General features: G+C 38.6%; 2 protein-coding genes across 4 annotated transcripts; both read right to left on the bottom strand.

The window, feature by feature from the left end:
* Window positions 1-14,364: 14,364 nt before the first annotated feature.
* On the bottom strand, window positions 14,365-58,583 carry LOC149022305 (histone H3-lysine(4) N-trimethyltransferase ATX1-like). Of its 3 annotated transcripts, none has more exons than XM_089150437.1 (26): window positions 57,704-58,583; window positions 57,511-57,562; window positions 57,293-57,367; window positions 56,518-56,737; window positions 49,775-49,898; window positions 49,476-49,580; window positions 47,630-47,823; window positions 47,322-47,414; window positions 47,061-47,158; window positions 45,948-46,118; window positions 38,135-38,281; window positions 37,889-37,936; window positions 37,045-37,162; window positions 36,901-36,966; window positions 36,760-36,821; window positions 35,926-35,982; window positions 33,733-33,801; window positions 33,394-33,595; window positions 32,816-33,100; window positions 30,422-30,483; window positions 30,250-30,327; window positions 29,542-29,637; window positions 27,158-27,261; window positions 26,917-27,061; window positions 15,231-15,289; window positions 14,365-15,120 (listed from the first exon to the last, which is right to left on the bottom strand). In XM_089150437.1, exons 1-24 carry the CDS (start codon window positions 58,405-58,407, stop codon window positions 26,920-26,922), a joined length of 3,372 nt encoding a protein of 1,123 aa, XP_089006563.1. In that variant the 5' UTR covers window positions 58,408-58,583; the 3' UTR covers window positions 14,365-15,120; window positions 15,231-15,289; window positions 26,917-26,919. The 3 variants fall into 3 exon arrangements, with proteins under 3 accessions (XP_089006563.1, XP_089006562.1, XP_089006564.1); XM_089150436.1 differs by having other exon boundaries at window positions 14,366-15,155; XM_089150438.1 differs by having other exon boundaries at window positions 14,367-15,155; window positions 38,135-38,278; window positions 57,704-58,582.
* Window positions 58,584-63,117: 4,534 nt separating this feature from the next.
* Window positions 63,118-63,678, bottom strand: LOC149022306 (uncharacterized). Its single transcript, XM_089147582.1, has one exon. The coding sequence runs from the start codon at window positions 63,676-63,678 to the stop codon at window positions 63,118-63,120; it is 561 nt and encodes a 186-aa protein (XP_089003708.1).
* Between the last annotated feature and the right edge of the window lie 8,411 nt (window positions 63,679-72,089).

Raw genomic sequence — 72,089 nt, forward strand, 5'->3', positions numbered from 1 at the left:
GCATAAATGCAAATGATATGAAACAGTATGCAAGAATGCTTCTAACTCTATACATGTTTGGTATCTATTGACAGACACTCATTAAGATAAATCACCATACTCCTCTAGGCAGTCTCAATCACTCTCCCTCAAGAATCTCTATCACTTGGGTTCTCCGCGGTAATTGGGTCAGGACATCCTTCTCAGACTTTCCATGGCTGGGGTTTAAGTCACCGCTCTCTCACTCCACCATTGGTATGAGTATTGGAGCATGTCAAGGTTATACCGAGCCCAATGCACGTCATCTACTGAGTCACATCTACTTTAGGGTCGGATACATCCATTCCTCACTTCTCGCGATCATTTACGATACCTTTCCCCCTAGAGTCACCGTCTCCTTCTCGGCTACGTAGACTCTTAACCCTAATGGTCATCCACATATAATAAATAGGAAGCTCTCGTGTCCCCTCATGCTTCTCACACTCTTGGGCGCCCACGAGCCCAAGTTTATTATATGCGACCCTACCAATTAATGGCCCCCACAATGTGATTTGTGTCCTCTCATAGGTTGGCTACCAGTCTTGAGCAACCACAAATCCCCATTGCCACCACAGGTCACTCGGCCTCAATACCCCTTCTAATAGGGTTAGGTATGACAGGGTTTCCTAGCCAAACACTTCTAGACAAAACCTAGGTATGTCAACCAGTAGTTATGGAAAGCGCCAAGGGGCACCATAGGAATGCATCCCATACCACCTCCACTGGTGTCCAATAAAAAAAACAACAAAAGGGCATTCCCCATTCCACAACCACAACCTAGGTTGTCACATCGCCCCAGCCAATACCCTACCTGGAATACCCGGAGGTGTGATCCACAGCCCCGAAGATCAAGTTTAGGGCGATCATATCCCACATAGCACAATAATATAATCAATAGCAAGAACAAATCATTGTATTCAAGTAAATTAAGAAACAATCAAGTAAGGATCTAAGAAGGATCACAAAAGAATATCAGAGTACAGAATAAAAGATATCAATCAAGGAGATAATTTTAGAGTATAGCGGAAAATAATTCTACAAATCAATGCTGAAGGTAGATCGAATCTAAGATAATACAATTGAATAAACTACGAAAAGTAAAGAAACAAAGAAGTCTAAAGGTCAAATCAAGTCTTCCATCGGTTTTTCTTCTTCCTCTTCTTCGATCTTCGATCTTCATCTTCATCACCTTGGGCTTATGCACTTGCATCTTTGGATCTTCATCTAACTCTCGATCCCAACGGCGAGCAAGACGATGTCTACTACTATCAACAGGAGCCATCAAAGTGGTCCATACTAGTCTACGGGTCGTACCACTGGTCACTAGCTTCTCCCACTGTGTCTGTAGCTGTATCATATAAGGAAGGGTCCTCTGACTTGGTGCACGGGATCTCTTCCGAAGCTGCAAAGTCATCTAACAACATATCCCCCGAAGGGTGAGCTCAAAAGAACTCAGCAAGAAGTTCAACCACAATTAACATTTACAACAATCACAATCTCAAGAACAAAAACAAGGCACAAATGCAAATGCAAATGATATAAGACAGTATACAAATATGCTGGTCTTTATTGGCAAACATGCTTTAAGATAGAACACCATACTCCTTTGGGTAGGTCTCAAATCACTCTCTCTCAACCATCTCGGTATGTTGGGTTCTCCATTGGTAATTGGGTCATGCATCCCTCTCAGACATTCCATGGCTGGGGTTTAGGGCAACACTATTGCTCACGACCATTAGTATGAGTATTGGCGGATGTCAAGGTTAATCTTAGGCCAATGCAAGTCTCTACTTAGTTATATCAACTTAGGGTTGAATACTTCCATTCCTCACCTCTTGCAATCCTTTCCGATATCCTTCCCCCTAGAGTCATCATATCCTATAGCTTCAACCAACTCGGACCACGGACTCTTAACTCTATTGGTCATCAACAAATAATAAACAAGAAGCTCTCATGTCCTCTCACGAGCTGGTTACCGGTCTTGAGCGCCCATGAGCCCAAGTCTATTAAATGCGACCCTACCTATGAATGGCCCCTCACAATGTGATTCATATCCTCTCATGGGTTGGTTACGGGTGTAAAATCTAGCTTTTACCTAACCTTGACCCGACCCGGAAATTGTTGTGTTTGTAGGTCCGAAGACCTGAAGTGGTGGTAGAAGGGACTTGTGGACCCTACTAGTTGATGATGTGGTGTCGGAACTCCATTCTATGGACATTGATGATGTTGCTCCTCCCTTGAGCACATTATCAGTGCTAAGTTAGAATCTGCGCACTGATGAAGAGTGAGACAATTGAGATATCAAACGGACTCCTATGCAAAATCCGAAGGTATTCCCCAAAACTAGACTTCTTGAATGAACTATAGGAGAAAACCCCATGCAATTTGACCTTGTATAGCCATCCAAGTCCACACCTAAAGTTGCTGAACTATTCTGGAAAAATTCTGCAGAAACATGTCTTGGTCGATACCATCGACCCAATGTATCGACCAACAGTGTTACTGAATCCGAATTAAAGATTATGTGGAATATTCCCTACTCTATTTATTCCATCCTTGTGTTTTGAACCCTATTCTAATCATTGAGGCACCTGAGAACGTGGATGAGACTCCTAAGAACTCCTTCTTGGTAATGGTGAAGCATCTTCCCCACTAATCATTGCCAACCACTCACTTCCACTCTCTTACTCTACTCTCAAGGTATGACTCTCTCTCCTAGTCTCTTTCTCACTCATCTTTATTCTCATTTTTACTATTTGGACCATGGCCAAGGTGCTCCAACCTTGCAAACACCTTGCCATGAGTCTTCTTTTCCTCATACATTGATGTTTTCCCCAATCTTACTATGATTTACTTACCTCTTGATCATTTACTATGCATTTCCATGATTTGTTGCTTACCAACTTACTTTATTTACCAAAACTGAGATGAAGCCTATGATTAACCTAATATATACCTTGCATATGATTTCAATATTGCTCCTAAGTTATTCCCTACCTAATCCACTATGTTTTCCCCCAATTTGTATTAAATAATAACCAATGCCATGATTTTCAACTCTTGAACTTGATATGCCAAATTGGGGATTTCTAATTTGACCATTGGATGATGTTAATTCCTTGATAATTGAGGTCTCTATAGTGTGTTTAGACTATTCCCCAAGTTTCATATCGATTCGAGACCCGAAAGACCAAATTTGGGCCAAAACCCAAAAACCCACCTTGCTATCTGAAACTCTTTGGGTCGATGCTTGTTGGTCGATACCATCGACCCAATGTATCGACCAACAGAGTTGTTGTCAACAACTTTTGCCTAGTTTTGATTCGTTCGATCTCCGATTATTCTAATTTCTTCTCTAATCCTTCATATATGTTTGTTTAGGGTTTTAAGACTAATTGGGCCACTTGCTTGTGATCTTAGACCATCTTCTTCCCCAACTCAAGGTAAGGATAGTTATCACTACAATTACTTAGGATGTGTGATTTTGACTTGATATTCCTAACATAGTGAATATAGTCTCTATCTCATGTTCTTACCATTTTAGACTTGCTACATATGTCTTATAACAATAGCATTGTGTTCACATTTGTTTTATTACAATGCCTTATTATGTTTATCAATTTCAATATATGATGAATTATGTCAATGTTATGAATAGAATGTTTACTATGATGTTGTATCTTGTGAATTGATATGATGGACTTGGGCATGTGATTGCTTAAGTATAACTTGGGATTGAGGAGTACCCTACTGGTGCTTTTGTCCTTGGACATCAGAGGGAATAGTATGGGATGTTCTCTGAAGATGTCCATCGACGCTTTCCCGGGTTATTGGATGACATACATAGGACTTGTCTAGTGGTGTTTGGCTAGGATGTCCCTATCATATCAAACCCGATTCTGAAGGGCATTGAGACCGAAACGACCCGTGGTAGTAGTGTGGATTTGTGGGCGCTCAAGACCGGTAACCACTCCGTGAGAGGACATAAATTGCATTGCGGATACCCGAAAGGGGCCATTTATTGGTAGGGTTGCAAATGGCTAGACTTGGGCTCATGGGCACTCAAGACCGGTGAAGTGATCCGTGAGGGGACGTGAGAGCTTCCCGTCTACTATTTGTGGATGACCAATTGGGTTGATGAGTCCGGTGAGTAATATCCGTGACTCTAGTGTGAAGGATACCGAAAAGGATCCCGAGAGGGGAGGAATGGACGTATCTGGAACTGACATGATATGACTAAGTAGATGACTTGCATTGGGCTAGGCTTTACCTTGACATGCGCCAATACTTAGGCCAAATGGTGATGTGAGAGAGTGGTGACCGAAACCCCCAACCATGGATTTGTCCGAGAGGGATGCAGGACCCAATTCCCCCTAGTGATGAGTGACTGAGACTACCTAAAGAAGTATGGTGCTACGGCTTAAAGCATGTCTACCATAGATGACCAGCATACTTAGGGTAGAATCATATTGCATTATATGTCTCATATCATCTGCATTATCTTATTATTGTTATTGTAAAACCCAGCCCTAACCTTGACCCGGAAACCTTGTTATTTGTAGGTCAGATGACCCGGAGTAAAGTAAGAAGTCAGCTTTGGGCCATCCCAGTGGAGGACTTGGTGTCTGGCTTTGAATCCATGAAAGTTGATGATGAAGTTCTATTTATGGAAACTGAATCTTGATGAAGATCGGATTAGTTGATGGACTTGGAGTGCTCTCTATCTTGGTTTGAAGGCATTTCTACCTATTAGGTAAGTCACTTGACTTGTGTGCAAAACCCCTTTAGGATTGGATTTGATCTGGGCCTTCAATTCCCTGTTTTGGACTTACTGTCAACATTGGTCGACTGATTGGTCGACTGGGCCAGTCGACCAATCCACTCGACCAATGAGTGCTGTCTTTGGCAATTAGGTTTTTCTTGCTCTATTTAAGTCCAATCTCGAGTCCACTTCGTATTTGCTGCCTCCAAACTCTTTGGAACGAACCAAAGACCTCTGCAAGTCATCTCCCTTGCATCCTTGGTGTTTTCTTGACGGATCTTCGTCGAAACTCTTCCTTTTGCATCAAAAGGTATGTCTACTCTCTCTTCTTCTCCTCCATCTTTGTTTTTCTTTCCTTTTTGAGTTGAGACAGTAGAAGAGATGTTGCATTCTCTGTTGCAAACATCTCTAAACATGTTCTTATGATCATCCTAAGGATTTGAGGCTAGAACAATGATCTTAACCATGATCATTGCAAGCTTTTGAAGGAATCATGATCAAACCATGATCTAATCTTGTTAAACTTCTGATTTGAATTCTGATCTCTTTGGATCTTCTATATTGATCATGTTAGTAGTTAATTACTGTGTTTTCTTTCCATGATCCATGATCTATCAATCTCTAGTTGTTCTCTTCTACCATACTATGTGTTCTTCATGAAGCATGGTAGTTACATATATGGTAGGTTTTATTTCCTTATTTAGATTTATGCTTCTAAGCCTTTTTCCTTGAAGATCTAAGTATGTTTTCATGATACCTTTACCTGAAGCAATGATCCATCCTCCTATTGTTCTTGTCTTTGATTTCTATTTCGAATTCATCAAGATCCATGGTTGATTTAATTATGGTAACTTTTTGTTTCCTAATTTGGATCTTGATGTCTTGATTTGATTGGTGTTTTGAGGTCCCCTATATGTTAGAATACTACTGATGTAGTTTACCCCTTGATTAGTACCCTTTTGAACTACCAAATTCGGATTTCATATCTTAAAACTCTGTTTTTTTAGGGCTATCATCTGCATTGGTCGATGGATTGGTCGATCGGGCCAATCGACCAATCCACTCGACCAATGAGTACAAAGCAACTCCAGAATTGGTCCGTGTTGGATGTTTTGGTATCTTTTCTGTTAGGGATCTTTCCTAATATGTTGTATATACTTGTTTAGGACCTTCTTCTCAAGTTTGCCAAGATCTTACTTGATTTCTTAGGATCCCTTTGCAAGTTATAAAAGGTAAGGATGGTTATTTCCTTAATTACATAGATAGCATGAATCTAGTTTCTATATTTGAATAACATTGACATGTTTCCTAAATTAGATTCTTACAATGATATACTACTGTTGTATAACTTTGATTACAGTAGCATTACTTGTTTATGATTAATTGATTCATGAATGATTTATTTACCAATTATATACAAGTTGATTGTACTTATTGATTTCTTTCCATATATGAAGTTACCATATATGTGATGATATGAATTGATGCATGTGTATGCTTAAGTATGGTTTGGAAAGGAGAGGTGTCCTTTTGACACTTCTGTCCTTGGACTACTACGGGAATATTATGGGATGTTTCCGGAGATGCCCTCTGGACACCTTCCTAAACTGTTGGATGACATATCTAGGATTGTCTAGTAGTGTTTGGCTAGGATGTCATGTAATGTCAGACCCTAATCGGAGGGGTATTGAGACCGAACGACCCGTGGTAGCAATGGGGATTCATGGGCGCTCAAGACCGGTAACCAACCCGTGAGAGGACAGGAATCACATTGTGGGGGCCATTTATTGGTAAGATTGCATATGGTTAGACTTGGGCTCACGGGCACTCAAGACCGGTAACCAACCCGTGAGAGGACGTGAGAGCTTCCCGTGTACCATATGTGGATAACCAATAGGGTTGATGAGTCCGTAGTCAGGGACTATGAGGACTCTAGTGTGAAGGATACCGGAAAGGATCGCCAGGGGCGAGGAATGGACGTATCTGGATCTGACTTGATGTAACTAAGTAGAAGACTTGCATATGGCTAGGTTTTACCCTGACATGCGCCAAGACTTATACCAAATGGTTGTGAGAGAGTGTGTTGACTTAACCCCCGCGCCATGGTTTGTCCCGAGGGATGAAGGACCCATTACCAATCGGCTGCTCAAGACCGGTGAAATGATCCGTGAGAGAATCCAAGATATCTTAAATGGTTGAGGATGTGAGTGGACTTTCCTAAAGAAGTACGGTGCTATGACTTAAAGCATGTCTGCCAATAGAGACCAGCATACATAGGGTTAGATTCATTCATTCATTGCTTGTCTCATATCATATTGCATTTATGTTTGTTCGGAATCCTGCCATTTATGTTATTATGGATTTTAATCGCCTTACCGAGTTTCTTTGAAACTCATTCCTTTATTGTACAATGTTTGTTAGACTATCCTGCAGTCTTGAATACTATGACGGTCCCTATGAAGAAGCGCAAGGCGAAGAGGCATATCTCCAGGAAGGTGATTGCGGTTACCACAATTACACTGAAGATCCCGCGAGTGGTTATGCTCCGTACGATGCTTAGTCCGACCATTGAGTGGAAGCGTCCTTGTGCCATTTATGAGATTTACACTTATAAGGATGTAGTCTATAAAGTGGAGAACAATTTAGTTACCCAATGTACTTGCTACTGGGATTAGATTTTGTCTAGTTTATTCTTTTTAGAGCTACTTTTCCGCTGGTTGTAGAGTGGGATTTTTGCCTCACTTTACTTATCTGTTTGATACTCTGATTATAACTATCTTTCTGATTTATTTATGATTCATTCTTTCCTTATTGGATCTATGGTTTATCTTCCGCACTTTTATTATGATTGTTCATGATTATGTTATTGTTTATGTGGGAGGTTGATCACTCGATACCTGATCTTCGGGCTGTGGATCACACTCTCGGGTATGCCAGATAGGGTACCGGATGGGAGGACGTGACAGTTATCATGTGGCTTATGTGTTGTGAAATAACTACCTTGCTGAGTTCTTTTGAACTCATTATTTTTCTATTGCAATGTTGTGTTAGACTACTCTGCAGGTGATTATTCTAATGGTATGTTCCCCGAGGCGGACCTGGATACCCATACTACTATCCGGAGGCTAGCTACCATGAAGACTTCGGTGACGGTACCAAAGAAGATCCTTCGGCGTATCAAAGTTAGCCCTGGGATAGTGTGGGAGCAACCATTTTGGATCTCTATGGTCTTCATTTTTTAAGAGAACTTATTTATTGTGGAGGAGACTTATGCGTAGAGGCCCATTTCCTTTCTTTTATGTTTGTTAAACTTGGAAGAATTGTAATAACTTTCGATTTATCCATATAACTTGAGACTTGTAATTATCTGGTTTTGACCTCACTTTCCGCTTGGTTGAAGGAGTGGATTCCGCCCACTGCCTTCTTAATTTTATCTGATAAGATATTTATTTCCGCACTCTGATTATCTTTGGTATCTCATTTCTGAATTCTATTATTATCAATTGTTTAGTTTAATATTGATTGTTCATGATTGTGTTATCGTCAATGTGGATGGTGTGGTCCCTGGACTATGGATCTTTGGGGCTGTGGATCACATCCCGGGTATGCCAGATAGGGTACCGGCTGGGTGGATGTGACAACCGGTCTTGAGCACCCACAAATCCCCATTGCTGCCACGGGTCATTCGGTCTCAATTCCCCTCCAATAGGATCTAATATAATAAGGTTCTCCTAGCCTAACACTACTAGACATGCCCTAGGTATGTCAACTAGTAATCAGGGAAAGCGCCAAGGGGCACCATAGGAATGTGTCCCATACCACCTCCACTGGTGTCCATTGACAGAAACTCCAAAAGGGCATTTCTCATTCCACAATCACAACCTAGGCAATCACATCATGATTGCATACTTATATCAAAGCAAGATCCATTCACAATCCAATCATTCCCATTCATAAATATGTAAATCACATCATGAATAGCATACTGTAATTACAGAATTAAAACAATATAGAAAAGAATCTAAAACAGTAGCTATCATATGCAAACCAAATCAAACAACATATAGAATGCAATATGTCAATTGTGAGTGAATGTACTCACCTTGAATTCGATTCGTAATCCTCAAGAAAGAAATCATAGGGCAATTCCAAAATCACCAAAATAACCCTAAACAAACATGTATAGAACAGAAGGAACAACCCTAACGATCGGAGACGAAACGGAAGCAAAACAAAGAAATTTGTTGTTCACTGACTCTGTTGGTCACTTAGGCTTGGTCTCTTGGAGCGACCAACGCGCTATTGTACGAACAAAAACCCCTAAATTGGTCAAAAACTCTTCGTTTGAAGTCCGATTACTCCGAAATTCAAAGGGGAGTTCCACAATAACATACTAAGACTATCTATGATGATCTAAGCATCAAACATGGTCAATGGAATAGAAATCTAATCAGATCATAAAATAGGCTTAAACCGAAATCGATCAGCCCGTTGAATTCACAGAGAGACTAGAGTGAATGGGAATTCACTCTAGGAAAGAGGGAACAATAGATCATGCTTAGAAAACAACCTAGGAATAGATCTAAAAGAGATTAGAAATCAAACAACTCAGTTTAGAATAAGATCATGGTCATCATCTAGGTTAAACACTGAAATCACACCGTACTCTCTACGAAGAGAATAGAGTGAATGGGAATTCACTCTAAGACTATGAGGATCTAAGATTAGGTCATTATAGCAGCATAAGACTTTCCTCACAATCACGAAATTGGGTAGAAACAAAAGAGAGGGATAGATCTAAAGAGAAACAGATCGATTACTAACCTTGTAGAAGAAGATTTGACAGAGAAACTCCTACAGATGCTTGGGGATCTTCTTTAGCTTTGAAGAGGAGGTTCTAAGGTTCTTCCCACGTTCTCCAGAGGCTTTAGAACATTATGGGACAAATTATAACAAAAAACACTTAAATAGGGCTTCAAGAACCTAATTTTCAAGGAATTGACCAAACTGCCCTTGTCACCTTTGGTTGGTCAGGTTGGTTGCTTGGAGCAACCAAGGTGGTCAGCAAGGCCAAAAACAGGTCTTTGATTCTCCAAAAGCCACAAACTCCACTAGGACTTATTCCAACATAAAAAAGGGTCTTACCTAGCATTGTAGGACCTTCCAAAGAGTGTCAATATTGTATCTTGCTCCGCCTTTCAAGTCAAACTTCATTCTAATCACATCATCATCCAAACTCACTCGGGGTTTCCACACTAAGATCTTCATCAACAACCTCTAAGGGTTATAGGTCAGACCTAATGGGTTCAAATTGGATGGCCCAAAATTGTCTTCTTCCTTCACTTCGGGTCTTCGGATTTACACTATGGATTTTCGAATTAGAGTTAAGTGGGATTTCACATAGGCAATCACATCACAATATGATTCCACAATTATCATATCAAGGTCCATTCACAATCCCATCATTCACATTCAATACAAGCATGTAAATCACATCATGAATAGTATACTATAACTGCAAAAGTATAACAGTAATGATTAAGTCCTAAACAATAGTTAAGACATTCGTATGAGTTCCATCAAAACAATGAATATAATTATGTCAATTGTGAGTGACCGTACTCACCTTATATTCAATTCGTAATCTCCGAATAAAGAGGTCAGAGAATAAGTTCAAAATCACCAAAATAACCCAAAACAAACAAGTATAGAATGTAAGGAACAAACCCTAATGATCGGAAATGAAACGGAGGCTAAACAGGGAAAAGTTGCTATCACATACCTCTTTGGTCACTTGGGGCGACCAAGGCAAGCAACCAAGCCTACTTTGTACGAACAGAAAACTCCAATTTTGGTCGAAAACTCATCGTTTGAGTTCGGAACACTCCGAAATTAATAGAAAATTTCTAAAATAGTATAAGAAGACTATCTAGCATGATCTAACCATCTAACATGGTCATTGGATAGAAATCTATCAAATCACATAATAGGCTTAATCCAAAATTGATCCATAGATTTAATAGATAGACTAGAATGAATGGGGATTCATTCTAAAGATAAGAAAATAGTAGATCATGGTCAAGATTTTACTTAAGAATAGATCTAGCATAGGTCAGAGGTCAATCAACACAAATAGAATTAAGATCATGAAGATTATACTAGGTTTAATACCAAAATCACACCGTGTTGTCCATGAAAAGAATAGAGTGAACAGGAATTCACTCTAAGACTATGAGGATCAGATATTAGGTCATTACAGTAGTATAAGACCTTCCTCATAATCACAACAATGGATTGAAACAATAGTGAGAATAGATCTAGAGAGAATAGAAGCGAATACTAACCTTGTAGAAGAAGATTCGACAAAAAAACTCTTACGAATGCTTGGGGATCTTCCTTGGCTTTGAAGAGAGAGTTCTAGGGTTCTTCTCATGTTCTCCAATAATTTAGAGGCAAAGTGGTATAAATTTGATCGAAGTTTGAATATATCAGGCTTCGAAAACCTAATATTTTGAGAAGTGACAATTCTGCCCTAGAGGAAGCCTTGGGGCGACCAAGGCAATTGACCAAGCAATGCCAAAGGGTAAAAATCAAATTTTTGGTTTCCAGAAGCCACAAGATTCACCTGGGTCCTTCACCAACTTAAGAAAGGGCTCTTACCTGGTTCTATAGGTGTCACATCCACCCAGCCAGTACCCTAACCGCGGTACCCGAGTGTGTGATCCACAGCCCCAAAGATCAGTTCATGGAAATCATCCTCCCACATTCACAACAATACAATCGAGAACAAGACTAAATCAATGTGTAAATATTATAAATGAATAATCAATGAAAGGTTCATAGAAAGATTACAATTCAATCAGAGTGCAAAAAATGATACCAAAAGAATAAATCAAATATAGAGTGTAGCGAAAAAGCACTCTATGATAGCAATGAAAAAGTAGATAAAAAATGTAACTAAAATTACAATTGTCTCAAGAGTATAAGAAAAAGGATAACTAAGTCTAAACATAAGTCTCTTCAAATCTATAAATGGTATGTCAAAAGGTAAAGGCTTCAATATCCCATCGCTGATACACAACCACCAGAGTCTGACTAATCTTGATAAGTTCCAACTTTACATTGGTAGTCTTCACTGTTGTAGTCATAACAATCAGTACTTGGGTACCGTATGAGTCATCCGTTGGGGTTTCGTAATACTAGTTCTCATAGTCATCAGTATCTGTAGAAATATCTAACAAAGTTGTTCCAAAAAGGATGAGTTCAAAAGAACTCAGCAAGGCAGTTCATTCACAAACAACTCATATAACATGATAGCAGAACATATAGGATGCAATGTGATATGAAATAGATATGCAAGTATGCTTCTAACTTTATATATGCTGGTCTCTAGTGGCAGACATGCTTTAAGTCATAGCACCATACTCCTCTGGGTAGGTCTCAAATCACTCACCCTCAACCATCTCGGTATCTTGAGTTCTCCGGTGGTAATTGGGTCCTGCATCCCTCTCGGACATTCCATGGCTGGGGATTACGTCACCGCTCTCTCACATTACCATTGGTCTGAGTATTGGCGCATGTCAAAGTTAAACTTAACCCAATGCAAGTGTTCTACTTAGTTATATCATGTCAAGGTTAGATACTTCTATTCCTCGCCTCTCACGATCCTTTCCAGTATCCTTCCCACTAGAATCAGCATATCCTATGGCACTGACCAACTCGGACTACAGACTCTTAACCCTATTGGTCATCTACAAATAATAGGCAAGAAGCTCTCATGTCCTCTCACTGGTTGGTTACCAGTCTTGAGCGCACATGAGCCCAAGTCTACTGAATGCAACCCTACCAATGAATGGCCTCTTACAATGTGATTCATGTCCTCTCATGGGAAGGTTACCGATCTTGAGCGCCCATGAGCCCAAGTCTACTAAATGCAACCCTACCAATGAATGACCCCTCACAATGTGATTCATGTCCTCTCACAAGTTGGTTACCGGTCTTGCGCGCCCACAAATCTCCATTGCTACCACTGGTCACTCGATCTCAATTCCCTTTCAATAGGGTCTGATATAACAGGGTAATCCTAGCCAAACACTACTAGACATGCCTAGGTATGTCAACCAGTAATCAGGGAAAGCATCAAAGGGAACCATAGGAAAGCGTCTCATACCACCTCCATTAGTGTCCAAAGACAGAAATGTCAAAAAGACATTCCCCATTGCCCAGTTACAACTTAGGCAATTGCATCTCAATTCAGTCATTAATAATCATAATTGATAAACCATTCACATGAGTAATAACTAATCATTCATATTCAATATAAATAAGTGAATCACATGAGCAATGTCCTACTATAGTTAAAGTAGTTACAGTAGCAATATAATTATAAACAAGTCTTAAAACAGTAGTATGATCATGCAATTCAGTTTCAATACAAGCAGTCATGTACTTTAGGTTATTTGATAATAAACGTCCTTACCTTAGTTAACTTCATAAAACTCTGGAAAAAAGTATAAGGATAGGTTCAAAGTTACCAAAGAAACCCTAAACAAGCATAGATTAGACATTAGGAACAAACCCTCCAAGATTGAAGATGAAACGAACCAAAACAGAGAAACCTTTTTGTCACTCACCACTTCGGTCAATCAGGCTTGGTCGCTCAGATCGACCAACGGTGATTGACCAAGGCAGTCCTATACGGACATAACCTCTAGTTTTTTATCCAAAACTCATCTTCTGGGATTCAAAACACAATGAAATTTTAAGGAAAATTCCATAATAGTAAAGTAAGATTATCTAGCATAGTCTAAGCATCAACAATGGTCCTTGGAAGAGAATTCTAATTTAATCATAAACTAGACTTCTATCGAAATCAATCTGCGAATTCTACAGAAAGACTAGAGAGAATGAAAATTCACTCTAGGAATGAATTTAGCATGCATTAAGAATCAAAGTCTTAGAATAAATATTCATTCGTGAAGATCACACTTGATTTCCCTTCGAAATAATCTTGTGTAGATTCACAAAGTGATAGAGTGAATGGAGATTCTCTCTAAAACTACGGGGATTGAAGGAGAGGTCATGGTAATGACTTAGAACCTCCCTCCTAATCACAGTGGTTAGAAGAAGTCAATGAGAGAGTATGAGTGATTATCAACCTTGAGGAAGAAGATCACTAAAGAACTTTGGTGAATCGTTGAGGATCTTCCAAAGCTCCAATGAAAATGCTAAGAGGTGCTTCCCACGTTTTCTAGAGGCTTTAGAACATTATGAGGCAGTTTAACACAAAGTTATAATATATTGTGCTTCAAATACCTAAAAACACAGAGATTGACAAAACAGTCCCTCACACCTTTGGTCGGTCATGCTTGGTCGATCAGATCAACCAAGACTGATCGACCAACACTCACAGTGAGGCCAAAATCAGGTTATGAAACTCCGAAAACCATAATTCCATAGGGGACTTTTCCCAACTCAACCAAGAGTCTTAACCTAGCATTGAGGGACCTTCCAAAGAGTGGCAAACTAGGGTTCAAGTCCATCATACAAACTCTTCTTCGACAAGTTGCAACTACTTCTCCAAGTATGGTAAGGTTTCCATATAGAGAACTCCATCATCAACCTCCATGGGTTATAAGTCAATTACGATGGGTTCCACTAAGATGGTCCACAATTGTCTTCTACCTTCACTTCGGGTCTTCGATCCTACAAACAATTAGATTTCCGGATTAAGGTTTGGACTGGATTTCACAAACGGTTTTAAACTCTTGGTTCAACCAACTGTTGGAATATGTCAACTTCATTGATCAGGATTCCAGAGTTCAAGGACCTATATGGTTCATCTGATGAGAGTTGGAACGAGTGACGACGAAAGCAACAGAAAAAAGACTGAAGACAAAGAAAATGTGACGATATTCATCCGGATATATTCAATTAGGAGTGTTTGTGTTGGGGCCGGATGCAACAAATGATGCCAAATATTAAGAAAATGAAACGATACAATAAAAGAAGAATAAAGGCTAAATAATGAGGTTCATCTGTATATTGAATTGGGAAAAATCATCTTACAGGGTGCCAATTTGGCTTGAGGCTGTTCAAATAAATACAAGTATTATAATTCCTAAACTGTACAGTATACATCAGCTTCACGACTTCTATTTTCAATCCTCATATTTGAATTCTTGCTTTCCTCATTGTTGATTCACAGAACAAGCAGCCAACTTCATTCTGTAAATAAAGGGGAAAGAAGTAAAGGAAGCATCCGTACAATATCTTTTCTGAAGAAGCCCTCAAATGCACCAGGATGATGAAAATAAACTCTAGCCCCGCAAGTAGAGGACCTGGTGTAGTCCAAATGGAAATCCATCAAACAAACCTGAAAGTTCTTTAGATGAGAAAAAGTATATAAACATAAATATTATAAAGAGAGAATCCCACTAAAACAACGTACCAGTTGCAAGTATGTGGTACATTTGCAGCAGCAGATTTGGACACTGAACTTCTAGCACTCTGGAAGAAAAATTATGAAGAGTACAGTGAGCAATGGGGAGTATTGGAGATAATCAAAACATAGGAATATTGGGTAGAATGTTGTTCATAAAGGCATTGCCGCTTTTTTAGTAGGCATTAAAAAACATTTCATACAGCCATCATCATCAATATTACCACCATCACTACTACTACTACTACAGAAGGCTTATCTGGCAGGCAAACCATGAAAATAAATGCAAGCACAAATGGCACATTGGATCGGCACTGTTAGATTAGAAGGGTAAAAAGGGCATTCCAGCCATTGAGAGTCGGCATCTGTCGCTAATTCTAGACATGCCTGGAGGCTGCTGTCTAGTTTGAATACAAGTTCAAGTTATTGTTTTAATCTGATTCCTTGTATTTCTCCATTACAAATAAAGCTGTTGAGAATGGAGTCTTCACAAGTTCTGAGTGAAGCTCCAAGACAAATCAAGCCCTATCTTCTCTTGTTTTCTCTTTTCTATTCTGTTTCATAATTATAATTGACATGGTATCAGAGCAGTCACTGGAACCACAACCAGAGGTCACTAAGCTTTCCTTTTCATCTCGTTTGTGTGTGTTCTTATTGGCAGAAGCTCCTACAACTTATTTTTGAAAAACTTCATGCTTCTGGTTGGGGGTGCAGCACCCTCTTGTACTGTTTCTGATCTTTTGAAGACTAGTTCATGAACAAAAGCAAGAACTAGGTCTTTTTCGTTAGAAGACAGCTTCTGTTCCTAAGGTATCAATTGGAAATTTGTTTCAATTTGAGTTAGGAATTGAAAGACTTCCTTTTCTGGAAATTTTGACAGTGGATACCTCCTCTTGGAAATTTCTCTGCTTCCTTTTTGGGGACAGAAGCTGTGTTTCGCTATTATTGGGTATAAGGTTAATTCTGCAACTCTATTTATTGAGTTCAATTATTCCCTGTTTAGAGGAAAATTCTGCCAGTTTAAGGATGTATTTCGATCTACTTTTTGGGCTGCTTTAATGGATCTGTTTGAAGACTGTTATGGACTACTTTTGCTGCTCTTCTACTGATTCTGCGGGAGAAACTTCATCTAATAAGACTGCTATGACTCAGATTATTTCTTCATCATCCCATCGTTCAACTGCAAAGCAGCTAGAGGATGCCTCTAACTATCATAGATGGAAGTAGGGGTGCAAGTTTGGCCCTGGTGGGCCTTACCCACCTGGAGCCATGGAACAAAATTCGACAGAAACTAACGAAATTTTGGTCGAAATGCCTGCATATTTTCAAATCGAAACGAAATACATGGACAAGCACAAAAAGTGTCTTGTATCGTATCGACCGGAATTTTGGTCAATACAATACGATATTTTGGCCCAATACTGTATCGAGCCGAAACGACACCAATGCAGGTTATAAAGTGTCCATTTTCGAGCTCTTTTTCGACCTTCCGTCATTTTCGGCCATTTCGAGCCCTATCGCCAGTGACATTTCAACCCTATTTTGATTTTTTTTTATTTATCTTGCTTTTATCCCTCTTTTTACTTAATTTCTACAACTCCATTTCATTCAAACACTAGATTTTTTCTTCCATTTGTGCATTTTCTCAAATCTTGCAAAGTGAGTAACCAACTTCTTCATTTTTTTTATTTTTGTTTTGTTTGTGCCTTAAATCTTCTTGGATTGCTTCCAAATTTAAATATGTTTACTTTAGAGTGTTGATCTATGAATTTGTAGTGTCAAAATTAATTTTTTATTCTTCCTACTATTTTTTTATTTTTCTGTTATTAAAAATTATTTAGTAAATTATTTATTTTGCAAAAAATGTATATGTATAATAGATGTATGAGTTTCAAATTAATGTATGTGAGAATTGAGACACCATATTGTTGTGATGGTGTTGAATCAATTTTTTTTTTCTGTTAATTATGTAATTTTATTGTATTTAATATACATTTATATAATTAAAAAAAATTAAATATTAAAAAACTAATTAATTTATGTTTTAAGTTTAAAAATAGGAGAGTATTAGTGGAAGCATGATTGCAATTTTTGGAGCATGTTGTGGAGCTTTTTAAGATAGTGTGTAGTTTATATATTTTTAAATTATTTATATATTAAAAAATACTTATATATTTTTTTATATTTAAAAATAGGAGGTTATTATTAGAAGCATGTATGTAATTTTTTAAGCATATTGTGGAGCTTTTCAAGATACTTAGTGTGTATTTCTTGTATCAGGCACTCTCCTTCAAAGATTTCAAACATAGCTTGGCAACACGGGAGGCCACTGACAACTGATAGGAAGAAGAGCAAGTATAATTACTGCAAGAAACAAATAGGAGGAGGTGGAGCCACTAGACTGAAAGTGCATCTAGCTAGTGGAAACAGGGATGTAGTAAGGTGCCAAAAAGTGCCCGTAGAGGTCAAGAAGGCAATGGCCTCATATATTAGTGGGGGCAAGCAAAAGAGAAAAGAGAAGAGAACACAGGAGTTTGAGGATGCATGCTTAAATGACCTTTTAGATCCCGAGGATTATGGTCTAGATGAGCCAGGAGAGTATGGATGTGACCCTGAACCAGAGGCCGAAAAGACCAGGAGAGCGACGATGATGAGTAGGGAGCAACAAAGGGTTGATGACATGAGGAGGCAACATAGGTCTCCAGGTTGTGGGTCCTCTAGAGAGCCAGTAGGTATGGGAGGCACAGGCAACTGCCAAGTCCCTATGAGGAGGAGTCAGAGTGTGAGGCAGGAGGTTCCTATCCAACGGTCCCCTACAAGGGGTCGAGTTTCATCAGCACATCCTACAGATCCAAATCTGGAGATACTTCGCAATGATCCGACCCTATTTGTGAGGCCTGAGCATAAGCAGAGAAAGTTGAAGCACTTATGGCAGAGTGTGAAGGAAAAAGTGGGGATGGCTTTCTCCAAATGGGCTTATTACCATAGTATTCCAACACACACAGCCAAAGGGCCCTACTATAAGGATATGATTGAGGAGATAGGCAAAGCTGGGAGTGGTGTATAGGGGGGACTCACTCCATATGAGATATATAATGTCTATTTGCCCAAGCATAAAGAGGACATAAATGAGTATATTAAGGGATTAAAGCCCATGTGGACTCATTATGGAGTGACTGTGATGGCTGATGGTTGAACTGGTCCCACTAGATAGTCCATCATCAATTTCATGTGGAATTATGATGGGAGGATAATGTTCCTCAAGTCAGTAGATGCATCCGGTGATAAGAAGGATGCAAAATATATTTTTAAATTATTAAAACAAGTGGTGAAGGACGTTGGAGTGGAAAATGTGATACAAATTGTGACTGATAATGGCTCCAAGTACAAGAAAGCTGGGTTAAAGATGCAAGAGAACTCCAGGTATCAGAAGATTCAAAACATATAGTATTAATTTTCATTTTTAAATACATATATTTACATTACATGTACACTTTATGACATTGTATTGATGCCTTGATGGATGGACAAATATAACCTCTTTGGACTCCATGTGTTGCTCGGCATTGACTTAATGTTGAAGGACATCGGAAAGGTCAAGCTTATGAAGAAGACCGTGGAGCAAGCTCAACAAGTTAGCACCTTCATCTATAACCACATATATGCATTAAAGATGATGAGGGACAAGTGTTAGGGTGACTTAATGAGGCCAGGCATAACCAGATTTGCTACTAATTGGATGGCATTGCAAAGCTTTGAGAGTAGGAAGATTGGCCTTAGGAGCATGTTTGCGTCAAAGCAGTGGTTTAGCTGGGAGGGTTCTTCATTCGTGGGAGGAATGAGAGCACAGTTGACCATACTCGATGAGACTTTATAGCATAATGTGAAGATAGTGGTGAAGATGCTTGAGCCTGTGGTGCATATGTTAAGGATGGTAGATCAGCAGAGAAAACCTACTTTACCACACATATTTGTTGCAGTAGAGAGGATGAAGCAACAAGTTGCTCAGGTCCACCCACACGACAACAACAAAGTCCTCAAAATCATCTAAGTTAGATGGCAATCTATGTTGTAGCATCCACTGCAAATGCTGGTGAGTTGTTAAGTCTAGTATTCAATTTAATTTTCATTATGTTATCACACTATTAAGCCTTAACTATTCCATTTTATGACATTTATCTTACACAACATACTATTTAAATCCCAAGTACCATTACAAGGATAATCTTAGGATGAGGCAAGATTTGATGGATGCCGTCCAAACTGTAGTGGAGAAGTTGGAACCAGATCCATCTAAACAAGCAATCATCCTTATGGAGGTGAGATAGTGATTTAAATCATTTAATATTCACAATTCATAGTTTTATACTAAGTCATTAACCTAATAACTAGTTATTGTTTTTTCTCTTTATATATTAGATAAAGACATTTAGGGATGCCACTGGGAGCTTCGGTCGTTCTGTGGTCGTATCGGGATGGGAATCCGCCCCTAGGGGTAAGTTCATTCATTATATATTTAATTATTATATTCTATCTTTAATTTAGTTATTTAAGTATTGAAATGACTTGGAGTCAATGTTTGTTGCAGCTAAGTGGTGGTTGCAATTTGGACGTGACTCACCCCACTTGAGTGTGATTGCAAGCAAAGTGCTCTCCCAAACATGTTCGCCACTTGGTTGTGAGCGAATTGGAGCACCTTCAACCTCATTCACTTGAAGAGGCGCAACCGATTGGGTGTGAAGCGTCTAGAAGACCTGTACATACACTAAAATATAAGACTGAGGGAGGATCATATTAGACAGGGGATGGAAAGAGAGAGTAACAATATTGAGTTGGCCGACATATTTGAGATGGATGATGACGATAACCCAGCAATTGACTGGATCAGGGACAGTGGAGAGCCATTGCTGGATGAGGAGGGAGGTCGTCCTAATAGACAGATTGCAGATGAGATGGGGGTTGATGTGGAGGACTTTATAGTCTAGGAGGGGAGTGCACATACAGCGCCTGCCCATCCCTTCATGCCACACCCTAGTGCATCCACCTAGAATGAGAATTTGATTGTCTGGTCCGACACTGAGGATTATGCGACTCAAGCCTCCGGTGATGGTGATGGTGATGATGATAACGATGACAATGATGGAGGGAATGAGGAGAGTGTTGGACCTTGTGATCAGGATTCAGCTGATCCTAGGGATAGACCACCACCACCAATTCAAGGGGGGGAAGGACGACCACCGAGATTCACAGGTGAGAGTCAGTTCACCCACACGACAAAAGATTCAGGACCATACTGGAGCTGCATCTCAAGGCCAAAATGTTTCCTCTACATATTCGAGGAAGGGGAAGGGGAGACAACATGGCTATAGCACAGAGGACACGCCATCATATGGGTCCTACCGTCCGGCTGATGCCGAGAGTTTGGTGGGATCTATGAGATCGATGAGATTGATGATTCTAAAGACTCCACCTCCAAGAATCCGGATGGCATAGACCTATAGAGTGCTCATATGATACTGTTGTGGAAAGTATTGGTTCTACTAAGGTCGACTTATGGAGCTTATGGTTATGGATCATATGGTGTCCCTCCTGGCTATCAAATTCACGATCAACCACTAGTGGAGCTTTATGGTTATGGAGCAGTCTATGGAGCTTATGGTGACCCTCCCATTGTCACCTATCGGAGTCAGCCACTGGAACCTTATTGTCAGTATGGACCTTATCTTTATGCTAACAAGGCAGGTGCTCCTTCATTTGTTGAGCAGATCTACCACTCTATTCCACAGCCACCAGGCCCACCACCATCTTTTCCATATACAGTTGAGCCAGTTCCTTATTTGGAGAATCACAACTTTCCACTGTCAAAAAATCTTAGGCATGTGGATGAGGCCACTTACAGAGCTGCAGTTGTTGACATACAGAGCTGCAGTTGTTGACTACATCGACAACTATATGGGGCAAACATCATGGGACTTGAATTGTCATTTGTATGGGGTGCAGACAGAAGAGGGAGACATTGAATAGAGTAGACTTCTAATTAGTAACATTCTCACTTCTTCTCATATGTAGTATATACTTGGAAAGTTGGATGTTACATTTTTAATGGTTTTTTTGGTAAACTAGTAGTTCTATAGTGTTTATTATGCTTGAAATAGGTAGTATGCAAGAATCTAAATCATTTTAAGTCCATATGAGGCCCAAAATTGAAGTTACAATTGTCAGGAAAAAAAAGTGTCCAGTTTCGACATAGGAATTTCGGCCTTTTGCAAGGTCGAAATTCCAATTTCGACTGAAATTTCTTCCTTGCCTGGAGCCAAACCTAAGGGAGGGTAAAGGTCAATATATTATGATGCAGAATTGATGGAATATATAAGAAAGAAAAAGCCCAATGGATCAGGCCCATCAAAGGCCTAAAGCTATCGCCCAAATCAGCCCATGGCTTTCATGGGCTAGGACTGTTTTAATGGGTTAAAGTTAGCCCACATATTTTAATCTCTGTGGTCTAGACCTAACCCCAACTCTAGTTCTTGAAAAGTCGATAAAAGGAGTTGTGCTTTGAAAATAAAAGAACTCATTGTCAAAGGAGTTTTCCTTTGTCAAAAATTGCATAGTAGTTGAGTTATTAATAAATAGGTAGTGTTAGCTAGTGATTAGATGTTACAAATAATGTTTGTTTCTTTAGAATGCTATATAAAGAGATTTATGTAAGACGGTGAGGACACAACTCAACACTCAACTTTGAAATCAAATTGCTTGTTAGATATTTCCTCTTTGAAGAATCCTTGTGTTTGATCAATACAATCGATCCACTTTGCGGTGTGATGCCTAGGTGTACTTTGTTGTTTTTATTTTCTCTCAATTCTCTTATATTGTTCCTTTAATGTCTTCTTCATAGTTCAGCCCCTATTTTGAAGACGGTTAAGCTAATATCCTTGTACTACCACTCCAGTTTTCAGCCTACATTCATATCTGAATTTTGTTTATCTTAAGTCTATTAAATCTAAAATTATTCCCGGTGAAAGGTCCTATTTGGCTACTGTTTTGATCAATCAAATACAGTACTACATTATTTGGTATCAAAGCCATGACAATGAGGGAAAATTATGGCCATCCAGTCCAATTGATATTTTGCCAGCAATGCTGAAAATGTTTCAGCAACTAAGCAACCAGATCACTGCAAATCATATTCAAGTGGAAGAGAGGCTCTCAGCAATAGGGTCTACAGTTTCTCCACGTCCTCCACTTGGTGAAGAATCCGAGCTAGCTCACTCTATAAAACTTTCCTACTCGGATGAATATAGGGAGAGGGCCCCAAAGGATTCCAATTGTGCAACCAACCCTCGAAGAGCACATACGGAGTTATTTCACTGGAGAACCTACATTCAATAGGCATGATGGTGGCTATCAAAAGGTTAAGCTTGAACACGAGTTCATTCACACTAGTCATGATACAAAGGTGGTATTGGCTCTTGTTACAAGAAAAGTTACCTCTCAACCTGGGGTGACATTCCCTCCACCTATAAAAGTTACCTTCTGAGTTTTCTAATGTGGTTCCTGATGAGTTGCCTGATCAGCTACCTCCTATGACCAATATTCAACATGCCATTGATTTGGTACCAAGTTCAGTGTTACCAAACCTACCAGCTTATCACCTCATCCCCACGGAGCATAGTGAACTTAAAAGACAGGTGGACAAGATACCAGAAGAAATGAACATAAGCAATGTCTTTAACATGGCTGTCTTGCATCCTTATGTAGGACATTACTCTGATGATGGAGACACCAAACAGATGTTGAGGCTACCCCAACTCAAACCACCAATCGATGACACCATTGAGGAGGTTATGGATGACTTTTACAAAACCACTCGTCATAACATTGGATACCATGCTTTCCTCGTCCACGACATGATAGTACTTGGATTAATGCTAACAATTTAAAGAAACTCGATCCCGACCTATATGAGCGTTACATGTCATTCACCCATTTGACGAATGTTTTCAAGCCGAGGAGAGTTAATGTAGAATTGAAGGCATATATAAGAAAGAAAATCCCAATAGGTCATGCTCATCAAAGGCCTAAAGCTATCACCCAAATCAGCTTATGGCTTTCATGGGCTAGGACTGTTTTAGTGGGTTAAAGTTAACCCACATATTTTGATCACTATGGTCTAGACCTAAGTCCAAGTCTAGTTCTTGAAAAGGCAATAAAAGAGGTTGTGCTTTGAAACTAAAAGAACTCATTGTCAAAGGAGTTTTTCTTTGTCAAGAGTTAGGTAGTAATTGAGTTATTAATAGATAGGTGGTGTTAGCTAGTGTTTGGATGTTACAATTAATGTTTATCTCTTTCGAATGATATACAAAGAGATTTATGTAAGAGGGTGAGGACACAACTCAACTCAACTTTGAAATCAAATTGTTTGTTAGTTATTTTCTCTTTGAAGAATCCTTGTGTTTGATCAAGGAAGATTGGTGTTTGATCCAATCGATCCACTTTGCGATGTGAAGCCCAGGAGAACTTTGTTGTTCTTATTTTTCTCTCAATTCTCTTATATTGTTCCTTCCATGTCTTCTTCATAGTGTTGCCCCTATTTTGAAGACCTATTCAGTCCATGTTGTTAAACTAATATCCTTGTACTAGCACTCCGGTTTTCAGCCTACCTTCATATCTGAATTCTGATTATCTCAAGTCTATTAAATCTAAAATTACTCCCTGTGAAAGGTCCTATTTGGCTAGTGTTTTGATCAATCAAATACAATACTACATTATATCATAACCCTGAATCAGTATTTCTCCTGCCTAACATGTCACAACCCGTCCCTGATTTTGGCCCAGATCCTAAACTTTGATTTTGGCCGTAAATTTAACCATTACCTAACAAAAGGAATCTTGATTTGAAATGGATTCCAATTAAGACTTCCACTCTAAGTAGGCCTCTCAATACTAATTCAAATAGAAAACTAAAATTAGAACAAGAAGTATTGGACTAAAATAACCATCAAAAGAAGTGGGAAAATGTCAATAATACCCCTAGTAGGGTTCAGCCAACCCACTAAGTGCGCCACTTTAGCTGGCGTCTAGGGCTCAAATGACTTGTTCTGCTAAGGGGAGGAGGGTGCCTGCTTACATTAGTTGAATAATGCTTAAATGTGAATTATATAGGAGTTATGTTCCACTCTTTATTCAGTACCATGTCCAAGAACAATGCACTGTCAAACACGGTCAAAACTACAAATTGTAATGAGAGTTCGCAATATATAGTTGAAACCAAGACATTCTCTGTTTCTAGCTAGTCAAAACCAAGATTTATAACTTCGATTACATTTAACTAGAAGTGCATTCTTGCAACCGCTAGCAACAGTTAAACGCCATTAAAAACCCTAGTTGTTACATATTGCAAACTAGAGTTTCAAGCAAGAACGGTATAAGTTGCAATAAACCAGAAGGGCAATATCTTAAAAAGACCCTCAGAAGGACGGTGATGATCGATGCTATTCAATGCGTGGAGATCTGATATCATGCAGAAGTATCAAAATAAGATACAAGGTAAAGAACTGTAGAGAAGAAGAGAAGAAAGAAGTCTAATATGAGAAGTAAACAGAGCTCAAGGTAAAATGGAATTGGCTTCCACACTGAGCGGCATATTTACACAGAATAGTAAATAATAATTATGACAACAGGAATGCCCCCTCCCCACAATAAGTATAATTAAGGACACATTACGACCTTACTTAAACATAAAAAAAGCCACACCCTAGTATAGCATATCAATAGTACAGGAGAAAGGACTACTCTGCAAAAGCCTCCCCCCAACCTCATGTTCTTCACTGCTATTTACTTTATTAGTTCACTGACAACCATTGTGCAGCCATTCCAAGCAATCAACCGGTATCATTATAGGTCTGATTTATCAAATATTACATGATTTATTGGCTAACTTTATTGCACGTATTGCTGCCCATTAACCCAAAACTTTTCCTGCATTAAATTAGGCTCTCTTTGGTACAGTATAAATTTAAAATTATTTGACGTATAAACATGAATAGATGTATTTGGTATGATTTATGACCCCTGTTTCTCATTAACTAATTTGAACTAAACATAAATTCAATAAATAGATCAAGGGCTGTTTATGATTTATCACCATAAACTGTTAATTTGTGTTATGTGGGTACTATTAATAAACATGTGCAGAATTACTACTATAAGTAGAGTGAAAAGGTAAAATTACAAAAAACAAAGAACAAAATCTTGGTTTCACCCTCCAACCTCCACATTGCTCCTATTTCCTCTTTTAAGTTAAAAGATGTCTTGGCGTCGCCTAAGCGTCGCCTCGGCGTCTGGGCTCCTTCGGAACACCTCAAATTGGCGTCGCCTTATTTTTAGGCAATAAGGCGTCCGGTTTTTTTTTTTTTTTTTCAATCACGAGAAAGATGCCTAATCGAAGGCATATATTGAAATACTTATCAGATTCCGATTGTAAAGTATCTATTGCTTGAACCTATATGCATATGTATAATGACGCTACATGTGATCAAATGTTAAAATAAAAATAAAAACAAACAAAATCGAAAGAGAATAAGTTCTTGACTCAAGTCTCACACTCTCACTCTCACTCTAATCCCTAATCTCTTTCTCTCTTCCTCTCTTCTTCTCTTCCATTCCCTCGACGACACTCCGGCAAGCAGTGGCCAGCAACAAACTTCTCTTCCTTTCTTCTCGCGACTTTTTATTTAGGACCTATTATGTGTGGTTTGTAGTATGTTGGATGACTTGAGGTAGTTTGACATTAGTTTTTTTATTATATAAGATATGATAGATTTAGAGTGAATGAGATGTACACTAAAAATTTCACTTAAAACACCTCAACCGCCTCAAAAGCGCCTCGGAGGGCGCCTCGTCGACTCATCGCCTCAATTAGCCTAAACCGCCTTGCATCGCCTCGTCGTTGTGACAACTATGCTTTTAACAATAATTTACGGATACTAAACTAGCCCAAACCAATAAAAGTGAGTGAAAACCAAAACCAAAACTAAAATCGATATCTATTCACAAGGTAAGCCAAACCAATGACATAATACATTGTTCACCTAATGGTACCAAATCTATTTCTTGTTATATAATATATTATGTTTAATAGTAATCAAACGAAAACTGTTTATCACTCATAACCTATTATCATAATTGATTATTCATAAATAGGTCATAAACATATAAATTATGCCAAAAGTGCCTTAGTTGTTTTCTTCTCTCCCTATAGTAGGATCTATTATTGTTATAATACTTGAAATTCTTCACATCATTATTTTCAGTTTTTCTATTGTGAGTTGCAGGAGTTTGGACTCAGCATTTCATTTTTTAGATTGTAATTTATCAGCATGCAATTTCAAGAGTCCAATTCCCATGATCCCCATACCATGTTTCCCAATTGAGTTTAGTTTAGTCTTGCATGTTACTTTAGCCTGAAATTGATAATCTCTCTAATTTTCTTCTCTAACTTGCATGTTTATATCTTATTTTCTGCGGCATTCTCTCCTTGTTCAATGTTTTTCCCATTAGAACTTGTACCCTTGTGGAGTACCCCTAATCATCCTTGTAGAATCCCTAGTCCCTAGGCTTCCCCCTACATCAATGAGCCACTGCAATCACAGATTCAAGAGAACAGTGAAAAGCTTAGGTATGAAATTCTTCTTACTTCTTATTCTCCTCTCCAGTAAATCAATTCACTATGAGGTACACACAACTTTGCCATTCGCTCCTCTGCTTCAGTATCATTAACTACACCCCGACATCTGGGGAACCCACAATAGCATGCTAGTTGTTCGTCAATGGAAAAAAATCTGCACACAATTCAGAAGAAAAAATAATTTAAGAACCCACACAGACAATCTCAAGACATAGAAGATATGCTTGGTGCACTAAAACTTGAAAAGAACCTGTAGTCATAAGTCAGTTCTTCCCATTGACTAATATCTCTTTTTGCAAATATAATTATATGCTCATCTCCTTGAACACTTATTACTCTTGAATAACAGTTTGGCTGCAAAAGAAAATAAAATAAACATTAAAAAAATAAAAAGGAAAAAAACAACATGCAGCTATAGATGTAATCTTACAATACAAAAACTATTCAAGCATAGAAAAAAGTACTTAATTTTTTATACGTTCATCAAAGAGGCCATCACCATGTTCAGTATTAGAAATTAGTTGAAATAGCATAAATTTTCTTTCATATAAATTCCATCTTACAAGTGCTTGTGGTTCAGAATAGTTCAATATAATCAAGGTGCGAAATCTCGGCCAAATTCGCCGGTTCGCTACCTGGCGAACCAGCGTGAAGCCGATCTCCTCATTTAATTTTAATCCCCAATCCCGATTCCCAAACGCATCCTTATAATACCCTATTACCATGACACGCAATCCCAAGGTCCCACCTTTTAAACTTCAAAATCCCAACCCATTCCCATCTCACGCAACCTCTTTTTATTTTTCAAAGTGGTGTCAGAAGTCTTTTCATTTTTTAATGTGGTGCATCAGAGATATTTCCTCTTTGTGTGTGGGATAATTGGATAAATTTCAGGCGGTGGTTCCTCTTTGCGTGTGGGATAACCGGATTAGTTGCAGGTGATGGTTTCGGCTTGACATCTTCACCCTTCAGTGCCTTCACTGAGATTTTAAAGAAATAAAAAGAGGAGAAACAGGCGGTGGTTCCGGAAAAAGTTTCTATTTCAGGCAGTGGTTTCAATGATTCTGGTGCTGAGAGAAGAGAAGAAGTGATGAACAAGTGAACAACAGAAGATGGAAGGATTTTGGGCATATTTCGAATCTTCTTCTTCTTCTTCAGTCTTCTCCAAGGATTTCGCCGGCGATAGAAGGATTTCAACCATGAACAACAACATTTTGCAGGTTTATTGTCGATTTTTGCCGAGTTTTCGCCAATTCGACGATTTTCCAGCGATATTTAGCGATTTTCCGGCAATATTATTTAATTTCGTTTTTTGGTGCAGCTTTCGGTTCGGTACTCACCATAGTTGTCACGGCGACGAGGCGATACAAGGCGGTTTAGGCTAGTTGAGGCGATGAGTCGATGAGGCGCCCTCCGAGGCGCTTTTAAGGCGGTTGAGGCGTTTTAAGTGAAATTTTTAGTGTACATCTCATTCACTCTAATCCATTATAAATCTATCATATCTTATATAATAAAAAACTAATATTAGCCTACCTCAAGTCATCCAACATACTACAAACCACACATAGTAGGTCCTAAATAAAAAGTCGCAGGAAGAAACCAAGAGAAGAAGTCACTTGTCGCTAGCCACGGCTTGCCGGAGTGTCGTCACGGGAATCGAAGAGAAGAAGAGAGGAAAAGAGAAAGAGATTAGGATTAGAGTGAGAGTGAGAGTGAGAGTGAGAGTGTGAGATTCGAGTGAAGAACTTATTATCTTTCGATTTTGTTTGTTTTTATTTTGATCACATGTAGCGTCATTATAAATATGCATATAGGTTCAAACAATAAATACTTTACAATCGGAATCTAATAAGTAATTCAATATATGCCTTCAATTTGGCATCTTTCATGTGATTTAAAAAAGAAAAAAAAAGCGGACGCCTTAAGGTATATAAGGCGTCCGAGGGGCCTGAGGTGACACCTCATACCCTAAGGCGGTCGCCTTATTGCCTAAAAATAAGGCGATGCCGATTTGAGGCGCTTCGAAGGCACCCGGACGCCGAGGCGACAATTAGGCAACGCCTAGGCGACGCCTTGACAACTATGGTACTCACCGAACTGGGCGAATTTCGCCGAAAGGTTTTACCTTGAATATAATATAGAACAGCTATAAGGGTCACATTTCCAAGTTAACATTTAGTATGCCACTTCCGACAACAATATGCACACATAGGACCCTAATAACCCAAAGGGAGATTTAATGTCCACAACTAAGAAAGAAAACCCTACAAAAAATAAATTCATAAATTCTCATATGAGGAATCTGAAATTTCATAGATCTGGTAGGATGGGACAGAACATTAAATATCAAACTCTATCTTAAGGACATGCATGAAATCTGTATTAACACAGTTAAACGGTTGGAATCAGTCACCGCCAATTACAATCAAGTAGGGAAGCATTAACCTGAATCGTCTATGAATCAGGATGATTCAAATGAAAAGAAAAAAAAGTTATCTGAAGCAACCCGACCTGGACTGCTTTGAATCAGGATAGGCCACAAGTGGTTTCCAATCCTAGTCTTGGAACAACAACATCACAACAAGAGTATCAACTAAATGAACAACATCAAAGAGTTTCCAAAATGATACATACTTCACAAGAGTGGTTAATCAAATGAGCAATGCTCCCTGCCCTGGTGGCATCAATAACGCGCTCATCATCAATTCTGAACATATAGGTCCCAGCACCCTGCACAAGAAAGAGAAAAAAATTAGCTTAAGCAATGATATTTCTTAAAATACACAAGTGATTTTAGGTTAAGTCTAAAGCATCAGGTATAAGAACATCTCTGGAAATGTTCTAACAAATGCAATATTCCTTCTTATGGGGGAAAAAAGGTACAAACAACTAACTAATTCAATATTACAGAGAGACTAGCAGTCGGGCAGATCACCTTCAAATGAATCAACTTACCAGCATAGACAGTGTATTGATTAATAAAATCCATGAAAACTAGAAACTATCTAAACATCCTACTCTTATTACTTATTGGACCACCTTGTACCATGTAAAGCGATGGTAACATGAGCATTAAAGGATCTCTTGTGGAAGGCATTAATGCTGTTCATGACACTGATGGCTTGGCTATAGCCCATATATAACATTCTCACATGGGTGGGTCCTCCCACTTCATATAAAATATGTAACAAATGATCATTTAGTACTCATCTCCTTGCTTCTAATTGTTCCACATCCCAACTTTAATCATGCACACAGAGGCATAAAAATGCAATCATAACATTTCATAGAAGAATGCTTTTGGCATTCTCATGTGGAAGAAGGTAAAGTTAAAAAACTTGCCACCAATGAGTTGTATATGAAATGTTCCCTTCGGTCAGCAATTGGGGGTCTGACAAGTTCACCTGTATATTCAATCATCTGCAAGGGCATCAAAGATAGGAAAATGTCTTACATGCAACATGAACCAAACAAATGACTTAAAAGTATAACAAAAGAAATCAGACCAGTTTACCATATCTCCAGCTCTATGTGGTTGTTTTGCAAATATGCCAAATCCATGGATTCCAGATTTCCCTTCAGCAAATAGAGACATAAAGCTAAATTAGCTAATGAGTCCAGGTTCGGTGAACAGTAGGAAGGAATACAACTTTTGCAGCACTCTATGTACAACAAATATCTTCATCTCAGCAATTTCTTATGTAGAAATCGAAGCATCTATGTGCCCTCTCTCTCCTAGGAAATGTAAAACTAAAAATACAAGCAGGAAATAAATGAATAGACATGTGCTTCTCCTGTTCAACATCTAAAAGAAGTAAAAGTAGGATTTCAATGCCATCACCCCCAAGAAGGATAACCAAGCATGAAAAAAGAGGAATTACTCGCTTTACATCACGAGTGACATCATTAGCTACTATCACACTTCCCTTTCCCTCCCCTAAAAAAGATGATTCCTTGGTGTGTGCTTTTCTCTGATGATATTGTTTAGGTGGATGAGACAAAAACAAGGATCGATGCACTATCGGGGTTTGGAGGCTAACATTGAGACTAAAAGATTTTAAGATTTGATGTAGCCTTAGATAGGATTTGGGCTGTGGGGATGCTAGCAGAAGCCAGGGTAGGGTTTTGGATCGAGTGCAGCGGAAGGGAAATGGTACTTCATCCAAACATGGGCTGAAACTGATGATTGGACCGTGAGATTAGAAAACCAGATCTTCCCAATCCAAACAGGATACTGGGAGATGGGCACATGTTGGAGCTTCTCACCAACAAAGTGATAGTCTGCCTCAATATATTTTGTATGCTTGCAAAAAACTAGATTCGATGCTATGTGAATAGCAACATGATTATCACTCCATAAAGACATAGGTAACTTAAGATCAAAGCCAGTTCTCTCAGAACTGTTTAACTTGCATCAGCTCACAAGTGACAAGCTCTATGACTTGATACTCTGACTCTAACTAGATAGAGCAACCACTGTTACTCTTCCAGGACACTAGGTTTTCTCCAACCAGGGTATAATAGCCCATGGTTGATCTTCTGTCAACTGGAAAACCAACCAATCAACATCTCAAAATCCTTCAATCCTTCTGTGACCATGATGTTAAGGAGCCCAAGACTGGGAGCTCTCTTAAGATACCTCAATATGTGTAGAACTGCATCCCAATGTGCCATTCAAGGACTAATCAAAAATTGACTCAAAATACTGACAGGAAAACCAATGTTAGGTCGAGGCTGTCGAGCCACTATCAAATCATTCAATTTTTCAACCATTTCCAATACCTCTTTGGATCAACAAAAGCAACTCCAACTTCAGGCATAAGTATTATAATCATATATTGGACTATCCAAAGGCTTAGAACCAAGCATCCCTATTTTGACAGCAAACCAATCACATACTTGCACTGTGATATAAAATATAAAAAATAAATAAATAAAAATTTGTTCCTTGGACGAGCAACGTCTGTACACAAGAAGTACTTAACTCTTCCCAAGTCTTCAGTCTAAAACTATTGTTGCAAATGAGTCTTCAGCTTATCAATAACAACTGAGCCATACCCATTAATGATCATATAAAATTCATAAACATAACAAGAAATATCTTCCCTGTACTAGAATGGCGAAAAAACACTGAGTGATCACCCTCATAGTGAATCAACCCAAAATTTGTAACAACTGAAGTAAACCAACCAAACCATGCAAGGGGTCAACCCATACAATGACTTCTTCAGGCAACATATAAACAATGCTCCCTCTGAGCAACAAACCCAAGAGGTTGCCCCATATATACTTCCTCATTGAGATCCTCATTGAGGAAAGCATTCCTCACATCTAGCTAAAACAGTGGCCAATGCTAAGTAGCAACTAAAGAGATCAAATTTTGAATAAAGTTGAGCTTCACTTTAGAATAAAAGGTATCCAGATAATCCACCTGGTGAGAAATTGCTTGCCTTTCCCTCCCTCCCCCCAAATGGTGCATTTTAATCACAAGAATGCCTCTAATAGCTAACTATAAAATGTATTAAAATTCATAAGAACATGAAAATTTTGCTTTTTTATGCTTTTTAAGAAAATACTTCTTAATTTTATCTGGATACAAAATATGCATGTCCATCTCCAAAGAAAACCCTACATAAGAACTTCCAAATTTTAAGATTTAAACAAGATTAAGCCTAGTCTTCTTCCCATTCTTAGGGATTATCAAGCTTTATTCAATTCAACCACCAAAAGTACTCACAAAACTGAGATGACAGATATGCAAAATGGTACGATTTCGAGCATGAGTAATTATACCGAGAAAATGTACCAAAATGGAGCCACCTTAAGAGAGTTATAGCAGATGAAACCCACATCAGAAACGATTAGTATGCAGGTTAAACTTCTAAGGTAAAAGAACATCAATGCTCACCGAATGCGAGTCTCTTTTTGAAGGTTTGTTTCATGTGTTTGTACTTTTCAGCTACAGAAAGGACATTCTTCTGGGTTTCGTGTTGGGAGGATCTTGAGTTTTTAAGTCCAGAGGACAATCTTGGGGCCATGAGTTGATTGGAAGAGGGAACATTTCCCAAGGATCCATTTTGACAGTAACCAGTGACCAAATACGGCCTATTCTCTACATATAACCGCTTCAAGGATGCAGCAGCAAGGGCTTCAGGTTCTTTCCTTCCCCTCCTCCTGCGAAAATCAAATGGTTCTGAAAAAAAAAATAACCGAAAAGTATGAATAAGAAGGATCAGAAGAGGATTACCATAAATCCAACTTAACCAACACGACCATTAAATATTTTTAAAATAATAATTTTTGCAGTAAAGAAATGCAATAGAATCCTTGTGCATCAGTAATAGGTGGAGAAGAACACCTTCCAGGCCGGAAGATGATGGAACATGACAGAGGATGGGAGAAAAACCGAAAAAAAGGGAAAAAGCATTGGAAGTTGTGAAATCAATTGATAGCTAGCTGAAACCAAATAAATACAAACCAACATACCAGTACGAGCACATCCAGATGGATTAGTTGGAGGGCTGTAGCTGGAACAATGCCTTGTAATTGACCCAGTTTGCTCTTCAGCAGGTGAACAACGCTCATTAGATGGCTGTCTATGCCTCTTACAGAAGGAAAGTAGAGGAATACATTGATCCTCTTCATCCTCATCCACAGATACAAGGTGCAGCCTATCTTCATCCTCAGGCTAAAGATATACAGTAAAATATAACATAATTTCTAGTTCAGAAGCTAAGCATTAACAGAAAAAGATAAACAGCATGCAACATGAGCAATTAAAGACAGACAAACAACAATTACAAGACTTGATAAAAGGATAAGTACCTCTACACAAAGGCCAGCAGCACGTGCACATAGTGGATGATATGCTACACGGCAAATATTATTTGAACACTGCAAAATTTTGCCAGTAAATTTTGCCAGTTACAAGAACTAGTAACAAAATGGAAAACACTAAAATGGTAAACAGTAAATCAATATAATGGCTTTAACTGTTTATTGAACAAATCTCGAAAGCTCGTAACATGGGTTGACATCCCAAGTAATCTTAAGAATGTAGTAACTAATTTATTAAGATGAAGGATCGGAATGCTCACTTGTCCAAATAAAGATTCATCAAAAAGATTCTTTTCCTAGAAATAATCTAGGGTTGGGTTCAATACAAACTGGGCCTTTGATCCATGGATTTTCTATGTAATTTTTTATGGTCTAACAAATGGGAAATTAGGTTAGATGTTTTTATTTTATGTTTAAATCGAATAGAATAGGTTTGGCTGGTGTGAACGAATGTCTCAATTTAAGTCATTTTGGAATATTCTCTTTTCTGCTCAGAGAATAACCCTTTTAAGCTATAAGTAGGACTTCACACAGCCAAGGAATTTCACAGGAGGCAGGCCCTTTGGCCATATTATAAGGCCTCCCCAGTAAGTATAACCCGTCCCAAATCAAAACAATCTTCTCCTAGACTTCTAAGCAGTAAATCTATAGCAACCCAAACATGGCTTGGCATTATTTCAAATTCTTAATAGATTCATCAAACTATTTCAACCCTAAGTATTCCATCCATCCCTGGGAAACATTTTCCAGGACTCGGATCTCCCCAGACCTATCCACCCATCCAAATCAGCCCAAATTTAGATCAAACCTCTATCACAGCCTCTTTGTCACTTGATCTCAAGCCCTAGCCTCATCCTCCCACTTGAAATCCAAAATAACCTCTTAATTTGCATTCAAGAAACCCAACCTCTAACCCAAGCCTCACTAGCAAATATGGTTACCCACCCTAAGCTCATCCTAGCATCCAGAAACCTTCACTGATTGGTTTCCCATCCCTAACCTATTATAACTACAAAACCAACCCAAACCCTAACTCTACCATAATCCTAAGCTGACCTTGTTAAAGATAATGACAGATAACAATGAAGTAACATGATATGGGGAGTCCCCATATCCTGGTTTCTTTGTTGCTTTAGGTCTTCACTAATTAGTGCCATAGTCTAAGTGAGTTACTTGTTAAGCCTTAGGCTTAATTGGATAAGAGTTAGGAGTCACGTTTCTTACGAAATCCTATATTGGTTTACTAGAAATACCGTGGTGGGTGATATGATAGAACATAGATGCTATCGCCGAGCCCTGTTCTTCAATTGTTCTCTCTTCTTCTTCCTCAAACTCTCCTACTTCTTCTATCTACCTGGTACTACCTACAGATCTTGGGATCGTTTAAAGACCTAAAATTTAGTTCTAACCAATTTGAATCGCCTGTTCACACAGTCATTCCAACTTATAACAATCTTGCTCAATTTTGCTTTTGTTTCAAGTGTTTCAACACCTTTTGACTTTGATACCTCCAGAGACAGCATATATACCGGTACATAGAAAATGTGTGGCTATCTAATCTTATTTAGTTTTTTCCTCTGATCTAGTGGATAACCAGGATCCCAAAGACATTAGCATGTCAACCTTTAGCACTGAAAAAAGCTTCCACTGAGGTTTTTTCTACCATGTTTTCCTCCTTTTTCACACAAGCTCACAGCTATTTTCAGCCAATTTAGTCTCATACATGTACCAGATTATAATGATGAAAAGTAAACATACGTAGAAAAAGAAAACTTAAGACGGGATAGATATTGCATATAGTTATATCTAAAAACACGGCTCACAAATGTTACGAATAACTCATGACAAGTCATGGATACACTAGAGCTTCAAGATTTAACAAAGATAGTAAGATCAATCAGTTCAATTAATTTGAATTAAATTCACGACCTTTGACAGAGAATAGCACATCAAAAGAACTGATGCAATCATGTTGGCTTTAGATTCACACATTTATTAAAAGTCTCAAATGCTCAAGTGAAATCATTTAGTGAGTAGTGGAAAATGTGCCAACCAGACAAATAAATAATAAATAAATAAAAATAAACTCAACAGGAGTGGCAATGGCAATACTACAAAACAATCAATGGATAAACAGGTTAACACCACTTAGTTTTCTGTACATATTAACTGTGAAAATACCTGGATACATGCTCCATAAGAAACACCACAGATGCTGCACAAAAGTTTCCAGCGATCCTGTAAATTTCAGGGCGCGGACATTAAAAACCACTCAAAATGATAAGAAAGCATTAACTTTTGGAATTAACGTACAGACTGAAAACTAATAACAAAAAGGAGCTAGAGTCCCTCTAAAAAAGGATAACATTCCAAATATGGCAGATCACAACCATAGCCCATACTGGAAGCCCTTCAGAAACAATCCTATCTTCCACAGAGAAAATCAGAAATGGAGCCCAAATTTTGTGAAGGGATGACTCCAAGGTCCATAGCCTATATGTCAAGTTTCACAAAAGCTGGATTTTACGAGGTGGAAAGATAATAAGTTTTATAAAAATTCGGAGACCAAGGTAAGTTGAATGAACATTCACAGGTGGCTGTAAGTAAAAGAACACACGGACATACATAGAATTGTATCTAATTGAATTTAGGGGTGCCCCCCTGCTTGTTGTTGCGGGGGGGTGTGGTGGCGCGGCCCCCCCCCCCCCCGGCTTTGCGGGGTGGGGGGGGGGGGGGGCGCCGGGGGGGGGGGGGGTGTCGCTTGTATTGGCATGGTCGATGGGCCCCTTGTGTGGGGAATTGGGGGGACCCATGGTTGTCACAGTATCACCTAGCAGTGCTCCAAGGCACCTTGTTGGCATAGCCTTGATATCCAGGCCCATTCCAATGCTTCAGGTCACCTAACAACATGATATCTACGCATCTAGCTAATCCATAGCCCAAGTTACCAAAACAAAATGTCCAGTTGGCCATGAGGATGAATTTTTCTCACAAGGGAAACAAATAACTAATTACCTTATTGATTCTGTTAATCCCATCAATAGGCTCCATTCTCTTGACATCTGATAGGCAAGTCTCTGTAGAATACTAGGGAGAGTCAGAAAACAAATAAATTGCAAAATTAAAAATCAAAATCTATGATGCAGGCCAACAAACCAGGTATCCATATAGCACAAGCTAGATGGGCCCAACGTCCATCAGTTGTAGGTTTCATGGCACCTCCTGAAATAAATCCAATCACCAGATTTAGTGATGGATAATTTACAAGTGACAAGTGAAAACATTTGAATATTAATATACCTATGACAGGACAAAGACAGCAAGGTGGAGGATGCTTGGCCATCCCTAAATGACATAGGTTGCACAACCATAAGGCCCCATCAACAGGTTCTAATTCACCATAACATCTCGCATGGACCTGATCAATCATTGGAAAAATTGGGGAAAAAAATAAAAAATATGAAGGAAGGGAAAAGTATCGCTGAGTTGCTTGCAGAGGCTAACCCAGGAAAGAGTACTTTGAACTGCCATCTTCCATTGAAAGAAAATAAAATATGAAGGCAAGATTCTGCTGGCAGCTTAGAATACTTTTTCATGACATACAGTAACCTGGCCCTGATTGGTAGGTCTAGAATGAGAACTCGCCAAGATCTCAGTAATATCTCCTTTTTTGGGATTACGAGACAAGATGTTCTGCAAGTGAACATCTCAGTAATTTCTAAGATTTCTCAGTAATATCTCAGATATCAAGACTTTTGTATTCCTCTTAACATTACTCTAATTTTATGTTTTCCATACAAATCTGGCTTGATTTTACTCCAAGAAAACAAAAGCAATGCACCAACTATGTGAGATCTCGGCAAAATCTCCATCCAACTCAGTTTTTTGGACCACCAAGTTCACCTCCAAAAGGGAGCTCTAGAAGCATGTTGAAGGGATCTCACTATTGTTGGTTCAGAACATCCTCCCTTTGGAAAATTCCTTACTCTATTAAAAGTTTAAGAGATGGTGATTACATCCAAGTAACCAAAAGACATAGGAACTGAAAAAAAAACATAAAAATAAAGACAGAAGACGTTTGCTTTCAAGATTCAAGTATTGCATTTAAACATATGGAAAATAAGACCAAATACAGAAGTTTTACCATCATTCGGCATTTATCACACTGCAGAAATAAGTTGTCTTCGTATTCCTGGGATATAAAAGAATTTATGATGAGTCAATTGCATTCATGTCAAATTAAAATACTTGAGAGAATCAAATATTAAATTGGGAAGGGGAAAAATGGGCTAGCTGATAAATTACAGTTTACAAAGACAAGAACCAAACATAATCTACATTAAAAGAGAAAGCTTGTTGGCAAAGGAATGAAAGAAATCACTATTGTCACCTCATCCATGTGGCAAACACTGCATTTATCAAGATCTTTCCAGTCAATATGAACAGGTCTGTAACCAACAGGCAGGTCCCCATAACCTTCTGAGGGAAATTTGCACCCTAAGTACTTCGACGACACTCTAGAATTTGACAGCTCCTGCTAAAGCATCAAAAGATTGTCAGAAAACAAATGAAGAGAAGTAGAAGGCTGATAGACATGAGTAGTGCCTTTAGGCCTATTGATGCATGAGGCATGCTCAAATTGCACAAGTTAACCATAGGTCCATAAGTGACGCAGACATGCTGCATAGGACCAACCCACTTAATATTTTTCATCAGTTTTAACTTAACAGCTTCCAAAACCTCTTGTTCTGTGATTCTTTTCCCTACCACTCCCTTATAAGCTAGGAACAAGTAATTAGACGGTAATGGAACATATTGGAAGGGATGATTCACTAAGTTGGAAGATTTTTCCCATATTCAAAGTTGAAAGAGATATATTACTTTTCCAAAAATAAATTATTACAAGAAATAGGATAATACTTGGTGGTATACCTTCAACATTTTATATGTTATGCACCATAATAAGTAATAATATATTTGACTTCACATACCGATGATGCAGAATTGAAGACATATTTAAGAAAGAAGAAGCCCACTGGGTGTGGCCCATCAAAGGCCTAAAGCTATCACCCAGATCAGCCCATCGCTTTCATGGGCTAAGATTGTTTTAGTGGGTCAAAGTTAGCCACATATTTTTATCTCCATGGTCTAGACCCAAGCCCAAGTCTAGTTCTTGAAAATTCAATAAAAGGGGTTGTGCTTGAAAAATAAAAGAACTCATTATCAAAAGAGTTTTTCTTTGTCAAGAGTCAAGTGATAGTTGAGTTAATAATAGGTAGGTGGTGTTAGCTAGTGGTTGGATGTTACCATTAATGTTTATGTCTCTTTAGAATGTTATATAGAGAGACTTATGTAAGAGGTGAGGACACACAACTCATCAATTGAAATCAAATTACTTTGTTAGCATTCCTTCTCTATGGAAAATCCTTGTGTTTGATCAAGGTAGGTTGGTGTTCGATCCAATCGATCCACCTTGCAGTGTGAAGCCCGGGGTTACATTGTTATTCTTATTTCCCTTATATTGTCCCTTCATTATAGTCCTGCCCCTACTTTGAAGATCTATTCAGCCCATATTGTTATGCTATTATCCTTATAATACCACTATAGTTTCAGCCCTCTTTCATATTTGAATTATGTTTCATCTTAAGTCTATCATATCTGAAATTGATTCCCTGTGAAAGGTCCTATTTGGCTACTATTTTGATCAATCAAATACAGTACTACATTATTTGGTATCAGAGCCATGACAGGGACTGAAAATTCTAGACCATCGAATCCAACTAATCCTATGGCGGCAATGATGGAGATGTTTCAACAACTGAGCAACCAAATCACTGCAAACCAGAAGCAAATGGACGAGAGGTTCTCAGAGCCTCCAGAATTGCTGCCTCTACTCATGCTCCTTACCCTCCACTTGGTGAAGAATCCCAACCAGCTCATTCTATGGCCAATTTTCCTACTCAGAGAAATATAGGGAGAGAACCCCAAAGGATTTCAATTGTGCAACCAACTTTTGTGGAGCACCTACGAAGTTATTTCGCTGGAGAACAACCTACATTCAATACGCATGTTGGTGACACTCACAGGGTTAAGCTTGAACTCAAAGGATACTCAGGTAAGCATGATCCTCAAGTGTTCTTTGATTAGTTGGCAACATTGGATGATTATTTTGATTGGTATGAACTATTGGAGGTACAAAAGATGAAGCTAGCACGTACCAAGCTACTTGGAGCTGCACATGAATGGTGGAGAACTTGCGAATATAAGTTGGAAGATCGTGGTAGAGCTCCTACTACATGGGAGGAAATGAAGGAAGAACTGAGAGAAAAGTACTTGCCATCTACTTTTCGATTGCGACTAGAAGACAAGTTAAATTATCTTCATCAAGGGAACTTGTCAGTAGCAGAATATATGGAACAATTTGACTCTCTTTCTTCTAGTACAGGAATTCGAGAGAGGGAGATCCAAATCTTATCACGTTTCTGATTGGGTTTACGGCTTGAAATCAATAGGGCCATTGGCATTGTGGATGTAGAGAATGTGCAGGATTGTTTTGAAAAAGCCCTATGTGCGGAAGAATTATTGGCATCCAACAACAAAAGGTTTGGATACCAAGTCGGGGAGGTTAGGCAAAATTTTCCAGCACCAAAACCTATTACAACAACCCCTACTCAACCCACATTTCCTACTCGACAAGATAAGGGCAAGGCTCCTATGACTAGTGGCAGTCAAGCACAATGTTTTCATTGTCAAGAGGTTGGACATTATGCTAAATATTGCCCACACTGTCAAAAGATTAATGTTGTTGCTGAGATTGAAAAGTCAGCAGAGGAAGAAGATCTTGATCTATTCCCATACCCACTCGATGATGGCGACTATGACGAAGCTGCATATGATGAGGATGATGCTAATAGAGGAGATGCTTATGGCATTCATATAGTAAGCCGCATCTTGGTGGTTAAAACCAAAGGAGAGGACTGGCGGCGCAATTATATCTTTTACAGCCGTATGAAGTTTTGAGATAATACCGCTTTGGTGATAGTTGACAATGGGAGCTGTCAGTAGGGGTGTAAACGGATCAGATTCGGATCAGATAGTGGTAATACCATATCCGCATTCTATTATATTCGGTCGGATTAGGATAATATCCTATCGGTTGTCGAGCAAACTCAATCAGATTCGGATGATAATAGGATAATTATTTTCTTAAGTAGATTCTTCTAAATGGGCATGTATACAGATTGAATATAATAAGTTTTCGACTACCTGTTGACATCTTTACCATTTTATTTGTGAGGCTAGGTTTGAAATTTAAGAGTTTAGCAACTTCAGTAGTTATTTTAGTAGAAAGTCTATAAAAATAGTTACATGTCTCAAGTAAAAAATCATAAAATCATAAAAAATAAATCAAAATAAGTAACTTAATCGGATAATTTTATTGGACGGATAATAATTGGTAAAAGAGGGTTCGCGTCCTATTAGTAATCAGACGGATTTGGATACCGCTAAACGGATGCGGATTCAAATTCAGAGCGGATTTTGATTATCCATTTACACCCCTAGAGTTATGTCAACGTTACTTCAAACACCTTTGCGAAGAAAGCAAACTTGAAGGTGGAGAAGCACCCTCAACCATATGAGGTGTCCTTGCTAAATGGGGATACTCTGGAGGTAAATCAACAGTGTTTTGTACCATTGAAGCTCCATCGAAATGAGGAAAAGGTATGGTGTGATGTAATCCCTATGCATCTTACTGATGTTCTATTTGGTCGACCATGGATGTATGATAACGATATTATGGTCGAGGGGAAGAAAAACCAATGTGTATTCAAGTTCAAAGGACTTCACACTGTCCTCCACCCAGTCAATGTCCTAGCTGAAATGCGTCAGCGGAGGTCTTTGAGGACCAACCAAAAGGGGACCAATAAAGCACAAAAGTTTGTCCATACCGCAAAAGAAGCTATTGGTTATTCCTCACAAGGAGTTCATTCACACTAGCCATGATACAGGACTGGTATTGGCTCTTGTTACAAGGGAAGTTACCCCTCCACCTAAGGTGACATTCCCTCCACCTATTAAAGAGTTACTTTTTGATTTTTCTGATGTGGTTCCTGAGGAGTTGCCTAATGAGCTACCTCCTATGCGTGATATTCAACATGCCATTGATTTGGTACCAAGTTCGGTGTTACCAAACCTACCGGCTTATCGCCTTAGCCCAACAAAGCACAACAAACTCAAACAACAGGTGAATGAGTTGCTACATAAAGAATTCATTCAGGAGAGCTTAAGTTCATGTATTGTACCACATTACTCACTCCAAAGAAGGATGGCTCATGGCGCATGTGTGTGGACAGTAGAGCAATCAACGAGATTACAGTCAAGTATAGGTTTCCCATATCGCAGCTTGATGACATGTTAAACATGCTATCCGGGGCTAAGATCTTTTCTAAATTGGATCTTAGAAGTATCTATCATCAGATTTGTATTCGGCCTGGAGACGAGTGGAAGATTGCCTCCAAAACCAAGGATGGACTATTCAAATGGAAAGTTATGCCTTTTGGTCTGAAGAATGCACCTACCACATTCATGAGGGTTATGACACAGGAATTCCGTCCTTTTATTGGTCGATTTTTAGTCATATACTTTGATGATATATTGATCTACAGCAAGCATCAATCATCTACGGCAAGTCTTGAGAGTGCTTCACCATGAGAAGTTATATATCAATCTCAAGAAATGCTCTTTTATGCTACCAAAGGTTGTGTTCCTTGGTTTTATTGTCCCATCAGAGGGGGTTGAAGCTGATCCAGAGAAAATAAAAAGTATAATAGATTTGCATGCACCAAAGACAATCACCGAGGTTCGTAGTTTTCATGGACTTGCATCGTTTTACAAGAGATTCATTCGGAACTTTGCCTGCACCAAAGACAATCACCGAGGTTCGTAGTTTTCATGGACTTGCATCGTTTTACAAGAGATTCATTTGGAACTTTAGTGCAGTCATGGCACCTATTATTGAGTGTTTGAAGCAAGGCAAAGGTGAGCTCAAGTGGACAGCAATGGCAACCAAAGCTTTCCATCTTATCAAGCAAAAGATGACAAAGGCTCCAATACTTTGCATGCTTGATTTTGACCATATATTTAAGGTAGCAACTGATGCCTCACATATTGGTCTAAGAGGTGTATGGATGCAAGGAGGCCACCCCATCGCTTTCTATAGCGAGAAACTCAATGATGCCAAGCGACGCTATTCAACATATGATCTGGAGCTCTATGTTGTTGTCCAAGTGTTACGCCATTGGAGACATTATCTCATTGGCAAAGAATTCATTCTCTATACCGATCATGAGGCCCTCAAGTATCTACATTCACAAAAGTCGACCAGCCACAGGCATGCTAAATGGGTTGCTTTATCTACCAGAGTTTGCGTTAGCAATAAAGTACAAAGCAAGAAGGGAGAATACAGTGGCTGATGCATTGAGCCGAAAAGTACTTACTCTTAGCACATTCTCAGCACATGCAGTTAGCATTGATCAGATATGTGATGAATATGCATCTGACGAAGATTTAAACATGCCATACAAGGAATTACAGCAAGGCAAGCAACATCATAAATACTCACTTCACGATGGGTATTTGTTTTTGGGAACTCGGTTATGCATTCCAAATTCTTCCCTATGACATCACATCATACGGGAGCTGGAGCTGCATGTGAGGTTTGGAAGGTCATTTCGATAAGGGATAAGACTATCTTACTGGTAATCGATGGGTATTATTGGCCTCATATTGCAAAGGATGTTGCTCATGTAATCAAAAGATGCAGAGTATGTCAACTAGCCAAGGGAAAGAAGCAAAATACAGGTTTGTACTCACCATTACCAGTTCCTCATGCACCTTGGATTGATATTAGTATGGATTTCGTACTTGGGCTACCCTCAACAAAAGAGCAATACGACTCCATCATGGTTGTGGTTGACCGAGTCTCAGAGATGGCTCACTTTATACCATGTCGCAAGAGACCTTTAATGCATCTCACATTGCAAATATATTCTTTAAGGAGGTTTGTACAACTACTTGGGCTACCAAGTAGCATTGTCTCCTATCGTGACGTCAAGTTCATGAGCTACTTTTGGAAGACATTGTGGCTGAAAACTAACACAAAGTTACAGTTTCAACCGCATTTCATCCACAAACGGACGGGCAAACAAAGGTGGTGAATCGAAGCTTGGGAAACTTACTAAGGTGCTTGGTTCGTGATTATGAGAAGACATGGCCGTCCATCCTCGACATAGCTGAGTTTGATTACAACAACTCAGTTAGTCATACGACAGGTCCTACTGCATTTGAGATTCTACTTGGAGTTTAACCTCGACGACCTATAGAACTCATCCCACTACCACCACAAGCATGCGTGAGTATTGAGGCTGACAAGTTTCTGCACTATATCCTAAAGGTACATGCTGATGTTCGCCGAAGAATAGCTCTCAGCAACGATGTCTACAAGGCTATAGCAGATCGTTATCGACGATATGTGGAGTTTCAATCTGGAGACATGGTGATGGTTCGTGTTAATCCAGAAAGGTTCCAACATGGGGTCAACAACAAACTCCATCCAAAGAAGACGGGTCCATACAAGGTGCTAAAACACATTGGACCAAATGCTTATGTACTTGAGCTACCAGAAGAAATGAACATAAGCAATGTCTTCAATGTGGCTGACTTACATCTTTATGTAGGGCACCACTCTGATGATGGAAAAACTAAACAAATGTTGAGGCTGCCCCAACTCAAGCCACCAATCACTGATATTATTGAGGAGGTTTTGGATGACTCTTAAAAAATTACTCATCGTGGCACTTGATACATGCTTTCCTCGTCAAATGGAAGAATCATATACGACATGATAGTACTTGGATTCATGCTGACGATTTCAAGAAACTCGATCCCGATCTGTATGAACGTTACATGTCATTCATTCATTCATCGGAGACGAATGTTTTCAAGCCAGGGAGAGTTGATGCAGATTGAAGACATATTTAAGAAAGAAGAAGCCCATTGGGACAGGCCCATCAAAGGCCTAAAGCTATCACCCAAATCAGCCCATGGCTTTCATGGGCTAGGACTGCTTTAGTGGGTTAAAGTTAGCCACATATTTTGATCTCCATAGTCTAGACCTTAGCCCAAGTCTGGTTCTTGAAAAGTCAATAAAATGGGTTGTGCTTTGAAAATAAAAGAACTCATTGTCGAAGGGGTTTTCCTTTATCAAGAGTTAGGTAGTAGTTGAGTTATTAATAGGTAAGTGGTATTAGCTAGTGGTTGGATGTTACCATTAATGTTTATGTCTCTTTAGAATGTTATATAAAGAAACTTATGTAAGAGATGAAGACACACAACTCATCAATTGAAATCAAATTGCTTTGTTAGCATTCCTTCTCTATGGAGAATCTGTGTTTGATCAAGGTAAGTTGGTGTTCAATCCAATCGATCCACCTTGCGGTATGAAGCCCGGATGTTACATTGTTATTCTCGATTCCCTCATATTGTCCCTTCGATTTCTTCATCATAGTTCTGCCACTGTTTTGAAGATCTATTCAGCCCGTATTGTTATGCTATTATCCTTATAATACCACTCTAGTTTCAACCCTCTTTCACATCTAAATTCGGTTTCATCTTAAGTCTGTCAAATATGAAATTGATTATGAAAGTTCCTATGTGGCTACTGTTTTGATCAATCAAATACAGTACTACATTAACCGAGAATATTTTTGTAGTTTTTAAAATATTTTTAAACTTTTTACAGGGAAATATATTTTTGACTTTCTAGCATCAAATGTTTTTCTAAAGAAGAAACATGTTACTACTTAGTATTGGATCTAAACTTGATCCCAGATTAATCACATTCCAAGGTGAAGGGTAACTAAGAATAAGAATAAATATCATAATCAATAAAGAAAATCAACTCAATACCATAAAGAGATATATGCTTATTGAAATAACTCCAAAACATTAAGCTATGGTGATCAAGTATGAGAACAAACTGTGAACAAAATTAGTGAAAGGGAACCCAGCCCACTTAAGGAAGAAAGTAGATTATACCAAGGCAAAGGTAGATCAGATGATATTGCATCATGAAACAGAAACCACAATAGTGATTGATTAATATCACTTACACAGGGAATAATTAATAGACTAAAAGAACTAACCTGAATAAGATTAAAAACTTTAGGATCTGAGAAACCAAACATTTGTGAACCATATATTTCAGACATCGGCACTCCACCTCTGGCACAAACACCATTAGGTAAACTGTCTTGTAGCTTTTTTATCCTTCTGTTAATTTTGTTCCAGCAAGCAGATGGAGTAGCTCCTTTGAACTGCAAAAAGAAGGTACTCTCAAAACAAAAGGATTTCATATCAGGATACTGTGAATGAGAAACAACACACGCACTGCGAGTCATCGTCTGATATTCACAACAGGAAAGATTGCAGTGTTTTACTACTCCCACCTCACGCACAATGCCACCATTAGCTCAATGGAATTACAAACAACCAATAGCTCAAGGGAAAACTCGGTAAAAATCCAATGCAGGATGGTACAAATTATGCTGAAAGAGATACTCATGTCAATATTACATTAGCTAAATACTGGGTTCAGTATCCTGATAGAACAGTTACAGGCAATTCCTGCAGGCATCAGCAGTAGGTGATTCCATACCCACAGTAGCCAATTAAGACAAAGATCTATGTCCAGAGCCTGGCATACATCTCACAAGATTTACTATCACAACTTCCAATCCATGCATCAAACAGAAAATGAGAATGCAACACTAATAATAAGAATAGTAACTAAAACATATTTAAATGCTTATCCATTATGACAGACAAGTCAAGTCGACACACTATTCAAAAGGATGCTCTATTCTGCCACCCCTTAGCATCAAATAGATTACCAGCCAAAAAGACTAGCAAACATATTAATGTTAGAGTCATATCAACCAAAACAATAGGCCATGGCAGCATGGCTATAAATAACCATCATGTCCTATCCAGTCAGGAGAATTTGTATTTTATTTCCTGGAAATTCTAACTGTGCTAGTCATGGACACAAGATTGCCAGAGTTCCCCCATCAGAATGGCAAGGATGATAGAGTACATAGCTCAAAGGCAGGAACATAGAATAAAGAAATCACCCCTCGGAATATTAGAAAACCAACAAAAAGACCACAATTCCGTAAATCAGAAAATATATTTTAGCCTCAGCACCAAGTGACCATCTTGAAAAGAAAGAACAAAGAAATACATATGAAGCCACTGACCTGTTCTCCGTTATCTGCTGTAACCCTAAACATGGGTCGAAATGGTAATTCAGGGTCTCTCAGCACTTCCATCTTATAGATAGTACTTAAACTTGGATCTGATTAAAAAGAAAAATGAAGTAAACAATAAAAAAAAACCCATGAAATCATGACAGTCATGAAATAACTAACAAATGAACACAAGAAGGAATTGACACACCAGAAATGCTTGCCAAAAAAATACAACTCAAACTTACATAACATCTGGTAAAAATGCTTCACCTGTTATTGAAGTGAACTTCCTCTCAGCTCTATAACCTTCAGGCCAGATGTACTGATCATCCTTAAAGTGATCCGAGTCCCTAACAATCTTTCCTGCAACATTATCATGTGCAGACAAAGAAGGAAGAGTCATACTGAGTCTCTCTCAATTATTTTCAACCAGGACAATGCAATTAACTACTTATTCATCGACAATGATAGAAACCAAAGATAATGCATATGAAACATCAGTTTTGCAGTGTAATGCTCCACTGCAAGATAAAAATCTTTATCAATAAATAGTGGACATCTAAAATATTGAAAATCACCTAAACTGATAACACGGAGATCCCCTAGTTCAAATGGACAAATTTGAACGTCTTCCATTGTATTATGTGACCCATCATCTCCTATAGCATCAGAATCACTACTTTCCTCCTCAGTGGCATCCCGACAATCGTCACAACTGAATTTATTCCGCAGATTTAACATTTCTTCTGGGAGCTTTTGTTTACTTAGGTACCTGGTGAAAGATAGTTTCAAGATGCTGCATGAGAACCATTGATAGAAGGTTGACGTTCACTTGTAAACTGAACTCATCAAACCAAGTACTATAGTTTTCAATACTGAATTATTCATTAAAGGGAAAAAGTTGTTAAGGAGCCAGAGAAATCTACATTTCTTTAGAACATAGAAGGCAAGAACGAGAAAGCAAGAAAAAATAAGTAAATTACTCAAACCGGATGCGCTAATAAAACACCAACAGGTGGAATGAAGCACCAAACCATAAAACTTGTTAATGCAGAAATTACAACTACAAAGTGCAGTCAGTAGCTAGACGGTTATTTAAATTGTGCCAAAAATTGGCATCATGTTTCTACACACAAATATAATGAGAGAGAAATACACCAAACATGCCCTAACCATATGAACTATGAAATCAGGACCAAATAGGCACAAAGAGAATCATAATATGGTAAAAAAGGCTAAAGCATGGGATTTGCTACATCTCAAGTATGATTTAATGAAGAAAAAAATATTATACCTGCATGTTTGCTATTTGATCAGGTAATGGTAATATGCTCTCATGGAATCATGATCCAATCTCATATCAACTCAACAAGCACTTATAGCAGCAGGAAGTGTTATTTGATATATTATGGGTGGTTTATTCCTTACATGAGACTAGTGGTTATGTCAGATACCTCTCCATATACTGTTTTCTCTCATTTAATGGCAATTTATCTCTGATATTGTTTCATAGCTCTTCAATTCTAAGTTTGATTATTTAATGATGATCTCAGTTATATGTTTATGCGCTTGTTACAGATATTTCAGCATATTGATCTCTTTAAAACGTCTGTTCTTGTTCTTTCTGAGACCTTCTGGTTATGGAGTTCTGTTCTCAAATGTCCTAACTCGGTGGGATTTTCCAATAACTCAGAATCTAAACACTGGATTGTTGTCAATGAGACATTGGAAGACCAGAGAAGAGGATGATGAAAAACAGCACCAATGGTCATGCAATTTGATATCCAAGGCAAGCCATGATTTAATTTTATTTTTTTGGGTTTTAAGGGGAGGGGAGGCAGGGCACCATTTTTATCAGACCAACATTAGTCATATGCGCCATACCTGATGAAATTTATCCCAAACAGTGCTCTTTTTGACCAGATAGTTTCGGAGGCAGAGAGCCAAAATTTTACTGAAATAATGCATCTTTTTCTACAACATAAATTACAGAAATTAACAAAACAGTGCTGATTCTGGTTTTTGCCTCCTGTATCATACCAGACATGTCAAAGTTCAGCAAGAATTTGGCTTATGGTAACACTGGGAAAGTTAATCTAAATAACCATAAACAAATTTGTTCTCCAAGGCTTCGAAAAGATAAGTATTGGGTGTCATTGAGGTAGAAAGAGATTTAATAGATGCCATTGGAAAGATTGGCATGATTCAGAGACGATATCAACTGTCTATGCAACAAAGGTGACAGACAAACAGTCCCCCTTACTACTATGGATGCAAAAAAAAAACGATAGAGAAATCTCTTCATTATATCACATCTAACTATTTTAACAAATACTTAAGGATCTTCCTGAATACAAGAGTCTGCAGCAAAAATATAGTGATATAAACTACTAAAAGAAAATTTATTCTTATAGATAACCTTACATTTTTGCCTCTTCTAAGCTTCGACGGAATCGTGTCTGCTTGCACTTCAGATGGAAAGAAGAAAGAAGGCCTTTAAGAAATGAGATGACCTGCTTCATACTAATCCTGGAAATCACCACAAAGGCAAACCAAAAGGTAAGGGCCATTTAAAACACTTGAATCAACCAAAGCCCACCATTTGCATGTTTTGAACTTCATAAATATCATCAGCAGGAAGGAAAAAAGAATTTTCCCACTGTATAAATTGCAAGGTCATAGTCTAAATCCACTATCTCTTCATATATCACAGTACCACAAACCTGGCGAAGTCATGGGTTCCAAAAAATTGCACTGGAATTGATCTCTCCGTATAATTTAGCTTTAGACCTTTATGAGCACTAATATGTGCCTCATTCATAACTATTGCTGGCCACATGGCATGACCTGCACAAAACAGCAAATATTCAGGCACTTCAAACAAAAACAAATAAGAGTGCATTGACATGTACTTTATAAAAGTACCTAGCACTAAAGGTGTCAATTAGTTGTTTTGATGTGATCCAGTTGGGCCGACTGATCAGTTTATCCCAGGCCAACCAAAACCAAACCATAAAACCTGGTTTTTATATGTTTCCTCTTATTTGATTATTATTGGTCCAATACAGGTTTCCATGTTGAAAGTATTTGTTTATATAAGATTTTATTTTTCATTGTTTCAGTTTTTTACCAGCTTCCAATCAGTTTGTCCCAGGTTCAGCTTTTAATTCAATAGCACCATTCAGTCTGTGTTATCATGGGTCTCCAAAAACCAACTCTGGATTCTGGAACCATCCAATAAGGTTTAGTTTCAGTTTGGTCTGGTTTTAAGCAGTTGGCCCAGCCAGTCCAGCCAATTTGGGTCGAATTTGAATGCCCCTAACCACGGATTGTATATTGTGACGTAATAGCAAATTCAGCCTTATCCCAGCTTAACGGGTCAGCTAGAGGGATCTACAAGATATAAATAGGGAAAGATGCAGTTTTTCTATTTAGAAGAAAAACAGATCTCAATGAAATGTGATGAAAGAAGAATGTTCAGTTGGCATGTCTCCATGATCTGGCAGACTGGTACAGTTCACAAGGGACTGGTGTGGCCCCATTAAGCTAGCTTCATGGATTGGAGAGTTGGTAACTGCTAAGCATCTGCTTGTAGTTACCGTAGATTTAGTTTCTAATTCCATGTAATGAGTAGCAGTGGCCAAGATAGATATTAAGTAGGGGGTTTCTAATTTTGTTGGATTCTATTTTGCATGTAATAGCAATGGATCTTCTAAAAGAGTGGAATTTACTATAATTATAATATTTTTCCAATCTTTTAGAAGGTGCTGTCACTCAGACTCAAACGAAGATGCCCTCGAACTTCTTCCTATGACCGGCATGTTCAAAATCAGAATAGTGCATTCATTTTCAATCATCAAATTTAAGGAGTTAATCATATCATACTACTACATAAAAGTAAAACCTCAAGTTAGTTAAGGACAATCTTTCATTGGACCAAAATACCCTTCCCACAAAGCAATATACCTACCATGGAACGCATCCTTTCAAAACAAAACACCCCTAAAGAACTCGACCAAAATATCCCACCCTTTAAGCAACATAACCTCTTGCCACGGAACACACCCTTCCGCAACAAAGCACCCCAAAATAGCTAACCATACTATCATATCATATTTTATTTTATTTTTTTATTATATAAAAGTACAAAATTCAGGTTTGTTTTGGTATAATCTTTCAGTGGACCAAAATACCCTTACAAACCTCCAATAAATGCCTTTTAGTCCCACATCTTCTGAAGAGTCTTTTTTTTTCCTTTTTTTATCTTTTTTTTTTTTTTTTTTTTTTTCAGTAAACACATCTTCTTTAGAGTCATATCTCTGCACACTTTCGCTCCCTCTCAAGAGAAACCTCCCCACATGAATATTAAGACATCTTACAAAACTTCCTGAGGTGCTCCATGGCGATACAAGCTTAGGTTTATTTTGATATAATCTTTCAAGACCAAAATATCCCTACAAACCTTCAGCAGATATATCTTTTAGCCCCTCCTCCACTGAAGAGTTGCATCCCTACAAACCTTCAGCAGATATATCTTTTAGCCCCTCCTCCACTGAAGAGTTGCGTCTCCTCAATTTCTCTCCATCTCAAGAGATACCTCTCCAAATAATTATTAAGACAATTTACAAAACTTATTGAGATGGGCTCCATGGAATGAACCGGCAGCATCATTTAACTATTTCTGATTTTCCGGTACTGTCGCCCAGATATTTGACACACGCCTCTAATGCAGAGTTCCCACTGGGATCAGATTCCTTGTCAGTTAAAGCCGGCACTAAATCTGAAATTACAAAACTCCAGTCAAACCTACCAAGAATCAACTAACTTGGTGCTTCCCTGAGAACTAGAGAAGTGAGAACCGCTCGCCCCCGAAGCACATTTTTGGCAAATGGAATTGCTTGAAATCACCAAATTTGCCCACAACTAGCCATTATGATTAGAACCGAGGGCCCAGTAAGTATTCAATCTATCCATAACCTTTACATTTTCTCAGTTTCATTTCTCCTTTTGATATTCAGGATTCGCATTCTGTTGTCAAGTTCTTCAGGACCCAAGAGCTTTAAAGATGCAAAGACATGCCTTCCACCATTACCACTAAGCAAAAATGTTATTCAATTGATATTCTGATAGAGGTCAAAATCTCTCCGACTAGATTTCGGTAGGACAAGACTACCCTTTTCGCATCTAGGCTGTCACTGCCTAATTCCTTCAGTGACTCTCCTATTTTGAATCATGTACTAGAGTATGGCAACTGGCGTCACTGTGGCATCAATTTTAGGCCAGCTCTCTTGCAATCACATCATTAGAATGTTGCCGAGGTTGAAATGTTTCCCTTTATAATGATGTTCTTCACCACTATATATATTTTTTAAATGTTTTCCCTTTATAACGATGTTCTTTAATGCATTTTCTGAAGTGTAAATGCATTTTCTGAGTAGATTCCTGGAGCAAAAATTTATGTTATGACAAAGGTGTAAAATATCAGATGTTATGATGTTTTTCTCCATTCTGTTAAAAGTTTTCATTAGGTTCATAATCTCCCCTCCCCCTCTACCTGGCATTTACCCTCCCAGGAAAAAGTTAGAAAACAATAAAAAGAAAAAGATTTTTTTGGAAGAAGAAAGGAAAACGACTTTGAAAGGGAGTGAAGGACATTTTTCCCTGACAAACCTTTTTACACTTGCCTTTGACATCTGTATTTGCTCCTAATTATCTTTAGAGTGAACCCCCTAAATCAAACTCCAGACAAAATGAAAGATAGTTTGTTGACTGCCACATGTGAGTAACTGATCTTCGGACTATCACAGTTCTAAACAATTACAGATTCATTATTTTTTTGACAAAAAAAAATTAATAAGAAAGAACTATTACAGTTTTTAGATGACATTTAAAGGAGCACATCAACTTGTTTTGTAGGAGACGTAAGATAAAGAAATATCAACAGCCTCCTCATCCTTAATATTCTCTAATTGGAAAGGTTGTTGAGAAAGAGTTAAGAAAGGAACAAATTCAAAATTTCAAAAAATGTGACAATTTTTGGAGAGAATGTATCTTTGGAAAGAGGGATGATAGCAAATTAACCTCTTTTTAGAGGAAGAAAAAAAATCTAAGGAAAGACATTAATTTGAAGCGAGTGCCTTCAGGTTAAGCATAGGCAGATTCGGACGAAACTTAGATTAGATGGTGGTCCCCGTGTAGTCCAAGATTGATAAATGATCAGCCAATTCTTTCAAGATCTAGATTTAAAGCAACTTATGGGACAAGATAAGCTAAATTGTAGGGTAGAGTCTGTTGTGATTTGGGCTACAATGGAATGATTCTGTGACCATTGATGCAAATAGTTAACATGTCAAGAACTTCCTAAGGAAGGGGAATAGTTGAAGAAATAAAATAAAAGACAGTAACAACACACGTTATAACCATTAAATGGGATTTAAAAAAAAGTGAAAACAGGAAGAAAAGGAAAAGAAGAAAAAAATGGGGAATTAATATCCCATTTCCTTTCAACGAAATTTTTTCTTTGAACAAAAAAATGAAAATTGAAAATTTTTCCTAAAATTATAAGAACAAGCAATAACTACCAACATGCATTGCACGTGAGGTTTTACTAGTTCAATTAAAAGTATTTCACGAAAGATGGAAAATCATAAACAACCATTCGTATAATTGTATTTGATCATCCAATAAACCTTAGCTTAACGCCTAGTACCTTGGACTGCTGAACCAGAAGTGATGTTGATCATCTGCTAAAGCAAGTGCACTACCTCATGGACCAGGATGCCCAACTTTGTTTCATTCTATTTTGCATGTTGTAGCAATGATTCTGTCCTAGTTTCTATCCTAGACTTTACTTGCGAGCAAAGTAGCAAAGGGAGTCTCTACTATTGTTATCTGGCCATTGGATATTATAAATTAAAGAGATGGGGAGCATTAGCACAACAACTTGGATATATAGGAAAATTAGAACCATGTAAGTGTGTGCAATGTGGTGAATCGGTTGCAGCACCAAGGGTGAAGCTTTAGAGTGCGGGTGATGAAGGCCAACCACAGGCTTTGGTGGTGAAGATTAGCAATATCTCTTTATCCTCTTCTTTTTTTTCTTTTTTCTCCCTTCGCCAATTGTTCTGCAGGTTTTCCGACAACTTCCTCCCTCAGTGGGCTCCTAGTTTGTGTCCTAATAAAAACTTTAATATTGCTATTTAAGTTCTTTATTAACAAATGCATTGTTTCATATATCCAATAGTGCAATTTAACAGCTTATTTAGTTTGAAGTCTAGCATGTGATTTCCAGTCATTCCAAACTTGAGCACCTCTGCACTGACTGATGGACGGAGAGTTATTAAAGTTCTCCTTACAAGTTACTTTCTTTTTGGGGAAGAAAACTAATGGGGTACACAAATAAGATTTACAACAAAGGGGAGAAGAGGGGAAACCTGAGAAGAGAGCTGCAGGAGGGAGGAAATATTGCATAAGGAGGGGGAAGTGCACGAGCACTTAAACTCAATTCATTCGTTTCTACTCCATATGATAAACAACGATTACATCAGTATTTAAAGATAAATTCAGAGGCTCCTAACACAAATAACCCCAATTCTTAATTAAAAAGCCATAAAGGATTTAAAATTATAAAAAAATAAATAAATAAATAAAAAAAGAAGAAGAAGAAGAAGAAGAAGATAAGAACTCAATGAATAAACTAAAATAATTAAATACCCTATTAAAACCAAAATTTAGTTGAACATAGTTCATCTCTATCCAGATACCCAAGTGGATTTGGGTTATTCCAAGGCTGTGCTGCATCAAGAACGCTAGCCAGTCATGTGCTTGGGGTGGTAAACATGCCTAGAGACTAAGCACATTTGGCCACCAAGAATTTCTGCCTCTATACAGGAGGCAACACCAGCCATTTCCAGGTGCCTAAGTGCACTTCTGTGCCGAGGCATCGTCACCAGGTCAAGAACACAACCAGGTAACATTCTTTTTCCTTTTCTTTTTCCTTTCCTTTTCCCAGTTTACATTTTATGTCTATGCCCATTATATCTCCTAATATAACCACCAGTTAGCTCCGGTACATTAATTACATGTTCAACCCAGTAGGAACTCTACTATATGCTAGTTTCAGTTCCACCAACTTATGGTTCATTGATACTAGTTCTTCTCTGTTTCTTCCCATACTCTATGTTCCGGCCCACCGTGATTCTGGTTTCTCATAGATTTTCTAGTGTTTTCTGCTTCAGCCTAGCTTGTTGTTATTTTACTCTAGACATGGCAGAAACTTTGTAAATTAATTATACAAATACCAAGTCTTGATTAAGTAGCAAATGAAGAACTTCAATACAGGTCCCACCTTTGTCTCTGAACTGATTGCATGTGTTGGCAATCCTTGTCTAAAATCATTAATAATATCCAACCACAACATGCACAGAGCTATTTACCAAGGTTCTTAAAGGCTGACATTAAAGACAGCTCAGAAGCAGTCAATTATCCATGGATGTAGACCATCATATCAGGAGAATAAGTTTATGAGTGCAGTCAGAACAGTTCAAGCAACAGAGAGCAAAATTCTCCAACTGCTACTCTAAACAAAAGAGCCACATAACAAAGATGGCCTAAATCATCTCCCTAATATTGTGTCACCTAGGATTTTGCTTCAAGTGACAATCAAACAAGTTCTAGCATTCAACTAAAATCACAAACATTACTAAGTTAAAACTCTCTCTAAATAAGCAAAATGGCTAAGTACCAACACTATGTGCTCATAATTAGTTCAAGGATCAAAAACAAAACATAAATTAACACAGACTCAATGATATGCATAATCATAGTATTTTCTCTTTTCCAAAGTTTATGCTAGAAGAGCCACATAACGAGGAGAAGATGCAATGCTATTTAATTTTAATAATTTGCTTCCTTCTATTACTTTTTGATAAATTTTGACATGTTTTTTATTTGTCTATTATTATTCAAAAAGTTATATCATTAGCTGCTATTTTCTTACTTGCTCCTTCGCATCTTTAGGACTATTCCTCCCCTAACCCAGGGGCACATTTCACTAATAAAACCATTTGATGTTTTAATAACTGCCCTATCACAACAGCAGCAAACTCACCTTTATCTCAACTTAATGGGGTCAGCTGCATGCATCCAAACAATACAAAGTAAGGGGAAATAGATGCTAACAAAAAATAGAACCTAAAATAACTGTATCACTTTCTAGGGGGGGAAATTTTGTATTGATCAGCATGCAATATTTTAATATAAAGTAAATAAGTTAACAATCAACTGTTTGATAGCCTGAATCTCCTGATAGGTATCACAAAGCACAGCAGAAACTTCAATTTGAATTTGCCTTTTAAGGTACACTCAACTTTGTACTCTACAACACTTGAACAATCAACTTTTAACTCCCCTAGGATAAACATTGGGAGCATAAAATAAATTATATAAAGTAAATAAGCTAACATACCAGTAAGTTTCGCCCATATGACATCCCCAGGTTCAAGCTCTTGACAATCCTCGAAACCAGCAGCCAATGCAACCATCTCACCATAATCCAGGCCATTAACATCCAGATTTTTGACACTGTATCTCAAACTTAATCGCTGCATATCCTCACGAGATAGATAAAATTTGACCTTCTCTTTGGAGAGGATTAGACTTTCACCATCACCATCTACATATTGAACCTGCACTTTTGTTCATCATGCATCAGAATTTTAACAATATAGACAATGCATGGTTCAGTGGCTAACAAAATTAGGAGTTAAGACCAAGACCACAGCTGTCATCACACGGAGGTGAACCATGGCCATTGCTAGGCACCTAAGAAATACTTAAACAAGCCCAGGGCACCAAGGCAAGCATCTTCTCTCGAAGAAAATTCGCCACATTCCATGTGTTGCTTCTTTGTTCTAAGATGAAATCTCTTATTCTGTCTTCTAAAATTTTATTTATCCTTTCCCTCTTCCTTTTCTTCTGTCCTTTTCCCCTTTTTTGACCCCCTCTCCTTTTTTTCTCCCTTCTCTATTTCCCCCATTTACAGACTATAACAGGTCTGGAAGCCCAAATGGACAGACCTTCTAGGTGCAATGGACATGGCTGAACACCCTGTCACATAGGAATACCTTGATAACTATGGCCCATGACTCCACAACAAAACATTTTAACTTTTTGCACATAGAAGTGTCAGAATTTGTGAAAAGACAATATGATCAACCAAATGGCGAAGGTGAGAACCATACTCGATGCTGATTCATTTCGGAATTATACCCAGTGACAGAACCAGAATACCATTCATTATCCAAAGGCCAGTAGACCTGCATTCAATTAGCTCATAAATTAGAAAGTAGGATCATGCATGATCAAACACATAATAGAAGAAAATCAGAATCTATAGGTTAATCTACTAAGTAACTGAAAATATACAGAAGGCAGCTATATAGGCAGCACAATAACTTGCCTTGCATTCTAGGCCGATGAATACATTTGGTTCAACATCCTCAAAACTTAGCCTGCAACATTAAGTATAACTTTCAAGATATCTACTGCTTAAGATAAGGCTAACCAGGCGGAGTGGAAGCATCATTTTCAATTGGAAAGAAATCAATGTTTTCATCGATAATCTAAAAACTAAATGAAGAATCGTAACTCACTCAACCCATTTCTTTGTTCGAGATGAACCGGAAGAGCCCTTCTGCATATCAGGCTTCTGCATTCCCTTTGCCAACCTGAGTCTCCTTGCACCATCAGTAACCCTCTTCTCAAAAGACCAACGTCCATCAATACCCCCAAGAACACTGGAATCTACACCCAACTTGAGCAGCTCATTCTTGCCCACTTTCTTATTACTCTTAAGGACTCTTGTGGTCTTAATCGAGTCCAAACCAACCTCGGATTCAGCAGCTCGAATCTTCCCCAAATCACTACCTCCAATGTCGTCAATATCATTACCCCCAAATCGATTTCCAAAACCTTCACTTGGGTCAATTCCATCAGAGCTCTTCGATTCTGATTCGACCCGTTTCACCAAATAATCAAAGAATGGGAGCTTATCGGCACAATGCCGGGGCCTCTTCGACCTCCTGGTGTAGACATTAACAAGAGGGGGCTTCTGCGACCGTAACCTTTTTGTACCCAAATCGTCAGGAGGGTCACCGAGGGGTTCTTCGATGAGCTTTCGAGCTTTTACCTTCTTCGACATGACGTTCGAGGATCCACTGGCGCTAACGCAAGGAGAAGTAGCTGAATAAACGTGATGAAGGGGTAGGTACTTTATAGGAGTTCCGGTGTCGGTCTCTTCCTCTTCATGCATGAACTTCTGCAACGGCACAGCCATGGAAGAAGGGATTGAAACCATAACACAAAAGCAAAAGAACAACAACAATCAGTGAATCTATAATTTTCTTTCTAATTATGCTGGATTAAATAAATTGTCGTTTTTTATTTCTTTAGGGTTTTGAAGATGGTGAGCGACGGGCTTTTGGAGGGACGCTTTCCCCAAAATAAAGCCGTTTCCCGCCGGGTGAGGAAGTGTGGGAAGGGTCAAGGGTGGGGGAATGAGATGAAGTCATAAAACCATATTATACATATTTCGCTAATTTATATATTTATTTATTTTCCTCTTCACCATAACCTTCTTTCCTCTCTTCCCAACAGAGTAGTAAATTTGTCAAAGGGCTTACCATAAAATGAAAACAAGAACACTTGGAAAGGGAAGGAACTATCTGGACCTGAAATTCCTTTCTCCCAGTCTTTTTCCCTATATTCCTAGAGAGTCTAATGTATTAGCAGACTGTCTAGTCTGAAGGGTCCTATCTATTTGACTTTTTCATAGAGTTCCATTCTATGGTTGAGAATTTTATGTGAGTGCCCTTGGACTAAGTAAACCCAAGAGAAAATTCCATGGCACCCAATATTTTTTGGGTGAAACTAGTGATCGCCCACTATTATCCCTAAAATTATATGGCACCCACGTGCATAATTTTAAGTTACCCATAGTTAAATTTGCTATTAAAATTGATCATGAAATTATCCAAATGCCCTTACTTTTATTTAAATCATCAAAAATGATCCACCCAACTCTTGGATGGGACCCATCTTCTCTCTCTCTATGTGGAGAAACAATAATAGTTTTCATTCAGGAGATCGTGATAAGATACGATTCATCACAAAAGTTCTCCAACAATTTTCACTGATAGAAGAGTGTGTTATTGTTCAAAATAAAAACACAATTTTAACGTGGTTCGATCTTCAGTATGAAGTCTACGTCCACGGTGAAATCCCCAATCAACTGTGTTCTGGGGAGAGCTTTCATTATCTTTAAATAGAGATGGTAGTGTACATGATGTGGTATTTTACAATGAGTAGAGTTCTACAAGTAAAGGAACTTTACAATGAGTGGGACTATTAGTCTTTGTGTTACACTGAAAGACTAATATCCGATAACACTCCCCCTCAAGTTGGATCGAAGATAACATCTGAGGTCAACTTGGACAATAGTTTTTGGAATGTTCCCTTAGATAAAGCTTTTGTGAAAATATCTGCAAGTTGCTCTTCACTTTTTATGAATGGAGTTTCAATAGTTCCATCTTGGACTTTCTCACGAATAAAATGACAATCAATCTCAATGTGTTTGGTTCTTTCATGAAATACTGGGTTGGAAGCAATGTGAGTAGCTGCTTGATTATCACAGAAGAGCTTCATAGGTTGACTAAAACTGCCAAATCCTAATTCTTGAAGAAGAGATCTGATCCATACCAATTCACTAGTTGTAGATGCCATTGCTCTATACTCGGCTTCAAAGACCCCGGAACGTGCAACCACACTTTGTTTTTTACTTTTCCAAGTGACTAGATTTCCTCCAACAAATACGCAGAAGCCAGTAGTTGATTTTCGATCAATAGGATTACCCGCCCAATCAGCATCAGAGAATCCTTCAATAATAGTGTTCCCATTTTTCTTCATCCATATACCTCGTCCTGGAGATGACTTCAAGTAACATAGAATACGGTCTACCAACTCCATATGTCCTTTGGTAGGAGCATGCATGAATTGGCTCACATAACTCACTGAATAAGCAATATCAGGTCTAGTAATAGTAAGATAAATTAGCCGTCCTACTAATCGTTGGAAACAACCAATATCTTGCAGAGGAGTAGAATCATTGACCACTTTGCTATTATAGTCCATGGGAGAATTAGCTGGTTTCACACCCATTTTTCCAGTTTCTTTTAGAAGGTCAAGAGTATACTTCCTTTGACAAATGTTCCTTTGACAAATGAACAATCCCTTACTAGAGCTCGCAACTTCAATACCAAGAAAATATCGAAGTTTTCCCAGATCCTTGATGTCAAAAGTTTTATCCAAATATTGCTTGAGAGTAGTAATTTCCTGATGATTATCTCCAGTGATAACTATGTCATCAACGTAGACTAAAACGACAACTATACCGCCAGTAGTTTTCTTGACAAACATTGAAGAGTCTGATCCACTTCTTTTGAATCCAAAAACTATAAGGGCTGTACTTAACTTCTCATACCACGCTCGTGGTGATTGCTTAAGACCGTATATTGCCTTTTTCAATCTACAGGCAATACCATCTTGATTTTTTAATGGATGACCTGGAGGAACTTCCATGTATACTTCTTCTAGCAAATCTCCTTGTAAGAATGCATTCTTAACATCCATTTGAAAGAGAGGCCATTCACAATTGACAGCTATTGACATTAACACTCTTACAGTGTTCATCTTCACTACTGGTGCAAAAGTTTCCTTATAGTCAACCCCATATGTTTGGGTATATCCTTTGGCAACAAGCCTAGCCTTGTATCTTTCAATTGTACCATCACTGTTGTATTTGGTTTTATAGACCCATTGACAACCAACTGGGTGTACACCATTTGGAAGTGGAACAATATCCCAAGTATGATTCTTATCAAGGGCCTTTTAGTTCGTCTTCCATAGCCTTTATCCATACTAATGAATTCTTGGCTTCAAGGTAATTAATTGGTTCCTTATGATCATCAATGGCAGTTAAAAATGTAAGAAATTGAGGAGAAATACGATCATAACAAATATGAGATTGAATGGGATATTTTACTGCATGATATGTTGAAAAGTCATGCAATCTGATGGAAGGTTTAGAGACTCGAGTTGACCTTCGAACTTGTATAGATGATGTCTGCTCATTCTTAGGTGGAACCAATATTTGTGGTTTTTCTTGAGTATCAAGATTTTGTTGCTCAATGTCGATTGATGAGCTATCTGGCATACTTGGTAATGGGGTAGGAGCAAATTCTTGCACAACAAGTTCATTATAATTATCCATATTCTCCCCCTGAATTTGACTCCTGCCAGGATAAAACATGTGAGTTTCATTAAAGGAAACATCACGAGAAATAAAAACTTTCTTGGTGGAAGGATGATAACATTTATAGCCCTTTTGTGATGTCGAGTACCCCAAAAATACACACTTCTGAGAGCGAGGATCAAGTTTGCTACCATGCTGCGAGTGAACATAAGCAACACAACCAAAGACTCTAAGATGAGTCATTGTAATTGAACGATTATAGAGAACTTCCAGTGGAATCTTGAATTGTAACACACTACTTGGAAGACGATTAATCAAATAACAACTTGTAAGAACCGCATCAGACCAATAAATTTTTGGAAGATTTCCATGAAAAAGTAAAGAACGGGTCACCTCCAGCAAATGCCTATTCTTACGTTCAGCAACTCCATTTTGTTGAGGTGTGCCAACACAGGATGTTTGATGCAAGATTCCCATATTTATAAGATAGGACTGGAAAGGAGTATTTGTATACTCAGTGCCATTATCTGTCCGCAAGATTTTAATACTCGTCTGAGATTGAGTGTGAACCATTTTGCAAAAATCTTGAAATATCTGCAAAACTTCATTCTTGGATCGCAATAAATATAACCACGTGGCTCGTGATTTATCATCAATAAAACTAATGAAATATTTAAAACCATCTCTAGAATCCATAGGAGAGTGCCAAACATCAGAATGCACAATCTCAAAAAACGTACTGGAAACATGAGTACTGTTCGGAAAAGGCAACCTATGTTGTTTAGCAAAATGACAAGCATCACAACAACTGGAATCAAAAAAGAAAGATGAATTCAAAAAATTTAGAATCCTATCAGAAGGATGGCCCATACGCCAATGCCAAAGTTGGGATTTCTCAGGTTTTCTCAAAGAAACCAAAGCATTGTTTGGAGAGTCCAACACATAGAGACCATCTTGCAGGCCACCTTTACCAATCGTCATTCCTGTTCTGCTGTCCTGAAATATTACTTTGTCTTTGGAAAATATCACATGACAATTCAAACTTTTAGTGATCTTGCTAACTGATAGTAAATTCATAGACAAAGATGGCACAAACAATGCATCTGCTTCAGTTGAAAATAAATTCAATTTCCCATGTCCTTGAATAGGAATAGTGGTGCCATTAACAACCGTAATAGGAGGGAAGGAGTCCACTTTATCAGTACTCAAATCAGATAAATAATATGAAGAACGACACATATTGTCAGTTGCACCAGAATCCACTATAAAATAATTCTGAGATAAAGTGGAAAGGGCAAGGGGAGTACCAGTGGTGTGAGCAACATTGCTTGATTCAGCTACTGAGTGAACAGAACTATTTGACTGAAGGAACTGTTGTAGTTGAGATGCAATCTGTTCAAGAGAAACCTGAAAATCTGAAGAGTCTGCTTGAGCAACAATTTTTGGATCTGATGTTTTAGTGGTGGTCTGATCTTTAGAATGACGCAAGTGAGGGTGCAACTGCCAGCATCGTTCTTTAGAATGACCATCACGATTACAATGATCACAATGATAAGTAGGTCGAGTTCCACGACCTTTCCCACGATGACGACCATAAGAGACTTGATTTCCAGAGCCAGAATTAGGAAAAATATTTGTTTTTGCAACATGGGCAGTAGTCTCACTTTGATCAGTCCTTGTTTTAGATTCAGAATGCATAACACGTCTTCTAGTCTCTTCTCTCTGAATAGTGGCACAAACAGTAGTGAATGTGGGAATTTATGAATTCATAAGTATCTGTCTTTTTAAGTCTTCATATTCAGGTCGAATACTGGCTAATAGTTGAAAGACACGGTCATGCTCATCTCTCTTCATATATTCATCAATAGTTTGGGCTGGGGGACGATACTGACGAAGTTCGTCCCATTTCTTTTTAAGGTTTCCAAGATGGTCAGAAAAAGACTGAGAAGATCCTTGCTCAACATGAGCAATCTCTTGTTGCAGTTCATAGATTCTAGAGGAATTATCAGCTTGTCCATACATAAGACTTAAGGCATCCCACAGAGATTTAGCCGTTTCAGAGTAAGCAAAAATCCCATATATCTGAGGTTCCATGGAATTAAAAAGCCAAGTCATAACTTCGTTATCATTGGCAAGCCATTCACCATATTTGGGGTCAGCAATATCAGGAGCTTTGGTCTGTCCATTAACATGACCAATTTTAGAACGACCACCTAAGGCAATGGTTATTGCACGAGACCAAGTCAAAAAATTTCTCTCATTGAGTAAGGTGGAGGTAAGACGACCAGTAGATTCGTATGAAACCTTTGAATCAGTCATGATGAATACTTCTACCCGTGCAACAACCAATCAATAACCAAGCAAAGGGTTAAAAGAGATGTTTTGCCTTTCCTTTCTCCCTTTTTTTTTTTTTAATTTGGAGAAACAAAATCAGAATGGCAAAGGGTTTACACGTTAAACCCAAAGCAGAAAGGCAAAAAAAAAAGGTTTTTTGAAGGCTTCAAAAAACGTGAGACCCAAGCACTAACCAAGTGCCAAGCAAACAAAGAAACTGAATGTGAATGAATTTGAATTTAGAATTCGAGAAAGAAATCTTACCACGTTTGTGCAAGTCCCGAAAATAGAGAAGAGACCTAAAGATGCTGTGATTCTCAAAAAACGGACTCGATGAAGATAATCAACGTTGCTTCGTGAAACTAAAACCGCTTCAGCAACTCAGAGAGGGAAGCAAATCGTCTCTCCTTGCGGAGATGCAGCACAAAGCCGAGAAGAGGGTTCTGAAGAACCGAAAAAAAAATTAAAAAAATACCAAGACCGGATCTCTGCCACCACCGAATTAATTCCCAGATCGTATATGCTCTGATACCATGTTCAAAATAGAAACACAATTTTAACGTGGTTCGATCTTCAGTATGAAGTCTACGTCCACGGTGAAATCCCCAATCAACTGTGTTCTGTGGAGAGCTTTCATTATCTTTAAATAGAGATGGTAGTGTACATGATGTGGTATTTTACAATGAGTAGAGTTCTACAAGTAAAGGAACTTTACAATGAGTGGGACTATTAGTCTTTGTGTTACACTGAAAGACTAATATCCGATAACAGTTATGATTATTTTTCTTTTTCCATGAAGATGGTTAAGGTAACCATATTTTAATCGGCATGCCGGAAATCATCTTTAAGTTACAAATTTTTGAATGGACATTGCTTGCCCAATCTCTGAACAGAAATAAGATCACTGTTCGATCCGACATGTAGGGGCAATCCGACCAGTTGTAGAGTGGATAAAAAGTTTTGTCAAAACTCATTTGCTGGAAAACAAGTCACAACTCTTCTGCTTTCCTCACTTTTGGCTGAAGTTCTATTAAATTAGCTATGTTCTCCAACCGTGGTATTTTTTTAGTAGAAGCACATTGGTGAATCCATCCAAACTAGCTAAAAAGCCAACAAAGCAGCAAAACCATTCGAATCAAATCCAAATAAAACAAGAAACTTTAGATTCACGACACGGAACTTAATAAACATAAGCATTCAGATTTATACGTCATATTTGATCAATGGCATCTATAGCAGTAATGTCGCAATAGAGCTTGACTCTATGGTGATGGTAGGTTAGAGAGATGGATTTTGAACCAGGAGGGGGGGAGAGGTAAAGGTGGGTAGGATCATTTTAAATAAGGTAAATGGGGATAAGGGCATTTAGGTAGTTTTATCCTCATTTATTAACAAAATTTAACTGTGGGTAACTTGTAATTATTTGTGTAGGTGCCATATAATTTTAGAGATAATAGTGTGTGGTCACTAGTTTTACCCAAAAAATAGTGGGTGTCGTATAATTTTCTCTAAACCCTGTTATGGACAATTTATAATAGACCTACCTAGGTCGACTAAAGAAGAACTGGACCGATCAAACCTTGGTCGGACCACGAATAAACATATGTGATATGAATATTGTTGGTAATACTCCAAATATATCAATTCTATTTAATTGACGGGGAAAGATTCCTTACCTGGATTCGCTTTCCCTTTTTTTTTGTGAAATATTCGCAACGGAAGTAAATCTGGATCCACGTTCTCGTTTCACCACCAAATCTCTACCGGGATGATTCCACAATCACAAGGAAAGGGAAGTATTTCCACAACCCAAATGCCTGTGGAATAAAAGATGGAAGAAGATCTAAAGCAAGGAAGGAAACCTCCAAGCCAACGATTCTAGGAGAGAGAGAGAGAAAGATGGAGCCACCTCTTTTCTGGAAGAAATCTCGTACGAATGAAATCACACTTACTCACTACTGCGGTGGTTACAAATATATAACCTATATTCTGTAACCGCCCTAATTGTGAGTTTCCATATTTGCCCATGGGCAACTAATTTATTAATTATATTAATAAATTCCAACAGCTCCCACTTGCACAAGGGCAAGTGTTAATCTCTCAATGTGTCCCAGACACACATGTATATCCCAGATATACATATTCAATCTCTCTGCTATGTATCCCAGATACATAGACCTCTTGTGTCTTAGACAAAATGTATATCCCAGACATACATATATATTGATCTCTTCGCTATGTACCCCAGATACATAGACCACCTGTGTCCCAGACACTAACATCCACAAGTCATACTGGCAAAATGGGTTGTGCGACTGGCGATATACCTGTACGTGTGAGCCCCAAACTAGAAACCTTCCCGAAGGCCCAGAATGGCACATCACTCATAGAAACAAATCAGATAAGCATTTGTATAACACAGTGTCCTAGGTTTATTCAAACTCACCAAACTAAAGGTATCTCGATCCCTCTGAGAGATCACCTTCTTGTCCTTAAAATGTTCACTACTGTAACACATACAGTTGGCGCCAGCAAACTCTTTTAGGGTGCAGTTGAATCAAACCTTTCCTTTCACCCTAGACCATCACTACACTTAGGATTGACTCCTTTCCCTGTAGTGCCCCTTTAGGTCAAATCTATCATGACCATAGGTAACACCCCAAAGTAGCCACATCAATCCTTTGTTTCATGATGTCGTCGAAAGTCACTAAGAACACTAATGGACCATAAAGTCCAGGACTCACACAATGAGAGGAGCAGAGATCCATCCTCTCATTTCCAATGATCGCTAAGCACACATAGTATGATATACGTGCTATGGTGGAGCATTTTATATACAATAGAACGTATGTCTATCTCAACACCATACAAGTCTTAGTCTAGTCGCAACCTCTTGCGCCTAACCCGAGTTTCTTTATTGTCATCACCCCAGCGCCACATAAAGTACTCGCACCGGCTCCTATAGGCAACATGAATAGTGGGAACATTCATGTCGATTCTCTTCACAATAGAGAAACTCATCTTGATTCCAAATCAAGGCGACATCATGATTATGAATTGACCTACACAAAGTCATTCACAATCGGTCTCATCTCTGCTAGCTTCCAAGGCGCCAGAGGCAAATGCTCGTGTGAGTGAGCCATTCTCTTGCTTATTGACATATCTTGTTTTATGCTAGAAGAAACACAATCACACAGAAAGTGAATAAAATAAATGTTGGAATGAACTCATATTACTCAATAATAAGAAAGTCTCAGTACAAAAGTAAGTCACAATCTACGCAAGCCCAAGGATTTTACATGAGAAATAAAAACATCATTGGCTATAGGTTTGGTAAGAGGGTCAGCTACCATCTGACTAGTAGATATGTGCTTGAGTACAACTTTCTTCCTTGATGTAATGTCTCTAACAAAGTGATATCTCAACTGTATATGTTTGGTCTTCCCATGATACTTGGGGTCCTTGACATAGCTAAGAGCTGCCGTACTATCACAGTAGACAAGGGCAACCTCTTTGGATGTCATCACAATCCCAGTATGTCGAAGGAATCTCCTCAACCAAACAGCCTCTTGAACCGCAGCTGAGCATGCCACATACTCTGCTTCCATAGTCGAGAGGGATATACAAGTCTGCTTCTTGCTACACCACGAAATGGCCCCGCCATTCAGCAAGAAAGCATATCCAGAGGTTGATTTGCGCTCATCAATGTCTCCAGCCAAGTCAGCGTCGCTATAGCCAACCAACCGCAAATCCGATCCTTGGTAACACAGCATGTAGTTATTCGTTCCTCTGAGATATCTCAATATCCTCTTGACTGCTTTCCAGTGCTCTATGCCTGGGTTTGATTGGTACCAACTAACCAAACCCACTGCAAAACAAATATCGAGCCTAGTACACATCATAGCGTACATAAGGCTATCCACTGCACTGGAATATGGAACTCTTTCCATCTTGGTTTTCTCCTCTAGAGTCTTAGGACCCATATCAAGGCTCAAATGCAAACCCTTCTCCACTGGATTATCAATTGGTTTGCAATTGTGCATCTGGTATCTCGTCAAGACATTGTCAATATAGGTCTCCTGAGATAAACCCAGTAATCTCTTTTGCCTATTTCTGACAATCTTGACACCAAACACATAGCTTGCTTCACCCATGTCCTTCATATCAAATACGGAGGACAACCATTTCTTAATGGTTTCCAATAGCTCCTTGCTATTGCTAGCCATAAGTATGTCATCTACGTACAGTGTCAGAATGACATAATTACCATCAGATCTCTTGGTGTAAACATAGTGGTCTTCCTCAAGAATGGAAAAACCATTTTCCATCATAGCTTGGTGGAAGCGCACATTCCACTGTCTAGATGCTTGCTTTAAGCCATATATGGACTTCTTAAGCTTGCACACTTTGTGCTCAAGTCCATTAGCTTCAAAGCCTTGAGGTTGATCCATATAGATCTCTTCCTCAAGTTTTCCATTGAGAAAAACAGTTTTTACATCCATCTGATAAAGCTCCAAGTCCAACTGAGCAACAATGGCTAGAATGAGGCTAATTGAGGCAAACCTAACCACAGGGAAAAAGTTTCCTCATAATCAATGCCCTCTCGTTGGGTGTAGCCCTTAGCCACTAAACGAGCCTTGAATCTCTCAATAGATCCATCCGCCTTTCTCTTGATCTTGAGAACCTACTTGTTCCCAATTGCCTTTTGGCCCGACGGCAAGTCAACCAAGTCCCAGACATGATTAACTTTCATCGACTCCAACTCTTCCTCTATTGCTTTCAACCATTCCTTTGAGCTTGACCCCGCAATAGCTTCCTGCACGCTCTTCGGTTCATGCTCATCCACTGAAGTCATCTCATAGTCGTTCTCTTCAGGAGTTACCATATAGGCTTCATCCTCTATGTCGAAACGTCGACGAGGAACTTGCTCGCACCCACTACGCCGCAAGTGCATGTCAGATTGCTCACCCTCTAAGGTAGCTTTCACATTTGCACTCCCACTCCCACTAGGATCTTCTGGATGAACCCCAGGTTCATTATCCATAATCTGAATCCTTGGAGTGATAAGACCACTATCTTGTATTTCAAAGAATTCCGATGATTCTTTGTTAACTCTTGAAAGAGATGGAAAATCATTTTCCAAGAATGTTGCATCCCTAGACTCAAGTTCTGTTCTCCTCTCACTCTCATCTAGTCCAATGAAGACATGGCCCTTTGAGGGTTCAGAATATCTCACAAAGATACACTTTATTCTTCTGGGTCCAAGCTTTCCATATTGGTGAGAAGTAGAGTGAACATATGCTGCTCATCCCCATGCGCGCAAGTAACTCAAATTTGGCTTCCTTCCGGTCCACAACTCATATGGTGTGGAAGGAACCGATTTGGTTGGAACTCTGTTAAGGATATAGGCCGCAGTCAGCAAAGCATCTCCCCAATAAGAGATGGGTAGATTTGCCTGCACCATCATGGATCTCAACATGTCTAGCAAGGTTCTATTCCTCCTCTCAGCAACCCCATTTTGCTATGGAGTCCCTGGAATAGTAAGTTGTCTATATATCCCCTTTTCATCACATAACCCTTTGAACATATCAGAGAGATACTCTCTACCTCTATCAATTCTAAGAGTTTTAATCCTTTTATCTAAATGATTCTCAACTAAGCTCATGAATTTCTTAAAACATTCAAGAGCTTCTGACTTATGAGAAATTAGATAAATGTGACCATACCGTGTATAGTCATCTATGAATGTGATGAAATAAGCTTGTCCTTTTCTTGTATGCACATTCATGGGTCCACACACATCTGAATGGATAAGTTCTAAAGGAAGAGAGGCTCTCAAAGCCTTTTTAAATGGTTTTCTAGTTGCTTTTCCTGCTAGACATGACTCACAGGTTGGCAAATCAGATAGTGAACCTTGGCCTAAGAGACCTTCTCTTGCCAACCTGTTCATCCTATCCAAGCTAATATGTCCTAGTCTAGTATGCCACAAATTAGAATCAATACACACAGTATTTTGGCAAACAAAAGCACTACTAGAATTAAATGAATAATCAATTGTATCCAATACAATGAAACCATTATTAAGAAAACCATAACCATAAACTGTATCACCCATATACAAAACCAAAGAATTGTTTTCAAATACAATTCTAAAACCATGTCTTAAAAGATAAATAATAGAACAAGATTTCGCTAAATGTCTGGAGCATACATCACATCATGGAGTAACAGCGTCTGGCCACCTCGCAAAACTAATTTGCATGTGCCTATGCCATGAACCTCCATGCTTGAGTTGTTCCCCATCGTTGTTCTTCTACTTCCTCTTGGAATACAACGGTATTCCACGAAGCTCGAGCTTTCCCTTGTTATGTGTTCTGTCGCACCTGAATCAACAACCCACAAAGGATTTAGTTCAACAAGCATAGTAGAACTTGTTACATAACAAGATGAGGTATAACACATAGTACATACCTCTTGCTCAGTGCAATCATGAGCAAAATGACCAGGCTTTCGGCACTTAAAGCAAATCAAGCTGATTTCTTCTTGCTAGCACTAGTCCCCCTTGAACACTTGGGGGCACTCTTGTTTTTGTTCCCACCCTGGTTACTTTGCTTGGACCGCTGAGGTTGAGCTTTCTCTCTCTTGCGCTCGAAGCCTGCACCCTTACTAGTGCTAGCTTTAGCAGCAAATACATCAGTTTGAGGGGCATCGGCCAACATCCGATCCTCATCAAACTCAAGGTGCTTGGCAGCTTGATCAAAAGTCTTGACCTCATCAGCATGAGTCAAGAAGATCTTCATATGCTTCCAAGTCTTTGACAATGACCTGATGACTGCGGAGACTTGCTCCTCATCAGTCTTCTAGCGCCCACATGCGCTCAACTCACTAATCATGTTAGACATGATAGTTATATGCTGCCTCATGGTGTGACCCTGTCGCATCTTATAACCGTCAAAGGTGAGTCCGAGCTGGCGGCCTCTTGTGTTGGAAGTCCCTCAGCACTGGAACTTCACAGCCTCCCACAAAGACTTTGCAGTCCTATGCTTCTCATAACGAAGCATCAGGTCATCCCTCATGGAGCTCAGGATTGTAATCCTGGCTACCCGGTTTTTCCTCTTCCAAGCATTGTATGTATCAAGGTCCCTGCGATGCTGTGCAGTGGTACCTTTCTCAGGTGGGTTCATGGTCCCCTTTATGGTCTCCAGCATATCCTGCTCTTCCAGGAGATATTGCACCTTTAGGTGCCAGAGGTCATAATTCCTCTCATTCAGCTTATCTCCTTTAGTGAGGTCAGCAACTAGGCTCTTTGTAGCAGCCATTTATTCTAGAGATATTACATACAAGAATGAGTTCAATAAATCTAGCATAAAACACAACTCATGCAACAACAAATCACACTAGCATAGTCAACCTATGGGATAAGCACTTAAACCAAAAGAGATGCTAACAAACATTCAATCAAATTTTCATGCAAACCTACATAGACTTATACACTAGTTTCATTCTGTACAAGAAACATGATTGATAGACCCATAATAAAAAATAATTTTATTAAAATAAAACATGCAGTCATGTTAATGCTATGAGGTGGTTCACACAGAACAATTCTACCTCATTAGCTCCCACTAGGCCCCATTAGGCCCTCAATGCTCAAATATCACATAGATTGTGAGCCATTGATGTTTAGTAAATAGAAACACATTCAAAACTGGACAAAAAACTCAGACGGATTCTGAGACGGGTCACCGTTTGACAATCCGTCTGAGACAGATTCTGAGACGGCTCTCCGTCTGGGAGTCCATCTGCCCAGACGGTCTGCCGTCTCACCAGACAGACAGTCCGTCGGCATTCTTGTGACCAGACTGATTTTGAGACGGTGCATCGTCTGAGAGTCCGTCTGGCTTCTATGACCAAACGGATTTTGAGACGGTGAGCCGTCTCAGAATCCGTCTGGTACACGGACGTCATTTCCCCATTTAACGAAATTTTTTTTTCAAAAATGGAAAATCATGTTTTTTTTTTCAAAAAATCATCCAAACACACATGAAAAAAATCTAGCATTAAATCTTAAACAAAAATTATCATCATGGATTATCAATTCATGCAAATCTTCATTAGGGAAATTCACAAGATCCTCCCACTTGGATCCAAACAAAAAAAATAAGGGTTTCCAAAAAACCCTATCAATTCTCCCATGGGTTGCATATTAAACCCTGGATTTTCTGCGGGTTTCCATAAACCCTTGATCCTCCCATTGGATCCATTCATTGAAATTAAACAATGAGGAGGAACAAAGAACCATGGGAACCAATGGTTTTGATGCCAATGTTGGTAATACTCCAAATATATCAATTCTATTTAATTGACGGGGAAAGATTCCTTACCTGGATTCGCTT

The sequence above is a fragment of the Hakea prostrata genome, chromosome 3 (assembly GCF_041222555.1).
Source record: "Hakea prostrata isolate BN-2017 chromosome 3, UWA_Hpros_2, whole genome shotgun sequence".
Taxonomy (NCBI): Eukaryota; Viridiplantae; Streptophyta; class Magnoliopsida; order Proteales; family Proteaceae; genus Hakea; species Hakea prostrata.

Coding starts and splice junctions, on each gene's coding strand:
- LOC149022305 (XM_089150437.1), bottom strand. CDS start 58,407: ATGGTTTCAATCCCTTCTTCCATGGCTGTGCCGTTGCAGAAGTTCATG. Junction 56,738..57,292: donor CCGAAATGAATCAGCATCGA/GTATGGTTCTCA, acceptor ACAAAAGTGCAG/GTTCAATATGTAGATGGTGA. Junction 36,967..37,044: donor CTGTCTTTGTCCTGTCATAG/GTATATTAATAT, acceptor GATTTATTTCAG/GAGGTGCCATGAAACCTACA.
- LOC149022306 (XM_089147582.1), bottom strand. CDS start 63,678: ATGACTGATTCAAAGGTTTCATACGAATCTACTGGTCGTCTTACCTCC.